Below are 72,089 nucleotides of genomic sequence, written 5' to 3' on the forward strand. Positions count from 1 at the left end.
CTGCAGCTCCATTCTGCTCAGGGCTTTCTGTAATGCGCTGCACGTTCTCCTCAGGCGATGTGGAACAAACAGAGTCACAGTCCCATTCAACTTTAACAATAACAGCTTACTCATTTTTGTACACAGCACATCCATTTTCTTTACAGCGGTTACCTCAGATTCCACAGTGCACAATTCTGTCACTTTCCCTATGCTCTCACTGTCTTCCTTCAGCATATCTCCGGGACGTCCCATCCCGTTCAGCATCACAACATCCTCTCGGTCCAGCTTCACCATTTTTGGAAGCTCCCCTGTCTGTTTCGCCCAAGACAAAAAGGAGTCTGCCCATGTAGCAAGCTGCCTCATAATGAGCTATCTGTGCTGCTGTACCGCTGCCAACTGTCTCTCTACCATCTGTAGTGTAGTCATCTGCACTGCTATGCTCTGCTGTGAACTATGTGACTGTGATCTGCGCTGCTGTGTTCTACAGTGTTGTCATCTGTGGCCCTCAGGCCTTGGATGGCTGGGCCCATGTCTTTAACGTTACAGAGCTGACTGCCCTGTCAGGGTGCTCCTGCTCAACTGATTCAAATCTCAGCTGTTCCTCAGCTTAACGGCCATTAGCTCCTCCTACTTTAACTATTTACAGGCTGAGTATGCGCTCCACCCCCATCTAGTGGCCTATCTGGGGTACTACGCTTTCCCTACTACTAATTATGCAAATTGTCTCTTCAGCATAAGCATAATTAGCTTATTTCCCAGAGCAGCATTGCGGCTTTAAGTCTCCTCACCTCGACATGCTTAGCATGTCATTCTCCGCAAGGAGAAATGATACTTCTTGGATATTCCCTACTACTATAACAGTAGTTATACATAGCATTAACATAAATATACATTACACTTTTTTCCCTTAAGGTAATACACAGAATAGTGTAGCAGTACCTATGTGACACACACATAATGGTAATACAAATGAACAGTACCAGTAAAATACGAGAAAGAGATAAAAGATAGACCAACAGCATTTTCCATTCCCTTACACATCCATATCTTCAGCCTGCCTATGTGGCTTGTAGTAAATGCCTACAATGGTGTCCTTTCCATTGTTCTCTCCTTGTATTCTTACCCAAACAGATTCCACAGAACTCCCAGTCTCTGAAGCTTCAATCTCTGTGGGGATATACGCTTTTGTAACATACAATGTGACACCTCTTCTCAGGTTATCCCTCAAGTACCCTCACTTGTCTTCCCTTCTTTTGAGGTCCATGCCGTCAGACTCTACACCCCCCTCTCCATGCGAGTGGCGGTGGTGTATCGTCCTCCCGACACCTCCCATCAGTTCCTGGATCATTTTGCCACTTGGCTTCCACATTTTCTCTCCTGTGACATCCCTACCCTCATCATGGGAGATTTCAACATCCCCATTGCTCTTCCCCTCTCACCATCTGCTACTCACCTTTTATCTCTAACCTCCTCATTTGGCCTTTCGCAGCTTACTAATTCTCCAACGCATGAAGACGGAAACTCCCTCGACTTGGTCTTCTCTCGGCTTTGTGCAGTGGATGATTTTGCAAACTCCCCTCTCCCGCTCTCTGACCACAATCTTCTTTCATTTTCTATAAAGAACTGCCAGGCTGCTCAGGTCACCCCCACTGTCCAGACTTATAGAAACATACAGGCCATTAACACCCAGAAACTTATGAAGAACTTGCAGTCTTCATTGGCCCCTATCTCCTCCCTCTCATGTCCTGATTCTGCATTGAAGCATTACAATGAAACACTTCAAAGTGCCCTGGATGAATTTGCACCCCCTATAAATAGAACACCACAACGCAGACGGCGACAACCCTGGCACACTGTGCAAACACGTTTCCTGCAGCGGTGCTCCAGGTGCGCCGAACGTCTGTGGAGAAAATCCAATCTACACGAAGATTTCATCCATTTTAAGTTTATGCTTAGAACATACAACACTGCCCTTCACCTCTCCAAACAAACCTATTTCAACACCCTCATCACCTCACTGTCAAATAACCCGAAACATCTCTTTGACACTTTTCATTCTCTACTCAATCCAAGAGTACAGGCCCCAACCACAGAGCTCAGAGCTGACGATCTGGCCAATTACTTCAAAGAAAAAATCGACCAGATTCGACAGGAAATTATCTCCCAATCACCTCATACCATGCACTGTCCTCCCTCCCCCACTGCATCTAGCTCACTCTCTGATTTTGAACCAGTCACAAAAGAAGAAGTAAGCAGGCTCCTTGCATCTTCTCGCACAACTACTTGCACCAGTAATCCATTTCCGTCACATCTCCTCCAGTCCCTTTCCCCTGCTGTCACCCCTCACCTAACTAAAATATTTAACCTCTCTCTCTCTTCTGGTATTTTTCCCTCCTCATTTAAGCATGCCATCATACATCCACTACTTAAAAAACCATCCCTCGACCAAAACTGTGCCGCTAACTATAGACCTGTCTCTAATCTTCCCTTCATCTCTAAACTCCTGGAACGCCTGGTCCACTCCCGTCTTATCCGCTATCTCTCAGAAAACTCTGTTCTCGACCCTCTCCAATCCGGTTTCCGCTCTTTACACTCCACTGAAACTGCCCTCACTAAAGTCTCTAATGATCTGCTAACAGCTAAATCAAATGGTCATTACTCCATGCTAATTCTCTTGGATCTCTCGGCAGCATTCGACACTGTGGATTATCAGCTCCTCCTCACTATGCTCCGTTCCATTGGCCTCAAGGACACCGTTCTCTCCTGGTTCTCCTCCTATCTCTCTGACCGCTCCTTTACTGTATCTTTTGCCGGTTCCTCCTCCTCTCACCTTCCCCTTACTGTTGGGGTCCCCCAAGGATCGGTTCTAGGCCCCCTCCTCTTCTCCTTGTACACTGCCCCTATTGGTCAAACAATCAGTAGATTTGGGTTCCAGTACCATCTCTATGCTGATGATATCCAATTATACGCTTCTTCTCGTGACATCACACCAGCCTTTCTAGAAAACACCGGCGATTGTCTAAACGCTGTGTCTAATATCATGTCCTCACTATATCTGAAACTGAACCTGTCAAAAACAACTCCTGGTGTTTCCTCCCTCTACTAATGTACCTATACCCGACATTGCTATTTCTGTGGGTGGCTCCACTATTACTCCCCAGCAACAGGCCCGCTGTCTTGGGGTCCTAATTGATTCCGAGCTTTCCTTTGCCCCCCACATTCGATCACTGGCTCGCTCTTGTCATCTGCACCTCAAAAACATTTCTAGAATTCGACCTTTTCTTACTTTTGACTCTGCAAAAACTCTTACTGTTTCTCTTATTCATTCTCGCCTCGACTATTGTAACTCTCTTCTAATCGGTCTCCCTCTTACCAAACTCTCCCCTCTCCAATCTGTCTTGCATGCTGCAGCCAGGATCATATTCCTCACCAATCGTTACACCGCTGCCTCTACCTTGTGCCAGTCATTACACTGGCTACCCATCCACTCCAGAATTCAGTATAAACTTATTACCCTCACCCACAAAGCCCTCCATGGCTCAGCACCACCCTACATCTTCTCCCTTGTTTTAGTATACCACCCTACCCGCGCCCTCCGTTCTGCTGATGACCTGAGGTTAGTATCCTCAATAGTCAGAACCTCCCACTCCCGTCTCCAAGACTTTACACGTGCCGCGCCAATTCTTTGGAATGCACTTCCCAGGTCAATACGATTAGTCCCCAATCCCCACAATTTTAAGCGTGCCCTGAAAACACATTTATTCAGACTGGCCTATCGCCTCAACACATTAACCTAATCTATCCCTGTGTGGCACAGCCAGAAGTTTTACCATAACCAGATTTCCCGCATCATGTTCCCACATGCTGTAGACATCCATTAGCCCTCTGTGTCTGTACTGCCACACACTTAACATTATGGCTGGTCCATACAATCAGGGCAATGGTTACCACCCACCTTTCGTGTCTACCTCTTTCCTCATAGACTGTAAGCTTGCGAGCAGGGCCCTCATTCCTCTTGGTATTTGTTATAATCTACTGTATGTGATTATTGTTATGCTGTAATGTCTATTGTCTGTACAAATCCCCTCTGAAATGTAAAGTGCTGCGGAATATGTCGGCGCTATAAAAATAACATTTATTATTATTATTATTATTATTTATTAAGTCTGTTTCTTGCAAATAAGTTGTCCTTCTAGTCTTGTATTCCAATCATGTGTATCGTCCCACCAGGTTTCAGAAATGCCCTATGACATGACATCATATTTTTTTTCTGCGTTGGTAGCTCCAATCCTCATTGATTGTTATCCATATTCCGTTCATTAATATGGAAACATTTTAGTTTGTGATCAGTTTCTCTTTCTTCAATATTATGTATATGTTTAATTCTATCATGCTTAGACAAATGGTCACTAATAGAGATGGGCAAACTTTTTAAGGTTTGGTTTGGCTATGTTTGCTGAACTTCCCAATGCTCGCCGAACATAATCAATCACCATTGAATTCAATCTGAGGCAAAACCAAATGCAAAGACAACACCTTCAGGGGGGACCAAGAGCTGCCAAAGCAGTTCAAATTAGGAAAAAACACCAGCAAAAGTGGCATCAACTGACCCATCAATTGCGCTATAAATAAATAATTAAAAAAAAATTGACTTGGGTTCCCCTGACAAGCAAAACTGACAGCTGCGGGCTGCAACCCTCAGTTGTCAGCTTTAGCAAGGCTGGTTATCAAGAATAGATTGGTCCCCATGCCGAGATTTTAATTACTGCATTTTTTGGGGGAAAATGGGGGTGCGTCTTATAGTCGGAATATACTTACAAATAGTGTGGCGGCAGCAGGAGTCGGGCGATTCTGCGGTGGTCTGACGCTGCAGGGTGATGATCACTCTCCCTTCCCAGGCTGGCGCGGCAGTGTTCTGTGGTGCGAAGTGGTGTGGGGCTCCACTGACATTTCCTGAAAGCCTGGAGCTCCCGCACTTCCATTGCTGTGATTAGTGGCCTCCAGGAAAAATGGCTGCCCGAAGCGGCGCATGTGCAGATTTGAGATCTTGACAACGAGATCTCGTCTTGAGATCTTGGGAGATGAGATCTCGGTGCCGAGATCTCAATCTGCGCATGCTCTGACCCAGAGGCCATTTTCCAGGAGGCCACCACATCACAGCAGTGGGGATGTGCGGGGCTCCGGGCTTTCACAAAATGCCAGTGGAGTCCCGGCACCACTGAGCACTGACGAACCTGCTGCACCAGCCTGAGATGTGATTTCCCAGAGGCCACTGCTTCACAGCAATGGATGTGCGGGGGCTCCGGGTTTTCAGAAAATGTCGGCGGATCCCCTGCACCATGAGCACTGCAGAACCTGCCGCACCAGTATGGGATGGAAGTAATATCATTGCTGGACCATCGAACACCCCATGTAACCATGCTCCAGCAGCGCTATTGATTTCCCCCTGGTAAGCTGAATTCGGACTGTAAGATGGACCCCCATTTGATGCTTTTATTTTTTGTTCCCTATTTTCCTTTGGGGTGCGTCTTATGGTCCGGTGCATCTTCTAGTCTCAAAAATACAGTATATAAATAAATAATTAAAAAAACTGTTTGGGGTTGCCCCCACATTTGACAACAAGCCAAGCTACAGCTGGTGTTCTCAGGTTGGTAAAGGGCCATGGATATTGCCTCTCAGCCTAAAAATAGTAGCCTGATGCCGCCCCAGAGAAGGTGCATCTATTAGAAGTGCCAATTTTGGGCACACGTCAGGGCTCGGAAGAGAAGTAGTGACGTTTTGGAATGCAGACTTTGATTGAATGGTCTGTGGGTGTCATGTTGCATTTGGAGAGCCCCTGATGTACCTAAACAGTGGAACCCCCCACAAGTGACCCCATTTTGTAAACTAGACCTCCTAATGAACTTCTTTAGATGTGTGGTGAGCACTTTGAACCCCACAGTGCTTCACAGAAGTTTATAATGCCCGGGCATGAAAATAAAAAAATCATATTTTTTCCACAAACAAGAGCTTTTAGTCCCCAATTCTTTTATTTTCCCAAGGGTAACAGGAGAAATTGGATGCCAAAAGTTGTTGTCCAATTTGTCCTGAGTATGCTGATGCCCCATATGTGGGAGAAAACTACTGTATTGGCACACGTCGGGGCTCGGAAGGGAAGTAGTGATGTTTTGGAATGGAGACTTTGATGGAATGGTCTGCGGGTGTCATGTTGCCTTTGGAGAGCCCCTGATGTGCCTAAACAGTGGAAACACCCCACATGTGACCCCATTTTGGAAACTAGACCCCCCATGGAAATTATCTAGATGTGTGGTGAGCACTTTGAATCCCCAAGTGCTTCACAGAAGTTTATAACGCCCGGGCGTGAAAATAAAAATCATATTTTTTTCCACAAAAATGATATTTTTGCCCCCAATTTTTTGTTTTCCTAAGGGTAACAGGAGAAATTGGACCCCAAATGTTTTTTTGCATTTTGTCCTGAGTAGGCTGATACCCGGTATGTGGAGATAAAACACTGTTTGGGCGCATGGCAGAGCTTGGAAGGGAAGGAGCACCATTTGACTTTTTCAACGCAGAATTGGCTGGAATTGACATCAGACGCCATGTTGCGTTTGGAGAGCACCTGATGTGCCCAAACAGTGGAAACCCCCCCATTCTAACTCCAACCCTAACCCCAACAGACCCCTAACCCTAATCTCAGCCCTAGCCCTAACCCTAGCCCTAACCCTAATGAAAATGGAAATAAATACATTTTTTTAATTTTATTATTTTTAACTAACTAAGGGGGTGATAAAGGGGGGATTGATTTATTATTTTTATCTTTGGCAGCTGTCGCACGCTAAAAGACGCTTTTTATTGTAAAAATAGTTTTTGCATCACCATATTTTGAGAGCTACAGTTGTGGCCAAAAGTATTGACACCCCTGCAATTCTGTCAGATAATACTCCGTTTCTTTCTGAAAATGATTGCAAACACAAATTCTTTGGTATTATTATCTTCATTTAATTTGTCTTAAATGAAAAAACACAAAAGAGAATGAAGCAAAACATTGATCATTTCACACAAAACTCCAAAAATGGGCCAGACAAAAGTATTTGCACCCTCAGCCTAATACTTGGTTGCACAACCTTTAGCCAAAATAGCTGCGACCAACCGCTTCCGGTAACCATCATTGAGTTTCTTACAATGCTCTGCTGGAATTTTAGACCATTCTTCTTTGGCAAACTGCTCCAGGTCCCTGATATTAGAAGGGTGCCTTCTCCAAACTGCCATTTTTAGATCTCTGCACAGGTGTTCTATGGGATTCAGGTCTGGGCTCATTGCTAGCCACCTTAGAAGTCTCCAGTGCTTTCTCTCAAACCATTTTCTAGTGCTTTTTGAAGTGTGTTTTGGGTCATTGTCCTGCTGGAAGACCCATGACCTCTGAGGGAGACCCAGCTTTCTCACACTGGGCCCTACATTATGCTTCAAATTTGTTGGTAGTCTTCTGACTTCATAGTGCCATGCACACGGTCAAGCAGTCCAGTGCCAGAGGCAGCAAAGCAACCCCAAAACATTGGGGAACCTCCGCCATGTTTGACTGTAGGGACCATGTTCTTTTCTTTGAATGCCTTTTTTTTCCTCCTGTAAACTCTATGTTGATGCCTTTGCCCAAAAAGCTCTACTTTTGTCTCATCTGACCAGAGAACATTCTTCCAAAACGTTTTAGGCTTTTTCAGGTAAGTTTTGGCAAACTCCAGCCTGGCTTTTTTATGTCTCGGGGTAAGGAGTGGGGTCTTCCTGGGTCTCCTACCATACAGTCCCTTTTCATTCAGACGCTGATGGATAGTACGGGTTAACACTGTTGTACCCTCGGACTGCAGGGCAGCTTGAACTTGTTTGGATGTTAGTCGAGGTTCTTTATCCAACATCCGCACAATCTTGCGTTGAAATCTCTTGTCAATTTTTCTTTTCCGTCCACATCTAGGGAGGTTAGCCACAGTGCCATGGGCTTTAAACGTCTTGATGTCACTGCGCACGGTAGACACAGGAACATTCAGGTCTTTGGAGATGGACTTGTAGCCTTGAGATTGCTCATGCTTCCTCACAATTTGGTTTCTCAAGTCCTCAGACAGTTCTTTGGTCTTCTTCCTTTTCTCCATGCTCAATGTGGTACACACAAGGACACAGGACAGAGGTTGAGTCAACTTTAATCCATGTCAACTGGCTGCAAGTGTGATTTAGTTATTGCCAACACCTGTTAGGTGCCACAGGTAAGTTACAGGTGCTGTTAATTACACAAATTAGAGAAGCATCACATGATTTTTCGAACAGTGCCAATACTTTTGTCCACCCTCTTTTTTTATGCTTGGTGTGGAATTATATCCAATTTGGCTTTAGGACAATTCTTTTTGTGTTTTTTCATTTAAGACAAATTAAATGAAGATAATAATACCAAAGAATTTGTGTTTGCAATCATTTTCAGGAAGAAACTGAGTATTATCTGACAGAATTGCAGGGGTGTCAATACTTTTGGCCACAACTGTATTTAGTATCGCCGCGTCCGTAATGACCCACCCTATAAAACTGTCCCATTAGTTAACCCCTTTAGCAACAACATAGAGTTTACAGGAGAAAAAAGAGGCATTCAAAGAAAAGAACACGGTCCCTACAGTCAAACATGGCGGAGGTTCCCTGATGTTTTGGGGTTGCTTTGCTGCCTCTGGCACTGGACTGCTTGACCGTGTGCATGGAATTATGAAGTCTGAAGACTACCAACAAATTTTGCAGCATAATGTAGGGCATTGTAAGAAACTCATTGATGGTTACCGGAAGCGGTTGGTCGCAGTTATTTTGGCTAAAGGTTGTGCAACCAAGTATTAGGCTGAGGGTGCCAATACTTTTGTCTGGCCCATTTTTGGAGTTTTGTGTGAAATGATCAATGTTTTGCTTTTTGCTTCATTCTCTTTTGTGTTTTTTCATTTAAGACAAATTAAATGAAGATAATAATACCAAAGAATTTGTGTTTGCAATCATTTTCAGGAAGAAACTGAGTATTATTTGACAGAATTGCAGGGGTGTCAATACTTTTGGCCACAACTGTATGTGGACTTTTATTGTTTTTTTTTATATTTTCAAAAAATGAATTTATTAGGGAATATTTTTAAAAAAATTTATTTAGCTATTTTTTTAAAATTATTTTTACACTTTTTTTTTTCTTTTTTTAACTTTATTATACCATCCCAGGAGGGACATAACGGTCATGTGACAGACAGATCGCTGATCTGTCACATCACAGATCTCTGTGACAGATCAGCGATCTGTCACAGGCATTGAAGCAGACTTCCTCATGCATGTGCTTTGCAGGCAGTGAGGAAGCCAGCTCCCTGCAGGCCCCCAAAAGCCATATTGGATCCGGGGACCTGCAGGGAAGAGGCCCCCGCAGCAGCGCTGCACATCGCGCTGCTGTGGGGGTCGCATGAAAGCACGGAGGGAGCCCCCTCCCTTCCGATACTTCCCTAAACCCCCGGTACACTGCTATCATGTTTGATCGCAGTCTGCCAGGGGTTATCGTGCCGGGGCGGTCCGTGACCGCCCCTGACACATAGTGCCGAGTGTCAGCTGTGTTAATCAGCTGACACCTGGCCGTGATCAGCGGGGCTCCCCACGGGGGGCGCCTCTGATCGCTTAGACGTACTGTCCCGTCCCCGGTCATAGGGGCCCGGGTACCGTGGACGGGATAGTACGTCTAATGTCAGGAAGTGGTTAAAAACTATCACCCAGGACTTGGCTCCTCCCCCTTCTATGTGACTAGGGTTGCAGTAATTGGATGACTACCCTGAGGGGGTATTCCCAGAACATTCTGCATATTAAAACAAAGCTTTGTCACCTGATCAAGCCTGGGATGAGAAGATTAACCCTTTTTGTGCTGCCTGTCGTCAGGTCTCACAATGTATTTAAAATGCACAGTCCACATAAAAATTCACAGCATTTATATGAAAACACACTATATATCCTGTATCCCATAGAAATGGCCACTTTGTGGGATGCCACAATACCACTTGTCCTGTGGCGGTGGCATGCGGGGTTAATATTTGTGGGGTTGATGTCACCTTTGCATTGTCTGGTGACATCAAGCCCAGAGATAAATAATGCAGTTGTCTGTAAGAGGCCCCATTACTTAGCCCATAGAGATATTGTATAAAAAACACACACCCAGTCCTTTATTTGAAATAAAGACACAGACTCCTTTATTGACTCTAAAATTAAGCCATACTCACGTCATCGCCCTGTCCACTGAAGCCAATGTCCCTTGCAAATGATTTACAATAATAAACAACCATATTCCTCACCTGTCCGGCGTGAAGAGATAATCCATAATGCCCCACGATGATCCTGATGACTTTGAGAGCCTTCACTAATGTGATTGCTCTATCCGACAGCTGGAGACACACTGCAGTGTACAGTGTGTAGCGCTGAGCTGCAGTGCGAAAGTTCACCAGAGTTCATCAGTTGATGAGCTCCAGTGGTCTCACTTTATGGCACCTCTGCTGTGTGAGAGCAGCCGCATCAGTTGATGTGACTGCTCTACAAGTGATCAGAATCGTCGTGGGACAGTGATATGGCGGTTTATTATTTTTTCTCTTTTACAGATGAAATGAGCATTGAGGATTAGGCATTAAGGTGAGTATATGGTGTTTTTTATTCTTTTACAGAAGACAAGGGCTTCAGGGATTAATGTAAGGTGAGCTATACTGTGTTATTTATTTTTACTTCAATATTTCTTTATTTTAACTTTTTTTACACTCTGACTGATGACTAAGGATGGTTTCACATTTGCGTTTAAGGCCGCAGCGTCGCCCTGCGCCCAGCCGCCGCTAGGCCTCGCCCCTGCCGTGCCTCTGCCAGTAGCTCCGCTGCATGTGTCCTGCATCCCCTATCTTTAGCACTGGGGACGCAGGTTTTGCGCAGGTATGCATTTGGCGGCGCATGCTTCCTTTTGACGCTGCGCCGACCAGCGCCAAATGTAACAGGTTGCAATTTGGTGCGCTCGGCGCAGCGTCAAAGGATGCATGCGCCGCCCAATGCATACCTGCGCATGGCCTGCGTCCCCAGTGCTAAAGATAGGGGACGCAGGATGCATGTAGCGTCATGCGCCCATAGGCGGAGCTACTGGCGGAGGCACGGCAGGGGCAAGGCTTAGCGGCGGCCGTGCGCAGGCCGACGCTGCGGCCTTAAACGCAAATGTGAAACCACCCTTAGCCCATCAGCTGCTGCCTGCTCCCACTGTTATTAGCAACAGCAGACATAGGCTGATTAGAGTAGTAGCCTCTCATCAGCCAACACCTGTGTCCTACAGTAAGCTTTTTACCACTGTCACAGTCACAGCTAATATCTGACGCGTGACCCAGCAATGCTCTGATCAATGGTAACGATCTTATCGGTGGTCAGAGCCACCGTGTGCACACAGCCTTAGTGGAAACTCAATCATTTACCAAACTTTGGTGGAATTTTATCGATTTTGAAGAATTTGAATGTGCAATGTTCACGCTGATTTTGAGATTGGCGAAGGTTTTCTGAACAAGTTCGCTCATCTCTAGTGACTAATAGTATCTCCAAAAAATAATTTAATGTTTCCCCAATATGTTTTTGGCAATTGATGCTTAGTACATCTCTGTCATGATCCATGCTGGATCAGGACATATAAAAAGCACAGGTAACCTTTTTTTTCCCTAAGCTGTGGTTAAGGTCGGTTTTTGCCCCCAGTGGCCTTAGGATTATTGCACTGTGGTGTCGTTTGTTCTAAGTTTACCCCCGGTGGTGGTGAGCATCATTGCACTCTAGTTTCTTTAGTTAAGTGCACATGTTTTTTATGCAGGTGTGATTGCTAGCTCTGCTATAAAAGAGTCACAGGTGTTGCAATCAGTGTTGGTGATAGTGTTCATTTCAACCATTCTTGGTGGAGGAAGGAGTTGGAGTGCGTTCCTTGCAGCACTGTCTTAGCCTGGTGTGAAAGGAGTCATATGGGATTTCCTTGTAGCTCTGACAGAGCTTGGTGGCAGCGATTCAGGAGGAGAGCTGCATGCTGGTGGTGGACTCTGTTGCTAGGAGCAAGTGCAACAGAGTAAAGCTAAGTGGTGTCTCCCTGTTTGTGTTTTTCCTTAGTGTGTATTAGTACAGCGGTGGGGCCAGTGCCTGTGCCACCCAGTTCCCTAGCAAGGGATAGGTGTAGGGTGTGCTAGGGCGACAGGTTCGTGATTGGCAGCCGGTGCGGAACCGGCATAGGGAACGTTAGGAGCGGTAGGGACACTGACTCAGGGGAGTGCAGGAGGTCTCCACATCCCCTTTCCCTATCGCAGGCCTCACCGTTGTAACTGTTTCCCTACCCCTTGTCTTGGTGTTTTAGTTACCGGCCTGCGAGCCGTGTCACACAGGACAGTATCACGTGCCGCGTCCTGTTGTTTTATTCACTGGCCTGCTGGTCACGTCACACAGGACGGGTCCACGTGACATTTATCACCAACCGCAACTTTTTTTCTGCTGAGCCATGGACCCAGTTTGGCCCTTTGCCCAATTGCTGCAGACCCTTACTAATGAGATTAGGGGGCTGCGTTGAGGGTTGGTGCGGCAACTGCGGCTGTTGGTGGGCTCTGGGGGCTTGGTCCAGGAACAGGCTCAGCCAGAACCCAAGATATCCCTCCCTGACAGATTTTCTGGAGGGAGAGATCAATTCTTGGTGTTTCAACAAGCCTGTAAATTGTATTTCAGGCTGCGCCCTCGTTCATCAGAGAATGAAGAGCAACGGGTGGGAATCATTATGTCCCTTCTTAAAGGGCATCCCCAGTCCTGAGCCTTCTCCCTACCAGACGATTCTCCATCTTTAGAGTCCGTGGACGAGTTCTTTGCAGCTTTGGCGCTTGTGTATGGGGATCCTGATGGCGTCGCCCTGGCGGAATCTCGAATCCGTAGGTGTAAACAGGGAGCCCGGGTCGCTGAGGAGTACTGCTCAGAGTTTGGGAGATGGGCCACTAATACCCAGTGGAATGACCCTGCACTTAGGAGTCAATTTGTGCAGGGTTTGTCTCCAAAGTTGCAGGATACTCTGGTGCAGTACGCCGCTCCCAGGTCGCTGGAGGCCACCATGTCCCTTGCCATCCTGGTGGATAGACACCTTAGGGAAAGACATATACAAAAAGTGCCCCTGATGTCCTTGCTAGGGTGTAGGATCCACCAGTGCAGACGGAGGAACCCAGACAGCCCGGTGTTGTTGATACAAAAAAGGGGGTGTCTGTGGCTCGTCGTGGTGGGGGTATGCTTTTCCTGTGGGAAGCTGGGCCATTTTATGAGAGCCTGCCCAGTACATGCCAAGTCTCCAGATGAACCTATGCAAGTAGGAGGAGCTAGTTTGTGTACGGAGCTACCTACGGTTCGGGGAGTGGTGTCGGCATGTTTGTACTGTAGGCAGACTGGTCATGTCCTGAAGGCTTGCCCATTGCACGCCAAATTATCTGTGCCATTTAAGAAACCGCATTCCCCTGGTCGCTTGGAGGGAGGCGACCAGGGAGTATACATTTCCTCCATTTTGCCCTCCCAAAGTACCATGTCAGCAGAGGTCTTGGCTGGTGGAGTACCGGAGGTGATACCGGTGTTTGTGGACAGTGGAGCAGGAGTCAGTCTGGTGTATGCTCGTTTTGTCCAGACTCATGGTCTGAGGTGTAGGATGCTAGCTCAGCCTATAAGCGTCCGGGCCATAAACTCTGTTCCACTGAGCCAGGGGAGCTTGACCAAGGTCGTAGAGAATATCCATCTGCGTATAGGACATCAGGAGGAGTCCTGGTCATGCTACGTCTTGGAGGGAATGCCAGTACCTATTGTTTTAGGCCTCCCTTGGCTGATGAGACACAACCCGGTAATAGATTGGTGGGCGAGGGAAGCGGTCAGCTGGGGGCACTCGTGTGAGGATTGCTGCCTAGGAACTGCTGTCTCTGCCGTCTCTCTTCAATGGACCCCTTCCTCTCCGGTGAGGGCAGCAGATGTGCTGCAGGAGAGTAGGGGCAAGTCTCAACCCTCGCCATTGGCCAACCCTGGGAGGCGCAGACTTCGTGGTGGAAGGGGTTGGAGGGTGGTATACCCCTAGGTGATGTGCGGGGGTGTGAGTGTGGTGACACAGGGGGACGCCTCTGTTGTCAATCCCAGAAAGAATTCTCCAAGTGGTGACAAACGAACGATTGGCAATAAGCGTTCAGGTCCGGACCTGTGTGTGAACGAGCGTGTATGGGTGGCCACCAAAGAACATCCAGTGGATGTGTGTTGTGGACTCTTACCAGCTCATACCAAACATACACATACAAAACCCGTTCCCCAGGTCAGAGCTTCGGAGATGTGTGTTGCCTCCAGAACATACGTTGCCAATACCAGCGGGCTCGTTTCTCACCAACCTGACATGCAGGTAATTGCTGGGGTGAACTCTGGACCTGGGTGTCCCCGCTGGAGGTGGTTCCCTGATGGGGAGCGGTTTTGAGGGTCCAGAGGCCCCTAATTAAGGGAAGGGTACGGTCATGATCCATGCTGGATCAGGACATATAAAAAGCACAGGTAACCTTTTTTTTTTCTCTAAGCTGTGCTTAAGGTTGGTTTTTGCCCCCCCGGTGGCCTTAGGATTATTGCACTGTGGTGTCGTTTGTTCTAAGTTTACCCCCGTTGGTGGTGAGCGTCATTGCTCTCTAGCTTCTTTAGTTAAGTGCACATGTTTATTATGCAGGTGTGATTGCTGGCTCTGCTATAAAAGAGTCACAGGTGTTGCAATCAGTGTTGGTGATAGTGTTCATTTCAACCATCCTTGGTGGAGGAAGGAGCTGGAGTGCGTTCCTTGCAGCACTGTCTTAGCCTGGTGTGAAAGGAGTCATATGGGATTTCCTTGTAGCTCTGACAGAGCTTGGTGGCAGCGATTCAGGAGGAGAGCTGCATGCTGGTGGTGGACTCAGTTGCTAGGAGCAAGTGCAACAGAGTAAAGCTAAGTGGTGTCTCCCTGTTTGTGTTTTTCCTTAGTGTGTATTAGTACAGCAGTGGGGCCAGTGCCTGTGCCACCCAGTTCCCTAGCAAGGGATAGGTGTAGGGTGTGCTAGGGCGACAGGTTCGTGATCGGCGCCTGGTGCGGAACCGGCATAGGGAACGCTAGGAGCAGTAGGGACACTGACTCAGGGGAGTGCAGGAGGTCTCCACGTCCCCTTTACCTGTCACAGGGCCCACCGTTGTAACTGCTTCCCTACCCCTTGTCTTGTTGTTTTAGTTACCGGCCTGTGAGCCATGTCACACAGGACAGTATCATGTGCCACGTCCTGTAGTTTTAGTTACTGGCCTGCTGGTCACGTCACACAGGACGGGTCCACGTGACAATCCCACATACTTTCATGAATGGGTATTAATTCCCATAAACAACCCCTTTGGATCAGCATGTGATGTGCTCAGTGATTTTAAACACTTGCTCTCCATTACTATATTCCGTAATAACATTTTTGGGTTTAAATACTTGGAAAATTTTACATTTAGAGCAGGGAAAAAACGTTAGTGCCCATATTAAACATTGCACTGTTACCCTATTTTTTAAATTGAAAAGGACTAAAATTTGCATTTATATTTCTTTAGTGGAATGAAAACACTATTCTGTTGTAAATGATATTCTAGGCTTACTATAATAGTAGCACCAGTGTAAAAGTATATTTGTCACTGAATCTTATTGAAACTGGTGTTTTTTTTGTTCTTGTGCTTCTGTTCCTGAGATATAGTCTTATCTTTCCTTTATGTAGACCTAGTAATTTTAGTCTAGTGGACGTGGTCCTCAACTCTTCACCGTGAGGTTTTTTTTAGGATATGTGGTGTAGTAACCACTGTGTCAGCTAGGGGGCGCTGTGTGGAGGTCCCAGGAGAAAGGATGAATGGCAGAATATTGAATGGCCGTTAGGTATCTCAAAGGGGGTGGCTTTGAGATGGAGACTTATGTATGTGTGATCAGCAAGGTCTTTGCTGAGATGCTGATTTAATATGAGAGGGAGAAGTCTCCAGGTAACTAGAGAGATGGGTGGATCTGGTTACCTACAAACCCACCCAGGGGTGTGTCTGAAAACACCTGTAGTAAAAGGTTATGTGAGTGTGTGAAGGACCTGTGATGAGGTCATAGTCACGTGACCCGGTGGGCGTGGCTATAGACCATATAATGTGGCCAGGGTAGGTCACATGGGGTGAATGCTGGGACCTGGTTGCTCCACTGTGGAAGGTCCCACTGAGATGGAACTTCCTGTTTGACAGCCTGTGTGGTCGCTGTGAGCAATGGCGATGTGTGCCTGAGAGTTCCCTGGAGGGGATAAACGTGTGCAGGATGCTGAAGCCGCATGAGAACCCCTGACATGGGTGAGATAATTGTGAGGCTACGAGAGCTTGCGTACTGGACATTGATAACCAGAGTGAAGCACTATACTGTCAAAAGTAAAAGAAAAGTCAAAGATGCTATAGGATTTTTACAGGATGAAAATGATGAAATGGTAAGACAGGATGTTGAGAAGGCCGAACTTTTAAATTCCTATTTTGCATCTGTTTTCTCTCAGAAAGGAAATGTAACATCAACTGTTCTTCACTGTCCTATTAAGGGAATAGAAGAATCCAGGATATCTATAGACAGAAAGATAGTGAGGAAACACTTAGCTAACCTAAATGAATTCAAGTCTCCAGGTCCAGATGAATTACACCCCAGAGTACTGAAGGAGATGGCAGAAGAAATTTTTGAACCCCTCTCCATAATCTTTGAAAATTCTTGGAGAACAGGAGAAGTCCCAGAAGACTGGAGAAGAGCAAATGTTGTTCCTATCTTCAAAAAGGGGAAGAAGGTGGACCCAGGCAACTATAGGCCGGTGAGTCTGACTTCTATACCAGGAAAGATCTTTGAACAAATTATTAAACAACATGTATGTCAGTACCTGGATAAGAATGAAGTGATCAAACAGAGTCAGCATGGGTTTGTAACTAATAAGTCATGTCAGACTAACTTAATTTCCTTCTATGACGGAATCACTGATTGGGTGGATCAAGGAAATGCTATAGATATAGTATATCTTGACTTCAGCAAAGCATTTGACAAAGTATCTCATACAATCCTTATTGAAAAAATGACTAAGTATGGAATGGACAAGGCAACTGTTAGGTGGATTCATAACTGGCTTAGTGATCGGACCCAAAGAGTGGTCGTAAATGGCTGCACATCCAGTTGGAAGAATGTCTCAAGTGGGGTACCACAGGGCTCTGTCCTGGGCCCTGTATTGTTCAACATCTTTATCAATGATTTAGATGAAGGAATTGAGGGTAAACTGATTAAATTTGCTGATGACACAAAGCTAGGAGGGATAGTTAATACTAGAGAAGAGAGAGAGGATTCAAAAAGATATAAATAAACTGGAGAAGTGGGCAGCAACTAACAGAATGGTTTTTAACAGGGAAAAATGCAAAGTACTACATCTGGGCAATAAAAATGAAAAAAGCATATACAGAATGGGAGGAAAAGGCCTAAGCAACAGCACATGTGAAAAAGATTTGTGTCACGCCGTGCTCACCTGGGGGCGGGACCTCGGTCCCGACGTCATCTCTTCTGGAGCTGCGGTCACTCCGGGGGTCCCGTCGGGTGCGCACGCGCAGCTCTCGTCCCCGGGTCTCCTCCTACATGTCACGTTTGCGCTTGCGTGCTCCTGTCAGTGCTGTATAGGGCTTGGTCCTCTCTATGGTAATGGAGGACCTGACCCGGAACCTGTAGTGGTCATGTGCTTTCTGGCTAGGTCCTGACCCGGAACCAGTAGTAGTCATGTGCTATATCAGACGACCTCCCCCTAGGGGAGGTGCCTGATTATTATTGTGCTTCCTGGCTTGGTCTGCCGTGTCCCTGCCTGGCTGTGCGCTGTATTCAGGTCCCCTGCCTTGCACTCTGTTGTGCCTCTTGGCACACGCTCTGAATCTGCACTCTGCTTTGTACTTGGTTGTGCCTCCTGGCACATGCTCTGACCCTGTGCTCTGTCTCATACTCGGTTGTGCCTCCTGGCACACGCTATGACCCTGTGCTCTGTCTCGTACTCGGTTGTGCCTCCTGGCACATGCTCTTACCCTGTACTCTGTCTCATACTCAGTTGTGCCTCCTGGCACACGCTCTGATTCCGTGCTCTGCCTTATACTCAGTTGTGCCTCCTGGCACACACTCGGACCCTGTGCTTTGTCTCATACTCAGTTGTGCCTCCTGGCACATGCTCTGATCCTGTACTCAGTCTCTTACTCTGTTGTGCCTCCTGGCAGACGTACCAATCCTGCGCTCTGTCTTATGCTCAGTTGTGCCCTCTGGCACACACCCTGCTCCTGTACTCTGTTACACCTCCTGGCACACCTGCTGCCTGACTCAGTGCTCTGACGTGCTCCTTGCACGCATCCTGCTTCACTCACACCCGGACGAACGAAGTCTCTGTATACCACGTGTTCCCGTGTCCACGCTTTACACATGCCTGCAGACACATTCACCCACTCATGTCTCCTGTGAGCCGGTGTCGTAGCTGCTTTTGTTCTGACCAAGCGTCAGCTGTCCAGATCACCAGTGAGTCCGAATCGTGAGGTTTTTCGCCCTTTCTGTTCACAAGCGCTTGGAGACAAAGTGACACACACTGGTCGTGGCTAAATCACTTTATCTGACGTAATGAAATATAAGACATGTTTTTATACCATTTACAACAATATGTGACTCTGGAGCTCATTTGGCCCCCACCATCACCTCAGGGTCGTACGTACCTTGTTTACAATATACCCAGAACACGTTGTTGAGAACAAATATGATAACAAGTATAGTTTCCTTGAAGACAGAGACTACTAGTCTACATAAGAATAATTCTAGCAATAATAAGGCAAAAGGCAATTGAAGTCTTAAAGGCATTTAAAGGGATATAAAAGCAAACCATTAACTCTTCTATATCAATTTCCCCCTTTTGTAAATGGTATAACCTTTGCCACAGGGTCAGGTGATGTCCACAAAGGAGCTACTGTCTCATGGGTCTAGTACCCATAAGGGGGCTTCCTACCTGCTTCACCCATCCACCCTCAGTGTGGACACTCACCTTCCCCATCAGCAATGGCCACCTGGAGTCTATGATACACTACAGAAGGTTCAGCCTTAGATTTTTTCTTTTTTCCCACACATACATTATTCAGTAGCTTAAGTAATACATATATTAGGGCTTTTACGGCTACATAAAACAATAAGCAAAACAACAAAATTTGCATACAAGTCTGCAAAATGCCAAAAATCCATCCTGCTAAGCCATTAAACCAATTTGCTGGATTTAGGAAAGAGAATGTGTTACCTCACCAGGAGTATCTGTTTGCACTGTGTTGCTTTAACCATTGGTCTCTATGTTCACCTATTTTGTCTATACCGGCCCTGATCTGGAGATTGCCAGCAGGGTCGATATAATTACAACAGGTGGGACCAATTATCTGACACATTCCTCCTTCTTTTGCTGTCAGGTAATCTAGTACTATAGTATGCTGGTTAGTAACTGTCATTAATTGTCTCTGTATTGTATTAGTCTCATTTAGAACTTCAAGGATCTGGAAAATCTGATCGTCCAGGTAGTCGGTAGCTTCCACTAATTTATCCCACAGTTGTGTTATGAAGGGGTATATTAGCATACTACTGAATATTTTGTTATCCCCATCTCTACTAGATGCGGCCTACCATTTGGCTGGGGCTTATTGTCTGCAGCCCTTCTATACAAAGTGTGAATTGGGACTGCTGCTGTGTCTATTTTACTATGAGGAACTATGAAAGTGGCTGGTGTCAGTTTAATACAGGAAAGATGTATATCTTTGTACCGTGTTAGCCAGTGGATAGAAAAATATTCAGGATTGAGAGTCCTCAGTGGTTGATACCTTTTAATGGCTAACTGAAAAGATGGTAATACATTGCAAGCTTTCGAGACTACTCAGGTCTCTTCATCAGGCTAGACTAATACAAAATCTGAAGTCACATATTTATGCACAATACAGCCTAGAAAAAATGCAATAGATAAGACAAGTGACGTGAAGCAGAACTATCAATATGGGAGAGGGAGAAACATAAATATAAACATTGGACCAGTTCATAGATAAGGAGTCTGGATGTTTTATGGTCCTCTGATTGGGGTCTAGTTCTGTGTTGCCCCGCAAGGTTTTAAAAGGAAATTCGTTAATTGATGTAAAAAGACATAAATCCATGCGACACATTCATTCCAGCACTGAGAGTGTCAAAGTTCGTCATAAATTTGTACTCCCAAACTCGTCTCTCTCTCTGAGATGTGAAGTTACCTTTCAATACCAGTAATTTCATATCCATGCTGCTGTGATCAGGGATACAGAAATGTTTTGCCACAGGTAGATCCATTCTTTTTTCTCTTATAGTGTGACGATGAGCATTCATCCTTGTTCTAAGCTTTTGCCCTGTCTCCCCCACATACAGACCCCCCAGTTGGACATTTAGTACAAATAATTAAGTACACCACATTAGATGTAATGCAGGTGAAAGTACCTGGGATCTTGTAGTCCTGATGTGAGTTGGGGATCTTTATCTTGTCCGTGGTCATTATAAATGGACAGGTTTTACATTTTTTCTGGTTGCAAGGAAAGGTTCCTGCAGCTGTTGGAGAGGACAGGGAGCTTCTGACAATGATGCTTCTTAAATTTGGGGGCTGCCTAAAACACAGTAGTGGGGGGTCTGGAAAAATGGATTTTAATCGGGCATCTTTTTGTAGTAAAGGTTGTAATTTCCGTGCAGCTCCCCTTAGCACCTCCAGATTTGGGTTGTAGGTGACTACTAGAGGCACTCGGTTATTTTCTTCTTTAGCTTTGTAATGCAGCAGGTGATTCCTTGACAATCTGGTGGCTCTTGTAATTTGGTTTTCAATTGTTCTTGGATGGTAACCCTGATTCAAAAAGGTCTTTTTGAGGCGACCAAGGTGTTTGTCTCTATCCATGGGGTTGGAACATATACGATTGTATCTGATGGCTTGGCTATAGATAATAGAGTTCTATGTGACTTCAGATTTTGTATTAGTCTAGCCTGATGAAGAGACCTGAGTAGTCTCGAAAGCTTGCAATGTATTACCATCTTTTCAGTTAGCCATTAAAAGGTATCAACTACTGAGGACTCTCAATCCTGAATATTTGGTGTCAGTTTAGCAAGAGTGCAGACCCCTCTTATGTCTGGCCTTCCCACCTGTAGGCACGATGTCCACAAACCAAGTATACTCCTTCAGGGAGAACACAAACGTGACCAGGGGTCTGTATACATTGGTATAAACTCAAAAGTCCTGACCTACTGCAGGCTTATGGGCACACCAAGTATTATTCATTGGTTTTCCCCTTATACCAGATGTACATTTACCCCTTTCTTTCCTTATTATTTTACCCGTAGATGCTCTACAGCCTTCAATACCATCCTGGTACATCGTCTTATTAACCTGTGTTTGATCATGAGTGTATATGCGGAAGCAATTATTGTCCTCACCACAGGTGTCTGCTCCAGTGTGTTGAAGACTGAACCACCATCCATCATTGGGAATGGGGTCTGAGTGAGGGATTTCAGTCCTCCTCCTGGCGACCATATTTCCGACATCTGAATCATATTCCCGCCACCACATTTGTACCTTTAGGCCGCGTTATATTAAACTGAAACCAGGGATTAGCGGCCCATTCGATTATAGCCAATGAGGCAGATATATCACGGGGCACACCTAGATTGAGTTCAAGTCTCATTGTGTATGCAGTGTGGGGTTAATACCTCCCATGGCTCCAGAGGTAAGGCTAAGAATGGCATAGTCCTCGCGGATACAGGGCTGTGTGTACAGATCCAACAGTCTTTCGGTTTCTGTCCTTCCATGTCCTTTATAAGAAGAGCATGATGCCGAATAAGTTTGTTGTCCCAATCAGCATTTAAGAGTTTGTCCTGTGTCTCTGTAGAGTGCAGTAACCCTGTCACTGCCAGCAAGGTGATGAGGAGAACAGTCATTCTGCTGTTGACAGGACCTTCTTGCAGTGACTGGCGTGGATCCAGGTGGACTTTCCCTCAAGTTTTACTGAAGTGGATGTGGTCAGCTGGACTTGGAAGGGGCCGTCAAATCGTGGGTCCCGGATCCTTCTCACGTGTCTGCGTATAACCACCCAATCACCTGGATTCAGCTGATGCACATCTGCACTGGCATTAGGATCTGGAATGTATGAGAACACATGTTTATGCACCACATTAAGTCTTTCCTGCTAGGCCTGGACATACAACCGTGTTGCATTTGTAGCACCTGTGGGAAGTACAGACCAGTCTTTGGTGCACTACCAAACAGGACTTCAAAGGGAGACAAGCCTGTCTTTCTATTTGGAGTGTGTCTAACTGAAAAGAGTGCAAGAGGCAAGCACTCTACCCAGCTCTTTCCTGTGTCTGCCATGGCCTTTTGAATTTTCAGTTTAAGTGTCCCATTTCGTCTTTCCACTTTCCCACTACTTTGTGGCCTATATGGTGTATGAAACGTTTGCTGTACACCCGGGGCCTGCATGACTTCCCTCATTATTTCTCCCGTGGAGTGTGTACCCCTGTCTGTTTCTGTGGCTTCTGGGACACCATACCTGCAGATCAGTTCTTTCATCAGTTTGTCTGTAGTCATTTTAGCATTTGCACATTTTACTGGATAGGCTTCCGGCCAACCAGAGAAGAGATCTACACATACTAGGATATTTGCATACACTCCTACCTTGGTAGCTGTATGTCGTCAATCTGCAGTGTCTGAAACGGGTAGAGAGGCCTAGATGTCGCTTTCTTAGGGACTTTTACTGTTTTACCTGGGTTGTGCTGTGCACAGATGAGGCATGATTGTACAAGTTTCGCGGCTGCGTAACTGAAACCAGGAGCGATCCAGAAGGCATCTACCATGGCACACATGTGACTTTTTGAGGTGTGAGTGGGGCCATGTGCTGCTTGCGCCATGATTGGGAACAGGGACTTTGGTGGGCACAATTTATTCTTATTCTCCCATACTCCATTTGAGTTCAGCTCAGCTCCCAGTCTCCCCCGGTGTACCTTCTCTGTTTGGGCAGCCTTTTGCCGGAGGGATTTCAGGACATCTAGACCCAATGTGGCTGGAATACGCTGACTCCCCGCCACCGTCCACTGCTCTCTCTAGGCCGCCTTGTGCTATTTTAGCAGCCTCGTTCGCCCTTCTATTGCCCTCTACCTCCACGGAGTCACCTTTGTGTGTGCTTTTACCTTGACAATGCCAACCTGGACTGGTAACATCAATGCCTCCATCAATTGTTTCACCAGCTCTGCATTTTTAATGGGCTTCGAATCTGTGAAAATATTAGCGACTTTACCTGCAGCGGCTCTACACGCCTCAGTGAGTGCCTTCAACTCTGCCTCTTGCGCCGACATGTGAGGAGAGAGTGGTTCCGCTCGGATTACCTCATGTGAGGATACTACTGCATATCCAGTGTAGAATCGTCCATCCTGGTGGTACCGGGGGCCATCTACAAAAAAGAAACTCAAAGTCTGCATTAGGAACAGGTTTTTCATGAACGTGTGCAAACCCAACTGTCTCCTGACTCATCAGTTCTTATGCAGACATGTTCATGCGTCATGTCAAAGTATCCTTCCTCACTCACTAATACGGTCACCAATTCCCCCTTTTCTGAATCCACAGGCAGGAGGGTGGCTGGATTCAGAACGTTACATCTTTTGAGGGTGACATACTCAGGAATTAGTAGAGCACACTCAAGTCGGAGCTGTCTGGCCATAGACATGTTTTGGTTGAACTTGTACGAGTATGGCATGGATGTCATATGGGGAATAGATTGTCAAAAGAAACGTCAGTGTGATCTCACATGCCTTTCCTAGTAGTAGTGCAGCTGCTCCTACCGCACAGACACAATCAATTGTATTTTGTGTGAGGTCCCGGGTCTGATGACAAGCAGTCATAAAGTGGTTGGAATATTTGTGAAGCGGACCTTATCCAAGGCCTACTGTAGGTCACTAAACCTAGGAAGGTGCATAGATGCTGATGTGACCTGGGTAGAGGGAGATCTTGAATTGCCTGTTTCCTGTCAGGTGTCTGGTACCTTCGGCAATACAATGTCCCAACAAATGTCACCTTTTGTTTGTAATACTGTAGTTTGTCACGTGAGACCTTGCAACCCTTAGGGTCATCCACGTACTGTAATAGTACAATCAGCGGATGAGGTGATTGCCACTACTCAAGGATCCCTGCCATTGCTGCTGAATAGATGGCAGGGGATTTCTTTCCCCTTTGTGGGAGGACTGTCCAACAATATTGTTCACTTCTATGAGTAAAGGAGAAAGACACTGACAGTCAGGGTGCAGGGGTACAGAGAAGAATGCACCTGCTAAATCAATGACTGTGAAACATTCCGACATTACTGGGATCTGTGACAGTATTGTGTGTGTGTGTTAGGGACGATTGAGGTCACACTCACTGTATCATCATTAATAGCCCTTAAGTCATGAACCTTTCTGTAAGTGTCAGCAAACCCTTGAGTCCTTTTTTTCCTAATGGGATACAAAGAGGTGTCGCAGGGGGAAGATCTTTGCAGTCCGGGGGGGGGGTTTCTTTGCACCAGAACCCCTGCCTTAACATACTCTCTAATATCTCTGCTCGGGGTAATTGATTTGGCTAGGCTCAAGGGGTATTGCTTAAAACAATTCAGTCATGACAGGGGGAAAGGGCAACCGACCCACATCATTTTTCCCCCCTTGCCCAAACAGTGTCTGGCACCTGTCCCATTTCTTCATCCTCAGGCATTTTGGTGTCAGGTGTTAGTTTCACCGCTTTTGTCATATAAACCATTGCCGCAATCTTACACAAATGTTTATCTGAGAGGGGACTTGTGACTGTAATACCCTCAGGAGAGTACTGTATGATGGCCGGGATCGCACTCAGCACATCTGCTCCCAGTAAATTCATAGGGGTATTGTCACTAACAATAAGTTTTGTAAGTACCACAATTCCAGCACCTCACTGTTTCTAGGTCCTTAGGTCCCTTATTACGTCTCCACTTTTTTCCTTGTGCTCCAGCATACATGACAGGTCGTCTTATTGTCCTTGTTTGCTCAACTTCTTTAGCTACCTTAAGGAGGTCTTTTCGGATCTACATATCTCCATTCAGGTCTGGCTGTCTGTACTGCGTCTTGTAAGTCTTTGTTCATACCGTCAATGAATGCATTCACCAGTATTCTAACATCAAGTGGGTTTATGCAAATGTACCCCATGTCTGCCCATTTCAGCTGTAACTGTCCAAAGTACATCTCTACCCTCTCTCCTTTTTGCTGTGTCACATTAGTCAGGAGTACGGACTGCTCTGATTGTTCCACTGTAGCCCATTGTCTTAGTGACTCACAGTACGTCTCCCCAGACCGTGCAGATTTATCATCCATGCCCCAAGCCTGATTCTTTGTCACATCTGTGTGTGTCTTAATTATATGTCCTAGTGCGTCACCTGCCTTTAAACTCACCAACCTCTCTAGGTCTGCCCAGGTACACTTATATGTCTCCTGCATTTCCTTTGTGTGTCTGTAAAACGAGAATGGTTGGACTTCAGGGTCAGGCAGCTGCTTCAGCAAAGCTAGCTGGTCAGAGGGGCTCCAGGGATAATACACCTGCATCTTACTTATTCTAGTCGCACTCCTAGGTCCTGATGGGGTTGGTCGTCTGATGTCTACTGTCAGCTTACTCCTCAAGGGCCAATGTCCCCACTACCCACTATCCACACTATTATGTCAGCTTCTTATGATCTTGTCTGGAGAGATATGTAGACATCCTTAGATAGGTTGCAGATGCAGAATTAATGTAAGAATAAATGTTCTCACCTGCTGCAGCCGGATTCTGCATTTTCAACCTTCCAGGAAGCTCCCACATACGAATTCCGAATAGACTGATTTCCACGGTCCCCGTCGGGCGCCAAAACTGTCGTAGCTGCTTTTGTTCTGACCAAGCGTCAGCTGTCCAGATCACCAGTGAGTCCGAATCGTGAGGTTTTTCGCCCTTTCTGTTCACAAGCGCTTGGAGACAAAGTGACACACACTGGTCGTGGCTAAATCACTTTATCTGACGTAATGAAATATAAGACATGTTTTTATACCATTTACAACAATATGTGACTCTGGAGCTCATTTGGCCCCCACCATCACCTCAGGGTCGTACGTACCTTGTTTACAATATACCCAGAACACGTTGTTGAGAACAAATATGATAACAAGTATAGTTTCCTTGAAGACAGAGACTACTAGTCTACATAAGAATAATTCTAGCAATAATAAGGCAAAAGGCAATTGAAGTCTTAAAGGCATTTAAAGGGATATAAAAGCAAACCATTAACTCTTCTATATCACCGGCCGCCTGGTGCCAGCAGTCGTGGTGCCTCATCCCCTGGGGCTTGCCCCTGACACTCCCTGTATAGGGGGTGGTCTTCACTAGGTCAGCTCGCCCTGGGAGGGTTGGTGACACGACCCAGAGGGTCCACTCCAGGAGTCGTCACAGTATAATCAGGCCATGGACCCCGCTGGTACCACCACCTCCATCCAAAAGGAACTGGTGTTCCTACGGGAGAGTCAGACCAGGATTATGGCCTTTTTGAAATCCATGGAGTCCCGTTTGTCAGCCATACAATCCGTTTCTGCCCAGTCCTCGGTCCCGCACCCGATTCCACGCCTCGGCAAGCCACCCCGATATAGCGGGGACCCTAAGTTTTGTCGAGGATTTCTGAACCAATGCCAGTTACATTTTGAGCTTTTGCCGCAGCACTATCCCACTGAGCGCGCCCAAATTGCCTTTATTGTTTCACACTTAGAGGGGGAGGCGTTGGCATGGGTGAACCCCCTCTGGGAGCGCAATGACCCACTCGTCTCTCAGCTTTCCACCTTTTTGGACACCTTCCGCAAGGTGTTCGACGAGCCGGGTCGGCTGGCCTCTATCACCGAGTCTCTCTTTAACCTCCATCAGGGTACGCTACCGGTGGGACAGTATGCCATCCGTTTTCGTACCTTGGCCTCCGAACTCGGTTGGAACGAGGCTCTCGTAGGGATCTTTTGGCGTGGCCTGTCCGGTCGGATCAAAGACGTACTGGCAGGTCGGGATACGCCCACCTCTTTAGAGGATCTGATCTCTCTGGCGACACGCATTGACCTGCGGTTTCAGGAACGTGCCCGTGAATTAGCCAGAGAGAGGAGCTCCTCTCACCTCCTCCGTTCCTGCTCCAAGAAGCCGGGAAACTTCTCCGCCTAGGGTTGATAGGAGAGGCCTCCCTAGGTGTACGTGATTCCTCTCCTCCCCTGCTCGTGTCCGTATTATTGAATCTCGGTGCCAAGCGTTATTCTGAGGAGGCTTTTCTGGATTCTGGGGCGGAGGGGAATTTTATCACACTCGAGGCGGTTAAAAAATACCGGATTCCTGTCAGATCCCTGGAGACTCCTCGGTCGATTGTTTTGGTCAATGGTACGTCCGTACAGGAGACCGTTACCCAGGCCACCGAAGAGATCGAGCTGCAGATCGGAGCCCTGCACCTGAAGAAGATCTCTTTCCTCATCTTGTCTACCATGTCTCACACGCTTCTTCTAGGCCTCCCTTGGCTACGGACTCATGAGCCAACCCTGGACTGGCGGTCGGGCGAGATACTCCGGTGGGGACCGTTCTGTCAGGAGAAGTGCCTGTTGCCCGTCCGTCCGATGAACTCTGCCGGTCCATCCCCGGCACCTACAGGTCTGCCGTCGGCTTACTGGTCTTTTGCAGATGTCTTCGACAAGAAGGAGTCCGAGACTCTGCCCCTCCATCGGCCATATGACTGTCCGATTGACCTCATTCCTGGTTCTACGCCACCCAGGGGTAGGATATACCCACTATCCCCTGCTGAGACCCAAGCTATGTCTGACTATATCCAGGAGAACCTTGCGAGAGGTTTTATCCGTAAGTCCTCCTCGCCCGTGGGAGCGGGATTTTTCTTTGTAAAAAAGAAGGACGGCTCCCTCCGTCCTTGCATAGACTACCGAGGCCTGAACGATATCACGGTCAAGAACAAGTACCCATTGCCATTGATCCCGGAGCTCTTTGACCGACTTAGAGGAGCTCGAATTTTCACCAAACTGGATCTTCCTGGGGCCTACAACTTGATCCGCATTCGTTCCGGGGATGAGTGGAAGACCACCTTTAACCCCAGAGACGGTCACTACGAGTACTTGGTCATGCCCTTCGGCCTCTGCAATGCCCCAGCGGTGTTCCAGGAGTTCGTGAATGACGTCTTCCGGGATATGCTGTACTCGTGCGTAGTAGTCTATCTGGGTGACATCCTCGTTTTTTCTCCAGACCTCTCCGCCCACAGAAAGAACGTGCGTCAAGTCCTCCAGGGAGAACCGCCTTTATGCCAAGCTCGAGAAATGTGCCTTCGAGCAAACGTCCCTGCCATTCTTGGGGTACATTATCTCAGAATCAGGTCTACGCATGGATCTGGCAAAGGTGTCCGCCGTCCTCGATTGGCCACAGCCCCATGGGGTGAAGGCAATCCAACGCTTCCTTGGTTTTGCGAACTACTACCGACAGTTCGTTCCTCATTTCTCCTCATTGGTTCGCCCCATCTCGTCCCTTATCTGCAAGGGAGCTAACCCAAAGGCTTGGCCCTCTGAGGCTGAAGAGGCCTTCCAGTCGTTGAAACAAGCATTCGCCGCTGCTCCGGCGCTTCACCGACCTGAGGTTAGTAGACATTTCACTCTCGAGGTGGACGCATCCTCTACTGGGGCTGGCGCAGTCCTTCTGCAGAAATCCTCTTCTGGACGTTTTGTCACCTGTGGCTTCTTTTCTAAAGTATTTTCCTCCACTGAGCAGAACTACTCCATTGGCGACAAAGAGCTATTGGCCATTAAGTTGGCCTTGGAGGAGTGGAGGTACTTACTGGAAGGTGCCATACATCCATTCAAGATCTTCACGGACCATAAGAACCTGGCGTACATCCAGTCCGCACAGAGGCTCAATCCTCGGCAAGCCAGGTGGTCCCTAGTCTTCGCCTGCTTTGACTTTGAGCTACATTTTCCGCCCGGCGATAAGAAGGTTAGAGCGGATGTGTTGTCAAGATCATTCCTGCCGTCTGATGCAGAGGAAGAACCCTCTCATATCATTGATATATCCAAAGTAATTACTGTGGCTCCTGTCAAGTTAACCACGTTACCTCTGGGAAGAACCTTTGTGGCTGAGAATAACCGAAAACGAGTGCTAAATTGGGGACATTCGTCCAAGATTGCCGGCCACGTTGGTGTCAAAAAGACTTTAGACTTAATCTCTCGCCATTATTGGTGGCCTTCACTCTCCCAGGATGTTAAAGACTTTGTAGCATCTTGCCCGTCCTGTGCCCAGAACAAGATACCCAGACAACCACCCTCCGGTCTTCTGTTCCCGCTTCCCGTTCCGTCGGCTCCATGGCAGCACATAGCCATGGATTTCATTACAGATCTGCCTTGTTCTTCCGGCTGTACTGTGGTCTTGGTGGTTGTAGACCGATTTTCAAAGATGGCCCACTTCGTTCCTCCATTTCTCCCAGGTGACAAGGTGTGGCTCTCCACCAAATACGTCCGCCTTAAGGTACCATCTTACAAACTGGGTCCCCATTACATTGGTCCTTTTGAGGTCCTCAGGCGGATTAATGATGTTGCTTACAAATTGAAGCTGCCTCCTTCACTTCGTATTCCCAATTCCTTCCATGTGTCTCTCCTAAAACCTGTGGTTCTTAACCGATTTCATCCTTCTCCAGGCCACACACCCCAGCCTGTTGGCTTGGGGGATGAGTTTGAGGTGAATGACATTTTGGCCATGAAGAAGGTAAGAGGGAGAACCATGTTCTTGGTCGATTGGAAGGGTTTTGGCCCCGAGGAGAGGTCATGGGAACCCAGGGAGAATATCCACGCACCCCAGATTTTGTCTAAGTTCCTCTCCAGTTTTATAAAGAGGGGGCATAAAGGGGGGGTACTGTCACTCCGTGCTCACCTGGGGGCGGGACCTCGGTCCCGACGTCATCTCTTCCAGAGCCGCGGTCACTCCGGGGGTCCCGTCGGGTGCGCACGCGCAGCTCTCGTCCCCGGGTCTCCTCCTACATGTCACGTTTGCACTTGCGTGCTCCTGTCAGTGCTGTATAGGGCTTGGTCCTCTCTATGGTAATGGAGGACCTGACCCGGAACCTGTAGTGGTCATGTGCTTTCTGGCTAGGTCCTGACCCGGAACCAGTAGTAGTCATGTGCTATATCAGACGACCTCCCCCTAGGGGAGGTGCCTGATTATTATTGTGCTTCCTGGCTTGGTCTGCCGTGTCCCTGCCTGGCTGTGCACTGTATTCAGGTCCTCTGCCTTGCACTCTGTTGTGCCTCTTGGCACACGCTCTGAATCTGCACTCTGCTTTGTACTTGGTTGAGCCTCCTGGCACATGCTCTGACCCTGTGCTCTGTCTCGTACTCGGTTGTGCCTCCTGGCACATGCTCTGACCCTGTGCTCTGTCTCGTACTCGGTTGTGCCTCCAGGCACACGCTATTACCCTGTACTCGGTCTCATCCTCAGTTGTGCCTCCTGGCACACACTCGGACCCTGTGCTTTGTCTCATACTCAGTTGTGCCTCCTGGCACATGCTCTGATCCTGTACTCAGTCTCTTACTCTGTTGTGCCTCCTGGCACACGTACCAATCCTGCGCTCTGTCTTATGCCCAGTTGTGCCCTCTGGCACACACCCTGCTCCTGTACTCTGTTACACCTCCTGGCACACCTGCTGCCTGACTCAGTGCTCTGACTTGCTCCTTGCACGCATCCTGCTTCACTCACACCCGTGCGAACGAAGTCTCTGTATACCACGTGTTCCCGTGTCCACGCTTTACACGTTCCTGCAGACACATTCACCCACTCGTGTCTCCTGTGAGCCGGCCGCCTGGTGCCAGCAGTCGTGGTGCCTCACCCTCTGGGGCTTGCCCCTGACACTCCCTGTATAGGGGGTGGTCTTCACTAGGTCAGCTCGCCCTGGGAGGGTTGGTGTCACGACCCAGAGGGTCCACTCCAGGAGTCGTCACAACTTGGGTATACTAATAGATCACAGACTGAATATGAGTCAACAGTGTGATGCAGCAGCAAAAAAGGCAAATGCAATTCTAGGATGTATTAACAGAAGCATACAGTCTAGATCACGTGAAGTCATTATTTCCCTCTACTCCTCTTTGGTCAGACCTCATCTGGAATATTGTGTCCAGTTTTGGGCACCACATTTTAAAAAAGACATCAACAAACTGGAGCAAGTTCAGAAAAGAGCAACCAGAATGGTGACCGGTCTGCAAACCCTGTCTTATAAGGAAAGGTTGCAGGATTTGGGATTGTTTAGTTTGCAAAAGAGAAGACTGAGAGAAGACTTAATAGCTGTCTACAAATATCTAAAGGGCTGTCACATTGTAGAAGGATCAACTTTATTCTCATTTGCACAAGGAAAGACTAGAAGCAATGGGATGAAACTGAATGGGAGGAGGCACAGATTAGATATTAGAAAAAACTTTTTGACAGTTAGAGTGATCAATGAGTGGAACAAGCTGCCACGAGAAGTGGTGAGTTCTCCTGCAATGGAAGTCTTCAAACAGAGGCTGGACAGACATCTGACTGGGATGATTTAGCGAATCCTGCTTTGAGCAGGGGGTTGGACCAGATGGCCCAGGAAGTCCCTTCCAACTCTACGATTCTATGATTTAATGGACGCTATGCAGATGTTATGAAGCTATGTTGCTTCTATGGGTTTATGCTGATAAATAAACCGTATGGTCTGGCTATGTTTTGATGGAAAACCCAGTGCCGGATGTGTTTTGTTTGCTGCCTAGCGAGAATCCCCTAAATAAATGACAGCGCTACCTCACATTTGGTGGAGAAAGCTATGAGCATTATTGTAGCCTTGTTGCTGGGAGCAACGGAAGAGGACTGCAAAGTTTCGGTTGCTAAGGGCAACGGTTTCCAAAGACGTAGGTTGCAGTGCTGGCAACGCTGAGCAAAGAAGGCTGACAATTGGGGAAGCCACTGCCCGGCTATGGTTCTGGAACCATGGGGCGGCCTAGTGAGTAAGGCACTGTCCGAATCGGTGAGCCCAGTGCGGCCGTTTCCTCAGGAAAAAAGACTTATAGGATACCTCTGCGGTAGAGGGGTCCGAGAACCTGCGCGGCCAGCAGGTGACGGTCATGAAAAACGTGTTTTACTGAACAGGATCAGTGAGAAAGAGACGCTATAGGGTGCCTCTGCGGATAGGAGGTACCCAAGGACCTGTGTGGCCGACACAGGTAACGGACTCGTGTTCGTGTGGTACTGACCTGGGTCAGTGGGAAAGACTGTGTTCCTGGAGGGTTCAGTGAGCAAGGTCCTGGAGGGTCAGTGTTGGGAAGATCCCTGGAGCACGTGGTATGACCTTGGACCTGGGGAGGCGTAAATGTTGGGCAGTCTCAGGCCGAGACGGATGTCCTGAATAGCACCCGCTAATCCCCTGGACCTGGTGAGGCCGGTGTGTTCGGAAACCCTGGAAAGAGGGTCGGCTCCCTGAATAGCACCCGGTGCGCCCTGTGTGTTGGATGGTCTCAGGTGGAGACGGTGCGTCCTGAATAGCACACAGACAGGACACGTGAGTTTTGTGTTGGTGTGGCCGGTGTGTTGGGAAACCCTGGGAGGAGGGTCACTCCCTGAATAGCACCCAGTGCGCCCTGTGTGTTGGACGGTCTCAGGCAGAGACGGTTCGTCCTGAATAGCACACAGAAAGGACACGTGAGTTTTTTGAGTTTTTTTGTGTGGTGTTTTTCTTTTCTTCTTTTCTCAACTCAGCCTGCAGTGGCTCAGTGGGAGTCAAGAAGGTGACAAGCGGCTTCCGGTGACTCGGCGGGGTTACGAAGGGGACAAGCGGCTTCCAGTGGGTCGGCGGGTCCACGAAGACGGCGCAGCAGGAGCTGCAGTGACTCCAGCCGCTGTGTGTGTGAACAGCAGCCGGTGGTGTCGGTGATCGGGGACAGCAGGAGCTGTGGTGGTGCCAACAAGGACTTGTGTGGTATCGTTAAGACATAAACTATGTTGTGTGAACTGTGGTCTGAGAAGACCGGTATAACGGACATGGGGAGATCCCGAAAGGGGTTGGAGTCCCAGAAGGGGGCGGTGACCCAAATCGGGGTGGTAGCCCAAATGGGGGTGGAGTCCCAGGAGGGAGCGGTGACCAAAATCGGAGTGGTAACCCAAAAAGGGGTGGAGTCCCAGAAGGGGGCGGTAACCCAAATTGGGGTGGTTCAGGAAATGACAGCACTGGTTGACTCAGTGGGTATGTCTGGAGTACCGCAGTGTATGTGTATGTCTTGGGAGGAATGTGAGATATCCTTTCCGGGTAGTAATGACGGGCCACAGGTGTGTACCGTGATGCTGTACCAGGAAGGAGTCTCTGGTAGGCTGCACTCAAAGAGTGTGGTGACTCTGACAGGAACTCCACTCGTTTTATCTCTGACCGAGAAAAACGTCAGAGTTCGCTGTGTCCACGGAGTCATTGTGAATTATAAGGTGGACAGAGTCCTGATTGAGATGAAAAAGGGGGAGTGCCAAGGCGGTAGTATGCCACCAAACTTAGTGTATACCTTTGAGATGCGCTGGGACTTTGTCATATTTGATGATGTGGGGCAGGAGGGTAGAGACGTTTCTACTGTAGGGCTAGCAGACACTGAGACATTGACGCCACTTAACGTGGACAGGCCAGACGTAGGGGCGACCGGAGAAAGAATGGTGTCGGACGAACTTACTGACCGGACGTCACCTGAAGGGTACAACGGTGTGAATGAGAAGGGTGTGATAAACAAAAAGAGCAGAGCTCACACATGGACAGAGAGAGTCTTGGGGGTTTACCGTATGGTGTGGTGTGACTGTGACGTGTTGTTGCCAGTAGCCACTACTAGGACAGAATCTAGTGCTTTGCGGACTGAAACTCTTGACAGGAGTGATGGTAGCTTGATCGAAAAAATAATGGGAGTAGAGACACAGTCAGAGGGTAACTGGGGGGATCACTCGACCAACGGGACTAACCCAGGAGTACCCTTTGACGATATAATTAAAGAAGTAATGGTGCAACACATGCTGGCCAAAAGAGAACAAGAGCAGGAGATGTAGTTAATAAAAGAGACAGTGAAAGAACATCTCGAACGGGAAAGTGTGATGAGACAAATGGCTGAGCACAGAGTGGAGGAGCTCGAAAAAGAAGTCTTGAAGTTCAGAGCTCACCTGCCAATGTGGCAAAATGTGAACAAGACCCTTAGGGAAGAAATGGATGAACTCAGAGGAGTAGTTAAAAGTCTTCTGCGGGAGAAATTGGACGAAGACTTACCGCGGGTGAGCGTAAGTGATAACAGGACAGAATGGCCAGTAGCCCTCGTGGCAAAGGGTCATGAAGTGATCAAATCGTGGGAAGTTGGTGAGTTAAGAACTGAAGAAGACAGTCTACCGGTCGGGTCAACTGTAGGGAGGGAAGTATCCGTGGTAAAGCTAGAGCCTCCGGTCCAGGAAGAGAGCAAGACCACAACCTTCCAGGTGGTGATTGATGTATCAGAGGACATGCAAGAAGACTGTGCGGAGGAAGGTACGCATGAGGCTTTCAAAGAGGCGGTCAAAGCATGTAAGGTGCACTGGGCACCTGAGACTCGGCAGTTGGTGATAGTATCGGACAGAGAAGATACATCAAACAGAGTATCTTTCCTGAAAGAGATGTATCTACAATGTCTCTTGTAACTGGAGGGTCAAAGATGAGGACCGATATTCTGACTGCTGGGGGCGGGGGAGGCCGTATGACAGATGGGAAAGGTTCTCTCGACCTGTGAGGCAAGGTGTAATGAGTGCCCAGTCTCGAGAGCCTGATGTAATGTTGTGCATTCAACCCCACAAGTTTGAACAGAGGGGCGAGGTATGTGGTGTAGTAACCACTGTGTCCGCTAGGGGGCACTGTGTGGAGGTCCCAGGAGAGAGGATGAATGGCAGAATATTGAATGGCCGTTAGGTATCTCAAAGGGGGTGGCTTTGAGATGGAGACTTATGTATGTGTGATTAGCAAGGTCTTTGCTGAGATGCTGATTTAATATGAGAGGGAGAAGTCTCCAAGTAACTGGAGAGATGGGCAGCCTGGTTACCTACAAACTCACCAAGGGGTGTGTCTGAAAACGCCTGTAGTAAAAGGCTATGTGAGTGTGTGAAGGACCTGTGATGAGGTCATAGTCACGTGACCCGGTGGGTGTGGCTATAGACCCAATAATGTGCCCAGGGTAGGTCACATGGGGTGAATGCTGGGACCTGGTTGGTCCAGTGTGGAAGGTCCCTCTGAGATGGAGCTTCCAGCCCGACAGCACGTATGGTCGCTGTGAGCAATGGCGATGTGTGCCTGAGAGTTCCCTGGAGGTGATAAACGTGTGCGGGATGCTGAAGCCGCATGAGGAGCCCTGACATGGGTGAGATAATTGTGAGGCTAAGAGAGCCTGCGTACTGGACATTGATAACCAGAGTGAAGCATTATAATGGACGCTATGCAGATGTTATGAAGTTATGTTGCTTCTATGGGTTTATGCTGCTAAATAAACCATATGGACTGGCTATATTTTGATGGAAAACCCAGTGTCGGATGTGTTTTGTTCGATGCCTAGCGAGAATCCCCTAACTAAATGACAGCGCTACCTCACAGATAATACCCGTTTGGCTAAAAAGACTACATATAGATTGAGAAAATAGAGGGCCAAAAGACCAGAACAAGGCACAGGAACAAAACAAAAATCATTGCAGATTCAGAAGAATTGCACAAATTACATGAATTTTTTATTACATTTATAGCAAGTGAAAAGTTCTCTTTAAAGTTGGCACAAGGTTAGAGGAAGCAGTCTTAAAGGAAAGGTGCCGCAATTTTATATAATTTGCAAAAAAAGAGTACGTAACAAAACATGTTGTTAAAGCAAATGTTGTACTAACTAGGATTTATGGTTTGTTTGTAATAATGATTTAATGTAGCCACTGGGCGCTGCCATCTTGATTTGCAGATCTGTGGAGGACTCATACAGTCTGCAAATATGGCCGTCCCTGGACATAGGAGACTGCGGTTGGCTCTCGACCCCACCATGCAGCCTCATTAGCAGAGAACTGGGCACGCCCCTGTGGGCTGCACCATTCACTGCTGTAGGTGTGGCTGGGCGCCACTTTACTGTAGCCCAATGCTATCTGCTGAGCTCCACTTTCTGCACCGTGCTTCCTGCTCCAGCTCCACTGTCCTCCTGCTCTGTCTCCGCCTCCTCACTCACACACAGCCCCAGTGATCTCCAGTAATCTGACACCTTTGCTTTTATGAGAGCTTTTATGGCTGTCTGAGGACAGTGACATATACAGCCCATAGTCTAGTGTATAATTGGGGGGGGGGGCTGGAAGTTTCACCAGTGTGGGCATATCTGTAATACTGTCTCCTGTGATACTGCCTGCTGAGCCGTGTATCTAATCCTCTCCTGTGTGATACTGCCTGCTGAGCTGTGTATCTAATCCTCTCCTGTGTGATACTGCCTGCTGAGCCGTGTATCTAATCCTCTCCTGTGTGATACTGACTGCTGAGCTGTGTATCTAATCCTATCCTGTGTGATACTGACTGCTGAGCCATGTATCTAATCTTATCCTGTGTGATATTGACTGCTGAACCGTGTATCTAATCCTCTCCTGTGTGATACTGACTGCTGAGCTGTGTATCTAATCCTCTCCTGTGTGATACTGCCTGCTGAGCTGTGTATCTAATCCTCTCCTGTGTGATACTGCCTGCTGAGCTGTGTATCTAATCCTCTCCTGTGTGATACTGCCTGCTGAGCCATGTATCTAATCCTCTCCTGTGTGATACTGCCTGCTGAGCCGTGTATCTAATCCTCTCCTGTGTGATACTGACTGCTGAGCTGTGTATCTAATCCTATCCTGTGTGATACTGACTGCTGAGCCATGTATCTAATCTTATCCTGTGTGATATTGACTGCTGAACCGTGTATCTAATCCTCTCCTGTGTGATACTGACTGCTGAGCTGTGTATCTAATCCTCTCCTGTGTGATACTGCCTGCTGAGCTGTGTATCTAATCCTCTCCTGTGTGATACTGCCTGCTGAGCTGTGTATCTAATCCTATCCTGTGTGATACTGCCTGCTGAGCCGTGTATCTAATCCTCTCCTGTGTGATTCTGCCTGCTGAGCCGTGTATCTAATCCTCTCCTGTGTGACACTGACTGCTGAGCCGTGTATCTAATCCTCTCCTGTGTGATACTGACTGCTGAGCTGTGTATCTAATCCTCTCCTGTGTGATACTGCCTGCTGAGCTGTGTATCTAATCCTCTTCTGTGTGATACTGCCTGCTGAGCCGTGTATCTAATCCTCTCCTGTGTGATACTGTCTGCTGAACCATGTATCTAATCCTCTCGTGTGATACTGACTACTGAACCGTGTATCTAATCCTCTCCTGTGTGATACTGACTGCTGAGCCGTGTATCTAATCCTCTCCTGTGTGATACTGACTGCTGAACCGTGTATCTAATCCTCTCCTGTGTGATACTGACTGCTGAACCGTGTATCTAATCCTCTCCTGTGTGACACTGACTGCTGAACCGTGTATCTAATCCTCTCCTGTATGACACTGACTGTTGAGCCGTGTATCTAATCCTATCCTGTGTGATATTGTCTGCTGAGCCGTGTATCTAATTCTCTGCTGTGTGATACTGCTCTCCTGAAATACTCTGTGCTGCTGTCACCCTGCTGGTTTTATGTGTGATCTACATGGTGGTGTTGTGTATGATCTATATGGCGGCATTGTGTGTGAAGTATATGGCGGTATTATTTGTGATCTGCTAAAAGGGGACCCATTCTAGGGTGGTTCTGGCTGAGTACCTGCACACGGGTCAGGGGTAATAGGTGCAGTCAGGGGAGGGCTGGGGAGGCAGCTGAAGAGAGGGGTCTCATTTTTATCATTACTGTATGGCTCCATTTCCCCCCAGCCTGCTTCCCAGCGTCACCCCGGACTGCGCCTGTCGCCTCGCTTTCACACATCGCCAGGACAGAATCTGAGGAGGGGAATGGGGTCTTTGCATGCAAAGTCTGGATCAGAACAGGCCATCAATCAGCAGAAATGTTTCCTGGATTTCTGTGCTGCTGTGTCCCTGCTCCTCCCCCATATATCACCCTCTGTGCCCCCATAGACCTGCGCACTGCTCTCCTGAAATACTCTGTGCTGCTGTCACCCTGCTCCTCCCCCATACATCTCCCTCTGTGCCCCCCATAGACCAGCGCACTGCTCTCCTGAAATACTCTGTGCTGCTGTCACCCTCCTCCCAGAATCCTTGCTGCCTGCCATCCTCGGTGACCGAAGACCCCATTCCTCTCCTCAGATCCTGTCCTGGCGATATGTGAAAGCGAGGCGACAGGGGCCTGATATATGGAGGAAGGAGCAGGGTGACAGCAGCACAGAGTATTTCAGGAGAGCAGTGTGCTGGTCTATGGGGGGGTCACAGAGGGAGATGTATGGGGGAAGGAGCAGGGTGACAGCAGCACAGAGTATTTCAGGAGAGCAGTGTGCTGGTCTGTAGGGGGCACCCTGTTCGGTGCCAGGGATTGTACATAGAGCGCTGTGTTTTATACACATGGATGGACCGTCTTTTTGTCTGTTCCACAGAAATCCAGGAAACATTTCTGCTGATTGATGACCTGTTCTGATCCAGACTTTACATGAAAAGACAGTCAGTATAACTTTGCAGGCCCCATCAAAATGGCTGCTCACTGTGTTCCTAGATGTCATCCTCTCTTTTCCCTTAGCAAACACCCAGAAGGGGAGGAGAGGAGTGACATCACACCCATGTCAGCAGATTCCGCCCATACAGTGTCCATTTTAGGGCATGATCATATATCAAAATCACACATCATGGACACTGTACGCCCATAATTACTGCAGGACAGTAATGTGAGCTAGTTGTACACTAGGTTTTTGTGCCAAATTTCAGTATCTGCTCCCCCTAGTGTTAACAAGTGGAAATGCCAAACTTTTTAAAATTATTTTTCATATTTTACAAAATTAAAAACAAATGATAATATTTTTTAAGAAAATGTAAACATTAATTCTTTACATTTTTTCAATTGCTGAAAATTTTTTTTGGGATGGCACCTTCCCTTTAAATCTATTTTTTTTCCCCAGAGCAGAGTTTCTTACATGATTCTAAGCTCATTTGGTCTACTTACAGAAACATTATGAGCTTGCCTGTGCCTGGATGTGCACGCATCTTCTGTTATGAAATGAATGATCAGTGATTGATTATACTCATTATGTCTTACATTGCTTTGTCTGTGAGTGTTGTATTGAAATCATATCGCTCACTGCATTTTATAAATACGGAAGAGCGGTTATTGTCTTTTGATTATGAAGGAATTGTGTTTGACAGAAATTTCGGGTGTCATTTTATTATTGGTTACAGTCAGCTAGTTATATGACGAGCAAACACAATACAACATCTAATATGATTTTGATTGCTGATGAGATTTGCAGATGTATTTGGCAAATATCAACATTTCCTTAGGATTTTTTGGCTGCAATGATAACATATTCCAATAGTCAGTAATGACAGGGATTTTAGAATCTATGCATGTATAATAACAGCGCTGCCCAAAATAAGGGATGTTGGTGATCAACATTATTTGTACATGAAAACATACAACTCATTTAGGAGCTGGGCTATCTCCTTCTTCAGGTGTGTAAAACATTTGACAATAAAAGATGTTTTGCATAATGTTTATGTCAGACATGTGATTGAAAAAACAGATGATAACGGGTCATAATAAAAACCTAATTAACATACTGCAGTATCAGAATTTTTGAGCTGATTTAAATTGCAAAAACAGTAAAAAAATGTTTCTTTTTTTATGTAAATGCCTGCCTTGCTAGTGTTTATACAGAGGCAGTGTGAACGGAAGAAAACTTGGCTTTTTCATATGGGGTGGTGCAAAAATGATCCCTAGTTAGAGGAAAACTTTGGCACTCAATGTTGCAGGTAAGGTGGATAATTTTATTAAAGTGAACCGACCCATGAGTCACAGAAATGAGCCAACATTTCGTCCACATAGGACCTTTATCAAGGTATGTCTGTATGACGCCACTAAGGTCCACATTGCCCAGGACACACTGACTTCATCCAGTACAGATATACCTTGATAAAGGTCCTATGTGGCCGAAACGTTGGCTCATTTCTGTAACTCACAGGTCGGTTCACTTTAATAAAATTATCCACCTTATTTGCAAAATTTAGTGCCGAAGTATTCTTCGAACTACAGACTACTTCTTTATACTTCTGAGCACCATATCCTGGGTACAGTTAGAGCGATCCTATTCTAGCAAAAATGATCTCAGTTTGAGAATTTCAAAAGCGTTTTACATTTGCTAAATGATGAAGCAATACATTTTTCACAAGGCACCAAAAATTCTCTCTTTATTTAGAGAGCAATAACAGATGTACTTAGAATTTTTAAAATGAAGAAATAATGGCTTGTCATCTAGAAGTTAAAAAAAATTATCTCTTTTCTGGGATGCACAACAGGTTTGTTATTGTAAAAAAAAAATAACACAATTATGAACTTTTTATCAAGCTATCCAAAAATGATCCTTTTGTTTTAGGGAGCATGAACAGGCTAGCTGTTTCTAAGGTAAAGAATATAATATGTCATAAAACCTGATGAAGGGGCCTTTTGAGCTCTGAAAGCTTGCAAATGTAATTTCTCTGGTTTGCCAATAAAGGTATCAATCCTTGAATGCTTTTCTTAATTTTTTGGGACATAAGTATTTACATAAAGTAAAGAAGCACTAGCTGGTTACCAAACCTCCCCAAAACTTAGCTCTGTTTTGTGAGTTATTTGATGTTGGTGTACCCTCAAAATAGTACATTTCCAAACAGCAGTACAGTAAAAAAAACCTCTATATACTCACTATAAAACTCATTGGGTGGCAGGCAAACAGGAGATGTATGGCTATGCAGTGGCAATGGCAGTGGCACTAGCATTGTTCTGCCTTCTTCCACGTATGATGCTGTGTGGATTCCAGCATACGGCTTAACCTTTCATCCACTCCCAGAAACAAGACTGTATGGGTGCTTAAGTCTATTATTTATTGGGATGATATGGACAACGATGGGAGATGATAACAGATGGATAATTCAGCAGATTGTTGTACAAAATGTGGATGATTCAGGTAAAAACTACAAAAGACAGATAATACAGCATATCAGTACTAGTAGACAGTATACAATACACGAATACTGGCAGGTAATAGCAATGCAGGGTATTATCACAACAGTAGCAATGATACAGGATGCTGTTATCATGCATTATATAAGAGCAGAGCAATATACAGCAGCAAAGGAGAAAGAAATATCTAACACAACTAGTGGCTGCCAGCTTTACACTCACTGAACAGAGGATACATAACTAGAGAATGCTTATAACAAACGTGCAGTTAAATAACAACACAGGAGCTGAGCATGCATTGCAAACATCATGGGGGGCTGCATTATGGCTTCTAACACAGATGCATAACTCGGAATTGCATTATCCTTGCCGAAATCTGCTTGTTATAGCAATGGTTTTGCAAAGATCTGAGTTACACACATGTGGGCTGCTCAGGAGAAGCTGGAGAATGGTTACATGTTGTTGACCAAGACTAGAAGAAGGGGCGGTTCTGAACAATTAACCATTCAAGGAACAGAAAATTCCAAACACAGGAATAAAAGGGCAACTTATGACACCTACTGGAGATAACTGGAACAGCACTTAAAAATAGCTGCACAAAATGGGCAGAACAAGTATGGTAGTCAATGTTAGCCCCGGCAGAAGCATTACAGTATAGCACTATGAAAAGTGAACAGACAACAGCTGTGCAGCTGGCATGGCTATAGAGTAGAAATTGCATGGTAGACATATCTGGAAGTGAATGGCCAGTTACAGAAGCCCAACACCAGCAGTAATACAATGTAGCTGACATGATGGACAGGTAGTAAATTCCCAGCGGAGCCTGAGCTATCGTTTCTTGTGGCTGCAAATTGGTGTAGAGGACAGACAGCAGACAGTCAAGCAGGCAAATGGCAGAATAAATCAGTCATAGGTGAATGAAAGTTGGAACTGATCCATGACTGATTCAATTTGACAAATTTAAGATTTTCCATGCTTGCAGCGGATAACCTAGTCTATCTCAGGGTGAAAAAAGCCACCGTAAATACCCTCTCTGACATATACTGGACCCTAGACATGACAGGTTCAGGGAATTTGCCTGAGAAAAGACACTGTCTAGGTACAAGTGAAACTGGCCATTCAGATAAAACATCATATAAAATATACTACAGCTGTTATTGCTAATCACCTACTTTTTGCAGCACTAATGCTGACACAGGCTGGTGAGTGTAGGGTCTGTAGGGACCATAGAGGGGTCTCCAGGTCAGGTGTGCGGTTAGCAGACATCCACTTGTGGAAAGCAGGTGCAGCTAACAACGCTTATGCTGATAATAAGTCAATTTAGGCTAGTTTCACACTTGCTTTTTTTTGCAGCGCGTTTTTCCCGCAAAAAAACGCATTGAAAAAACGCATACATAAGCATACAACTGCTGCGTTTTTTTCAAGCATTTTTATGAGCATGCATGAAAAAAACGCAGCGTTTTTATGCGTTTGTATGCATTTTTAGCGCGTTTTTACCGCGTTTGCGTTTTTTTCCAACATTTTTAGGTGGCCCCTCACACTACCCAAACCATGACTTTACTAACCCTAACCCTGACCCTAACCCTAACCCTAACCCTGACCCTAACCCTTAACCAAATCATACTTAACCCTAACCCAAACCCTAAACCCTAACTAACCCTAACCCTAACCCTAACCCTGACCCTAACCCTAACCCTAACCCTGACCCTAACCCTTAACAAAACCATACTTAACCCTAATCCTGACCCTAACCCTAACCCTAACCCTAACCCTAATCCTGACCCTAACCCTGACCCTAACCCTAACCCTAACCCTGACCCTAACCCTTAACAAAACCATACTTAACCCTAATCCTGACCCTAACCCTGACCCTAATCCTTAACAAAACCATACTTAACCCTAATCCTGACCCTAACCCTGACCCTAACCCTAACCCTAACCCTGACCCTAACCCTAACCCTAACCCTAACCCTGACCCTAACCCTTAACAAAACCATACTTAACCCTAATCCTGACCCTAACCCTGACCCTAATCCTTAACAAAACCATACTTAACCCTAATCCTGACCCTAACCCTGACCCTAACCCTAACCCTAACCCTAACCCTAACCCTGACCCTAACCCTTAACAAAACCATACTTAACCCTAATCCTGACCCTAACCCTGACCCTAATCCTTAACAAAACCATACTTAACCCTAATCCTGACCCTAACCCTGACCCTAACCCTAACCCTAACCCTAACCCTGACCCTAACCCTTAACAAAACCATACTTAACCCTAATCCTGACCCTAACCCTGACCCTAATCCTTAACAAAACCATACTTAACCCTAATCCTGACCCTAACCCTGACCCTAACCCTAACCCTAACCCTAACCCTGACCCTAACCCTAACCCTAACCCTAACCCTGACCCTAACCCTTAACAAAACCATACTTAACCCTAATCCTGACCCTAACCATGACCCTAATCCTTAACAAAACCATACCTAACCCTAACCCTGACCCTAACCCTAACCCTAACCCTGACCCTGACCATAACCCTAACCCTAAACCCCCTTAACTAACCCTAACTCTAACCCAAACCCCTAAATTCCATGGTTTAAAAAAAAAAACGCATATGCAAAAAAACGCATACATGAGCATGCCAGTGCGCACATATGCGCATCCATAGGCTATAATGGCCATTTTTAGCGCAAAACGTGCGCATATGTGCGCATGCGCTTTTTTACAGGGCCAAAAAATGCAACATGCTGCGTCTGGAAAATCCAATCGCACACCCCAAAAAAACGCAGCGCATGAAAATCGCATACATGCGCTGACCAGTGCGCAGGTATGCGCACCCATGTTAAATATAGGGGAAAAAACGCATGCGCAGGTGTGCGTTTTTTTCCAGCGCTAAAAAACGCAAATGTGAAACCAGCCTTAGACTCTTCTTTTGGGAATTGGACACAATTCCCCCATTTTTTTCTTTTATTGGAAGGGTCATGACCAAAGGCTCTGTTTGTTCATTTTCATCACCTCGCTTCAACAGTTGGTTGTCAGGGCCAGCGTGATTGTCATTTTCACTTAGTCAGCCTCATCTCCTGCCTGTGAAAGCTCTATGTCCCTCTCCACAGTGTTCTTTGCAGCATCAATATGAGGAAAATTAGATTGTCGAGTCCATAGTTGTCCATACTAACAAATTTTGTTGAATCTTGGAAGGAAGTCAGTAAAAGAAATGTGTACTTCATTAGCTTTTAATTGCAGATCTCCAAAGGAAAGCAAGCTCCAGTTTGTCTGCTGCATGATAAACAGTATAGATGCTCCAAAGATATGCAGCATTGAGTTCTAGTGGTTTGCGATGTTGTAAATCAGGTATAATTATAGAAGGATAGGGAAAATGAAGGGAGGTCAGCTCACCAGTCTCGGTTGCGATCCATAATCCTCCTGCGCACGGAGTCACCTTGATCAGGGGTGTTGACTGAAGCATAATAAAGGATGGAATCTCCAGCGCTGGACTTCAGTTAAAAATACATCATTTATGGTAAATTCTTAAAATCGAACAGAAAAAAGTGTGGATAAGGACATACAGGCAGATGGGGTCTCTGGTGGTCTCCAACCAATGCGTTTCGACCTAGAGGGTCTGGTTGGAGACCACCAGAGACCCCATCTGCCTGTATGTCCTTATCCACACTTTTTTCTGTTCGATTTTAAGAATTTACAATAAATGATGTATTTTTAACTGAAGTCCAGCGCTGGAGATTCCATCCTTTATTTTGTTGTAAATCAGGTGGCACTTGGGCAGACATTTAGATTTTTGCAAAGTCAGGAGAGCATGCTTTGCCATGCAAGAATGTTGAAATGAGTTGACACTTTCCCGGCCATAGCTACCTCCTTCCTCAAGTAGGTTTATTTAAAAAAGAAATGTTGCACAATTAAAGTAATTTTTTGACAATAGGATGTTCTTTTCTTCCCCCTAAATTACCAGTGGGAATGGCAGCTGCAGGAGTTGGTTGATACTGCAAGCCCTGGGATGGGAGGAGAAGGTGTTCTGAGGTGTGATGCTGCGGGGTGATACTGCGAGTCTCAGGCTGGTAGGAAGGGGAGCTCAGCAGTGCTCGGCAGTGTGGGGACACTGACAACATTTTGTGAAAGCCCAGAGCCTCTGCACTTCCATGTTTTTAATGTGGTGGACTCCGGAAAAATAGCCACCGGAGGTGGTGCATGAACAGATTGAGATTTTGGCACCGAGAGCACGTCTTTTGAGATCAAATCTGTGCATATGCTGCCTCTGAAGGCCATTTCCCAGAGTCTATGGCATTGAAACCATGGAAGTGCAGGGCCTCTGGGCTTTCAGAAAATGTCGCTTGAGCCCCCGCACTGCTGTGTACTGTTGAGCCACCAAACACCCCCTTCTACCAGCCTGGGATGGGACTCACAGCATCACCCCACAGCGTTGCACCTCCAAACACCTCCTGTGACCCGGGTCCACCACTGCCGCCCCGCAGATAAGCTGCATTCAGACTGTAAGACAGACCTTCATTTGACGCATTACATTTTTTCCCTTATTTTCCTCTGAAAATTTGGGGTGCGTCTTATGGTCCGCTGCATCTTATAGTCTGAAAACTACAGTAAATTCAAACTGTGTGCCATGCATGGGTTACTTTACTTAACCAACAGGCAGCCAAAATGTTCAAGGCATATTTGCTCATGACATTTCTGTCATGTCTGCCATGTCTGTCATGTCCGCCATGTCTGTTTTGCCTCAAGAACCCCTGGAGCAGTGTGCATGCACATCTCGTGTCTGCTATCCTGCATGTTCCCTAGAGCAGTGTGCACACTCACTTCATGACTGTTGAGCTGCGGGATACCTGCGTTTCTGCTCTGCCTTCTGTGATCATCTTGTCATGTCTAGAATCCCTGATCATGTGTCCTTCCTATGTTTTAGCATAGGCTGGTTCTGCATTCGTCTCTGCATGTCTGAAACCCTGATCATGTGACCTTTCCTAGGATCCTGCACTGTCCGGTTCTGCAATCATCCCTGCATGTCTGGAATCCTGATCATCTGACTGCGCTCTGTGATCCTAGAGGAGCTGAACTGGAAGCTCTTCCCTAGTCCTGACCCGGAAGTGGTGGTGCTATGCCCTATATCAAAATTTCAAAAACTGACCATCACATCCAAGCATAATGTGAACAGGTGCTTAACCTAGAGTCACCAACTCATATACATTCAAGCAAAAAAAGGAAGCACACTGTAGCGCCAAACCATGCAAACATGAAAAATGAATAATGAATTGCATTACTGCATTAGAAGTATGAAAACTTGAGAAAGTTTAGCGCATAAAATGGCCAAGTTATGTGTACCTGGAAGCCACGTTAAGGCATTTCTCGTTTTCCAGGTCCCTATTATATGCCAATCCTCACTAAGACTGTAGTCTCCATCTGAATGGGAACCTATGAAAAATCCTCTGTTAGGACTGAAGTCTATATCTCTGTGGAGGGGAAATGGCCCTGGTTTGATTAAAAACGCCTGCAGCTAACAGGTGGAGTGCTCAGTCAGAAGGTAAATGAATCAAAATTTCAAAAACTGACCGTCACATTCAAGCATAATGTGAACAGGTGCTTAACCTAGAGTCACCAACTCATATACATTCAAGCAAAAAAAGGAAGCACACTGTAGCGCCAAACCATGCAAACATGAAAAATGAATAATGAATTGCATTACTGTATTAGAAGTATGAAAAATTGAGAAAGTTTAGCGCATAAAATGGCCAAGTTATGTGTACCTGGAAGCCACGTTAAGGCATTTCTCGTTTTCCAGGTCCCTATTCTATGCCAATCCTCACTAAGACTGTAGTCTCCATCTGAATGGGAACCTATGAAAAATCCTCTGTTAGGACTGAAGTCTATATCTCTGTTAGCTGCAGGCGTTTTTAATCAAACCAGGGCCATTTCCCCTCCACAGAGATATAGACTTCAGAAATGCCTTAACGTGGCTTCCAGGTACACATAACTTGGCCATTTTATGCACTAAACTTTCTCAATTTTTCATACTTCTAATGCAGTAATGCAATTCATTATTCATTTTTCATGTTTGCATGGTTTGGCGCTACAGTGTGCTTCCTTTTTTTGCTTCTATGCCCTATATCAGACCACCCCTTCCTATGCTCAGGGCCTGAGTATTGTGTTGCTTCTCTGCATGGCTGCTTGGTCTGTGGGGTTGCTCCCTCTATTCTGTGCCCTTGCACTCTGCTCTGTCGTGCATCTCTGCACACGTTCCGTGCTCGTATTCCGTCTCTTGTCTTGTGCTTTGTCTCGTGTTGTCCTCCGTGCTTTGTTTGTCCTTGCTATGTTTCCTTGTTATGTTTTTCTCTGTCCCTGTACCTGATGTGCCTCTTTACACGTGCAAGCCTCGCTCTGTACCCCGTCCTTAACGTGTCTGTCTACACATGCAGGCCTCCATTCTGTACCCTGTCCCTGACGTGTCTGTCTTCACGTGCAGGCCTCCGCTCTGTACCCTGTCTAGTCCCAATGTTTTCCTTTGGCCCGGCTCTGGGCTTCGGCCTACTCTACACTGCTAGACTCTGTCCCTGTCCATGACGTGTCTGTCTACACGTGCAGGCCTCCGTTCTGTGCTCTGTCCCTGGCGTGCCCCTCGGTACGCGCAGGCCTCGCCTTGTACTTTGCCCCTGGCATGTCCTTTGCATGTGCAGGGTCCTGTCTACTACTCTATGCCTTGTCTCTGATACTTCGTGTGCTCTTGCACTTTTCGCACTAGGCTTTGCCGTGCTGCCTGCACGCATCTCTATCCTGTATCTTTGCCTAGCCCTGCCTTGTGGCTCCGTGCCTCCGTGCACGTGCCTGGTCGCCTGTGCCTGCCTGGTGTGCCTCAGCCATGCCGCCTCTAGCCTTGCTCGCCTGTGTGCCTCAGCCGTGCCCTCTGTCCAGTGCTATAGTGGTTTCCGGCTGCGTGGCAGCAGTGGTGCCGCCTCTAGTCGTGCCCGCCTGCTTATGCCATCGCCGGTACCACCTGCCGGTGCTCCCAGCTGTGGTCTCCGTGTTCCCTTGCACGCACGCTGGTTCTCACACTGTGCCTTTTCATGCTACTCTTGCACAAAGACTTTTGCCTCTTTTGCTCTGTTAAGAACCCTAGTTTGCCTGCCGGATTCCGTAGCTGCCGACCGCTGCCAGAGGTCCGGACCTAGATGACTGCGGCCTGATGTCTGGAGCTGATGTCCGTAGCCTGATTCCTGGACCCTGTCAGTCGATGCCAGCACCCCGGATTCCGATGCCTTTGAACCCGTCCCTGGCGTGCCCTCGCACGCGCAGGCCATCGTCCTTGCGCTCCTCCCTGGCGTGCCCTCGCACTCGCAGGCCTCCGTCCTTGTACCCGTCCCTGCATGCCCCTCGGCATGCGCAGGTCTCCGTTCTGTGAATCTGATCCTGGCGTGTCTCCTTGCACGCACCCTGTTTTGTCTCCTAGTTTGTCTGCTGGATTCCTGAAGCCAGCTGACTACTGCCGGAGGTCGGGAGCCAGATGTCTACACTCTGATGCCTGGACCCTGTCAGCCCTTGCCAGCCTTCCGGAGTCCGATTCCTCGCACCCTGCCTTGGACTTTGGCACGCCCTGGCACGCACCTTGCTATATGGATTCTGTGTGTTCACGTTTCGCACCTGTTTTACCTTGAAGAGTTCCTCATGCCTTGGACCTCGGCGTGCCCTTGCACGCATCTTGCTTTGTGTTCTTTGTGTGTTCACCTTTGCACCTGTTGTACCCTGAAGTGTTCCTGAATGAAGTTTACTTGAACTAATGCCTTGTCTCGTCTTGCTTCCTGAGCTGGCCATCTGGTCCAGCAGCCATGGTGGCTCACCCCCTTGGTCTTGCCCCTGACACTCCCTGTATAGGGGGTGGTTCCTCACTAGGTCAGTTCGCCCTAGGTGGGTGGGTGCCACGGCCCAGAGGGTCCACTCATTCAGAGAAAAATGACTCAGCGGAAGCTGACGCTCGTCACAATTTCCCAGATCTAGTTCATGGAGAGCCTGTGAGAGTGAGAATTGCTGCTTGATGCACAGCAGCAACCTGTCCGATGCATGAATTTTTCCATCATTCTGTTCAGCGGTAAAACAATTTGGCAGTGCTTTACCTTGTAAAAGAGAAAAGGAAAAAAGAGTACGGTTGGCGTGTTGAATCAACTTTGTGTCCTATGGCTGTTGGGGATGGGGTCATGTCTGTTGCGTAAGATCTGGATGCAGCACTCTTGAAATTATTAGGACATGTTTCCAGAATCATCCAGAGGTTTGATGCTGGCACTTGCACATCATGTTATCACCCCTACAGGGGCATGGTAGCATGCAAAGAAGGTTGACTCGCCTGGTGAACCTAACACCCCATCGACTAGTCAAAGGCTTAATTAGCATAGGAAAAGTGGAGGTTCTAGATACTTTTTTCAAACATGGATGTAAGGGAATCACATTATAAAAGGCTGGTTATGGCAATGATTTTAGTGAATGCTGCTGGGTTAGTGGGCATGGTGAACATGACAGGTTCCCTTTAACATGAGCCCTGATTCATCAACCAGCTTTTGCCAAACTTTTGGTATGGAACTGTTTGAAGTGCCACAATCTTTGTTGTCTTTTGGCATTTTTACGTCACATACAGTGTACACAAAGATCAGCTAATCAGTGAAGGACAGGGTTATACAGAGCTCATGAAAATGAGTGACTAGTCCTCTAATCAGAGGTGTATCTAGGCTTTCTGGCACCCGGGGCAAGAATTTGGTCCCCCCAGTACATATATGATTTCCTCACTTACTCAAGTATCGACGAGCTGCTCACCCTAATGCTCTCAATGTTTGGTGAGAAACTGAGAGAAGCAGGAAGAGAAGCTCGTTGTCACAGGACCATAAGTATGAAAATTGCATATGAGTGAAGTGTCCATCTACACGGTTCTCCTTCATAACTTTTCCCTTGAGGTATTCAAGTGATCTAAATTTTGTGCTGAATATTATTTCATTTCATGCACTGCCCACAACTACGTCACATTAAGTTTAATGAGGCAACGTTCGTCTGAAACTTTGCAGCAGAAATCATTATTTCTAAAGCAACTTGCTACAGATTCAGAATTTTAAATACATATCGAGATCACTGAGACAGCTACTTTGCTGTTTTATTGCTACCAAGGCAGTCTGAATCTTGCAGAGCTGAATCCTGACATTGCAGCTTCTGAATTCTCACTACGAATGCACTGCACACTTTTAGGATTCTCCCTTACCGGTGGCAAGAGTACACGGTCATGTCAGCACAAGCATGTGATTTATTTACTTCTGGCCACATTCCGACTAGACGTGCCCGGCCTCGCTCCATTCATTTTCATTGAGTGAGACCACATATGTTTAGTTAGCATGTGACCGCATGTATGTAAATTACCGGCACAAGAGAATCCTAACAGCGTGTAGTGAGCACTGTGAGAATTCAGAAGTCTGAAGTCACATAGAATTACTGCAGACTCATCACAAACTTGAACAACCCCTTTAATGTTCCTAACATAAATAAAAACATGAGAATAAGTAAGTATCACAAATAATATTTACATCCAGGTACCTTATAGATGACGTTGTCTCTGAAGTCATTCTCCTTTTTTTCTTCTTCTTGTCCAGACCCCATGATGAGTTTTCTCATCCACATCTCGTCTCTGCAGACTTCCGGTCTTCTGCAGCAAATCTCTACACGATGCCCTTAAAGATAGAAGTGTCATTATAATGCTCCTAAATAAAAATATTTACAGTACACTGAGCCCCTGAATAAATAATTGCCCCTCACTATATTGTCTGCACAAAATATTACCCCACACTATCCCTCTTTTGGTACATGCTCTTCACGCTGACCTCTCCGTTCCAGACTGGGATACCTTTTCACACTGTTCTCTCACACTGTGTCCTCCCTATAGGGCTCAGTCTCTATACTGTACCTTTTCATCACACTCCCCCTCCTTGGTATACTGTTCCCTCCTGGCTGTACCCTTACACTGTCTCCCCATGCTACGCCCCCACTACTCAGTCTCTATTCTGTGCCCACTCACTTTTCTCCCCCCATACTTTCGCCTCATACTATTCCCCTCCCTCCTCATACTGTCTCCTCTAATATCCACCTGTTCACCATACTGTCTCCTCGTATATTTACCCCCTCACTCTCTATACTGTCTGCTCACTGTGTTGTGATAGATACCCTTTAATAAATTGAATGCAGCTTACTTCAGTGTACACTTCATCAAGACTGTCTTTCAAAATGATGAATCAGGGACATGGCTTTTTTAATAATTGAGTTATTTTAAGGCATCTTGGCTCTGGCTAAAACTAATAGATTATTTTCTAGTATTCTCATCCAAATACCATAATAATTTAATATTCCCCAGTCCTTAAACATATATTGATGCTTACATTAAGTTAGATATAGACCTTAGTCACACACAGGCAGTTACAACATGGTATGGATGCCACTTGCATTTTTTGTCTGGGATTGATACAATAGGAAAGAAAGATATAAAATAACACTCAGCAGCTTTTCTACTCTTTTGGATCCGATTCTAGACTCACAATCATTAAAACTCAATGCACAGATAATGGTCCACTGCAGCACTATTGCTGGTGCATGATCCTGGCCTTAAAGGGAACCTGTCATCAGGATTTACCTCTAGAAGGTATTAGGAGAAAAGGGAAAACTTATTTGCTTAGGCTAGTTTCACACTAGCGTTCTCGGGCGCAGGGCAGGGCCACCGCTGAGCTCTCCCCCCGGCCGCGCCCCCTCTGGTCAGCTCCTCCTAGGATCGCTGCATGCGATCAGCGTACCATATATTTAGCGTTGGGTACACTGACTGTGCGCTGGTCATGCGCTGGTATGATTTTGCTGGCGCTGCGCCCAGCGCACAAAAATGCAACGGCGCATTTTTGTGCGCTGGGCGCAGTGCCAAAAGGGCGCAGCACCAGCAAAATGATACCAGCACACGACCAGCACATGGTCAGCATACCCAATGCTAAATATACAGTACGCTGGTCGAATGCAGCATCATGTGATCCTAGGAGGAGCTGACCGGAGGGGACAAGGCCAGGGGCGGAGCTAAGCAGCGGCCTGGCGCTGCACCTGAGAACGCTAGTATCAAACTAGCCTTAGTCCCTCATGAGCATCCTCACAAGAGTGAAAATTCTCTCTTCTGAGAGAATCATATCAATTATGGTAATGACACTTTTCTCAAACTCTGATAAAAGTTTGAGTTGAGTGTCAGTTGCCTATGATCTGATTCTCTATCACAGATGCGGAGAAGATGGAGAACTGAATTTCTATATCTTTTCTATTGTCTGTGTCTGAGTAAATCGGGCTGCACTCGAATGACATCAGAGTGCAGTCCAATGTTTTACTCGCATCTACAGTATAGATTTGTATAGGTGCTGTTAATCCTATTTGCAGAACCACTGGCAGGTCAGGCAGCATTTGGGATGCAATGACCATAATATAGTAAGTTTCAAAGTAATTTTCAATCAAACATTCAAAAGGGGAAATGAAAAAATTTGGAACTTTAGGAAAGCTGATTTCATCAAATTAAGGGAAAAGCTTAATCATGTAGACTGGGACCATGTCATGGTAATTGGATATACAGTGAAGGAAATAATTATTTGATCCCTTGTTGATTTTGTAAGTTTGCCCTCTGACAAAGACATGAACAGTCTATAATTTTAAGGGTAGGTTAATTTTAACACTGAGAGATAGAACATAAAAAATAAAATCCAGAAAATCACATTGTATAAATTATATAAATTTATTTGCATTTTGCAGGGAGAAATACCATAAGTATTTGATCTCCCTGGCAAACAAGACTTAATACTTAGTGGCAAAACCTTTGTTGGCAAGCACAGTTTTTTTATAGTTGATGATGAGGTTTGTGCACATGTCAGGAGGAATTTTGGTCCACTCCTCTTTGCAGATCATCTCTAAATCATTAAGATTTTGAGGCTATTGCTTGGCAACACAGAGCTTCAACTCCCTCCATAAGTTTTCTATGGAATTAAGGTCTGGAGACTGGTTAGGACACTCCTTAATGTGCTTGTTTTTGAGCCACTCCTTTGTTGCCTTGGCTGTATGTTTTGGGTCACTGTCTTGCTGGAAGACCCAGTCACGACCCATTTTTAATGTCCTGGCAGAGGGAAGAAGGTTGTCACTAAGGATTTTACGGTACATGGCTCCATCCATTCTGCCATTGACACGGTGAAGTAGTCCTGTGCCCTTAGCAGAGAAACACCCCTCAAAAAATGTTTCCACCTCCATGCTTGACAGTGGGGACTGTGTTCTTGGGTCATAGGCAGCATTTCTCTTTCTCCAAACACCGCGAGTTTAGTTAATGCCAAAGAGCTCAATTTTTGTCTCGTTTGACCACATCACCTTCTTTCAATCTCTCACAGAATCATCCAGGTATTCCTTGGCAAACTTCAGATGGGCCTGTACATGTGCCTTCTTGAGCAGGGGGACCTTTCGTGCGCTACAGGATTTTAAACCTTTACGACGTAATGTGTTACCAATGGTTTTCTTGGTGACTGTGGTCCCAGCTGCCTTGAGATCATTAACAAGTTCCCCCATGTAGTTTTAGGCTGATCTCTCACCTTCCTCATGACTAAGGATACCCCATGAGGTGAGATTTTGCATGGTGTCCCAGATCAATGTCGATTGACAGTCATTTTATATTTCTTCCATTTTCTTACTATTGCACTAACAGTTGTTTTCTTCTCATCCAGCATCTTACTTATGGTTTTGTAGGCCATTCCAGCTTTGTGTACATCTATGATCTTGTCTATGACCTCCTTATACAGCTCTTTGGTCTTGCCCATGTTGTAGAGGTTAGAGTCTGCCTGATTAACTGAGTCTGTGGACAGGAGTCTTTTATAAAGGTGACTATGGAAGACAGCTGTCTTTAATGCAGGTTACAAGTTGATTAGGAGCGTCCAACTGGTCTGCCGGAGCCAGAACTCTTAATGGTTGGTAGGGGGATCAAATACTTATTTCTCACTGCAAAATGCAAATTTGTATAATTTATACAATCTGATTTTCTGGATTTTTTTTCTTTGATATTCTATCTCTCAATGTTAAAATTAACCTACCCTTAAAATTATAGACTGTTCATGTCTTTGTCAGTGGGCAAACTTACAAAATCAGCAAGGGATCAAATAATTATTTCCTCCACTGTACCGACCATAAATAGGGCATGTTTAAGGGTATACTACTAGAATCCTGTAGAAAATGTATACCCTTTGGCAGTAAAATGTCCAGGAATAAAAAGAAACCATTATGGATAAATAAGACAGTGCAAAGTTTAATAAGACTAAAACAAAGGTTATTCAAAATCTTGACGGTCGTGAATAAATACAGTACATTAATTTCATTTCAGGAGTATAAAGATCTCAACAAGAAGTGTCAAAAAAATCAAGCTGGGAAAGTTATCTACAGAGAAACAAGTTGCCAGTGACATTAAAGCAAATCCCCCCGAATTTTATAAATGCATCAATGCCAAAAAAAGAAAAAAAAATATTGCTTAAGCCACTTAAAAGATGATAAAATGACAATTATAGAGGACAAAGAAATGGCTGAGATTTTAAACAGGCACTTTTCACCCGTGTTCACCAATGAAGTGACTGTTCCAGGGAACATTCAACAAGGAAAATATCAAGATCACCAACTAATATAACTAGTTTAACACAAGAAGTACGCCTGAGTCTGAGCAAATTAAACATTGACAAATTCCCCAGCCCTGATGGCATTCATCAACTGATACTGAAGGAATTATATCTTATATTCTTAGACTCTTTTGTAATAGGGTGGTGCCACAGGATTAGAGAATGGCTGATGTGTTACCGACATTTAAAAAGGTAAAAAGATGGATCCAGGCAACTACGGCCCAGTAAGTCTGACATCACTAGCGTGCAAAGTTTTTGAGGGCATCATAAGAATTTACCTGCAGAGATATTTTGCAAAGAATAATATAATAACTGACAACCAGCAAGGAGTCATGAAAAATAAGTTGTGTCTAACTATGGTAACATGTTGGGTTTCTATGAGGAGTTAATACAAATCTGGCTGTTGGCAATGCAGCTGATGGAACTGGACTTTGCAAAGGCATTTGATACTGTACCACATAACAGCCTTATGTTGAAACTACAGAAGCATGGACTGGGTGAAATTATATGCAGATGGGTATAGAATTGGCTAAATGACAGGAAACAAAGAGTTGTCATAAAAGGTACATTCTCTAAATGGGATATAGTTAGCAGTGGGGTACCACAGGGATCTGTGCTAAGACTGATTCTTTTTAACCTTTTTATTAATGACCTTGTGGATGGGATTGAGAGTAAAGTTTCAGTCTTTGCCGATGACACTAAACTATGCAGGATATTGAAATATGACCTTGACAGTACAATATTGCAAAATGATCTGGATAAGATGTTTGAATGGGCAAGCACTTGGCAAATGAGAATCAAAGTAGTTAAATGTAGAGCAATGCACCTGGGACGGAGTAATCCTATAGCTGCATATACATTAAATGGGAGTATACTTGGGACTACAAAACAGGAGAAGGACTTGGGTATTCTGGTTACAAGTAAGATGAGCATCAGTACTCAATGTCAGGCAGCAGCTGCTAAAGCAAACAAGATTTTAGAGTGCATAAAAAAGAGATGAAATCCTGCGATTCCATTGTATAATTACCATTTTATAAATCACTTATGAGACCACATCTAGAATATGGGATTCACTCCCCTCGCCATCCTGCTCTCTCCCTCCACAGCCTCTATCTCCACTGGCTGTCCCACTCTCTCCCTCAGCAACCCAGCTCTCCACCTGCATCCCGCTCTTTCCCTTAACAGTCCCACTCCTCATCCACCATAACACTCTCTCCACCTGCCATCCCGCTCTCTCCCTCTGTAGCCCCTCTCTCCATCTGTGTCCCGCTCTCCCTCCACTCCACAGCCCCGCTCTCTCCCTCCACAGCCCCGCTCTCCATGTGCCATCCCGTTCTATCCCTCCGCAGAACTGCTCTCCATCTGTGTCCCGCTCTCTCCCTCGCAATTCCGTTCTCCACCCACATCCAGCACTTTCCCTCTGCAACCCCGCTCTCCACCCACCAGTGGGCACGGCTATGTGGAGTGGGCAAGGCTTGATACATACACACACATATACATACACTCAGCTTTATATATATAGATTTAGTGAGAAAATGAATAAGTGGTGGAGAAAGGTTGAACTTGATGGACCTAGGTCTTTTTTCAACCTATGTAACTATGATGCTGCAATTTTTTTTCTCATGGCGAATTGGTATGAGAAAAAAACATAGATCTGCTTTACTCCATATTATAACATTGGTCCGAGTGCTATCCAATAAAGCATCGGATAGCACTCATCTGAGTTATATGCTCTTGTGAGTGAGCCCTTACACTCCTGTCAGTGTGTTCCCCCCCGTGCAGCAGCATTGTCAGACAATAGTCCCAGTTTCCTCTGTATTTTGATTGGCACCTTATTACCATGACTTTGTGCACTTTATATGATATTGAACAAAATTAATTGTCAATTTTGGTATTTCAGCATTTGCTCCTTTTTTCCTCCGTTTTTTACAGCCTGTTGGAGTTGATGTAGATTTTACCAGGGGTGGGCAAAATTATTTGCTTCCATCTTCTGGCATTTTTTAAGTAGCTTATATGGGATTTCTATTGTTACTAATAGTCCCAGACTAGTCCAGAGGCCACAGGGACAATTTAACTTAGTTTTTAGACACTTACATTTAGCATTTGAGGTTATTTCAGGCATCATTAAAAGAGGCTATTAGAAGGCTGTTAAAGTTCTCCTAATAATTCTACTGTTAAATCCTGATGACAAGTTCTCTTTAAATTACTGTGAAGACAAGAAGGTACTGACTTAGTTCAGCAAAACTGCATTCAGAGGCGCCATAAGTCAAACATTGCTTAATAACAGCAATGAACACACACATTAATTGGAGGGAAATGTGTTAAAAAGCAAATATACAACTACATAAAATCTCTCCTTGGCACTGGGTATAAAATGCAATGATGCTAGACCTATATTATTCACGAAAGGAATTTGTTTACATGTAAGAAGCAGTAAAATGGAGTGACAGATGAAATTTATACTTGGCCATATCCATCTAATTCTAGGGCAATGATGGAATTTTTCTTTTTAATAAAAACTTTGCTGTCATTTTCTGCCATTTCTGGCTCGCAATTTTCCAAAATAGATTAGTGCACAGATTTATAAATGAGGTAAAGTGATCCCAGCAGATGCTATGCCTGCAATTTGCAAGAGTTTTCCGCCCCAGGCAAATAGATAAGAAATAAATGTATTAGCTACATGAGAGACATCCCTAGGTAAAATTATATGGGGTTTGCTTGTATCCGTGGTTCAGACGATATGTAGCTCGTTTTGGGTAATCTGTAAAATCTAGTATGACATGGTTTAGTGACCATTACACTATGAGCACTGCAACACTACACTTTAATGTCTTATGGAAAGTTATTATTGTATTGGCACAGTTGTATTATCGTCATATCAGTCAGTCATATGATAAAAATTCAGTCATATTGTATTACATACAGAATCCTTTAAATTTTTCACTCTTTGTTTCATTGCAGCCATTCAAAAAAGTTCATTTTCTCATTAATGTACACTCTGCATCCCATCTTGACTGGAAAAAAAAATAGAAATGTAGTAATTTTTGCAAATTTATTAAAAAAGAAAAACTGAAATATCACATGGTCATAAGTATTCAGACCCTTTGCTCAGTATTGAGTAGAAGCACCCTTTTGAGCTAGTACAGCCATGAGTCTTCTTGGGAATGATGCAACAAGTTTTTCACACCTGGAATTGGGGATCCTCTGACATTTTTCCTTGTAGATCCTCTCCAGTTCTATCAGATTGGATGGTGAACGTTGGTCGACAGCCATTTTCAGGTCTCTCCGGAGATGCTCAATTGGGTTTAGGTCAGGGCTCTGGCTGGGCCAGTCAATAATGATGGTCACAGAGTTGTTCTGAAGCCACTCTTTTGTTATTTTAGCTGTGTGCTATGTTTAGTGCAACAACTCCATTCCTGTCTATAAGTGTTCAGTTGCTAGACTTGTATGCTGTTTATAAAGTAAAAAAAAACTCCCAGAGGCTCACACAGGGAGAGCATGTGACCGTGCTTCCTGTTTTCTTGTGTCTGTGTATGAGAGAAGCAGCCTGCTGTAGATGCTGCAAAGATAGAGACACCTAAATGATTTATTCCTGATCTGTTAAGCTTATCATGTATTGTTCTAGTTTGCTCCTGAATAAAGAAGCTCTTTTATCACACGCTTAGAGATTATCCTGAATAGTCCCATGCCAACAGGTTATGGGCCCAGAGTGACACAGAACCCCAGAGTAACACAGCAACAGAAGCCCAAAGCAAAAGCAGCTCAGAGCAACAGAGATGTCCACTAGCAGCAATCCTGTCAAGTTCTCAGTGCCAAGCCTCACTAACCAGAACTACCAGTCCTGAAAATTCAAGGTGAAGATACTGCTCATAGCAGAAGGTACGTGGAAATACACTCAGGAACAAGTGCCTCATCCATTACCAGATGATTGGATAGAGAAATATCAGAAAGTACAAAGCACGATCTCCCTCAGTGTACATAATAATCATATTGTGCATATATGCAAGCGTGCAACTGCAAAGGAGATGTGGGATGAGTTACAGAACGTACATGAAAGATCAAATCTCAGCAATAAGCTATATCTCATGAGAAAGCTGTATCAGACTAAGCTAAGTGATGGACAGAATATGCCGGACTATATAAGAAACATCCTAGAGATTGTGGCATGTCTCAGGTGTATTGGAAAAGAAATTAAAGATTTTCATGTTGCTGCACATTAATTAAGTGGTCTTACAGAGAGTTATGACACACTCATAACTGCACTAAAAGCACGGCCAGATGATGAGCTGACACTACAGTATGTTGAAGGCAAACTTGTGAATGAATTCAATAGAAAAATACAGCATGTAATCAGCAGTAATGAATCCAGTGCAGAAACAGCATTAAAGACACAGGATTTCCCTAAATTTAAGAGAAAAACACCAAAAAAGATTAAGTTAGACAAAAACTACTAGCAAACATGCAAAGATGCTTACCTGCCCAGGCCACAGAACAAATGCACTAACAAGATGCAGCGGACCCAATAAGATGGCAAAGGTGCAAAAATACCTTTCTGCAAAAAAATAGAATCTCTAGTGGCAGTGTTCACACAGAAAATGCAAAGCATCTGGCTGAACCTATTAATGACGCCCATACTATTAGATCAAGCGGGCCAGCCAGTGCTTAAAAAATGCATACTGTGTGGACAGAGGCCACAGTTTACAGAGTCATCTGGGCCCAGCTGCACCCTGAAAAGATATAAAGTGCAAAAAACACATAGCAATATATGTGAGGTATTAGTTTATATTATGGCCACAATACGTAAGCTCACAACCTATGTTAAAGGTCCCCACTTTTGCGAGTCCCTACTCCAACAAGAAAAACACCAAAAAAGACTAAGCTAGACAAAAACAACCAGCAAACAGGCAAAGATGCTTACCTGCCCAGGTCACAGAACAAATGCATTAACAAGGTGCAGAGGACCCAATAAGATGGCACAGGTGCAAAAATACCTGATGTGGCAGCCAGCCTACAATCAGGAATTGGCCGCTTGGTATTTCTGCAAAAAAAGAATCTGTAGTGGCAGTGGCAGAAAATGCAAGGCATCTGACTGAACCTATTAATGACGCCCATACCTACGTCAAAGGTCCCCACTTTTGTGAGTCCCTACTCCAACAAGAAAAACACCAAAAAAGACTAAGTTAGACAAAAAACACCAGCAAACAGGCAAAGATGCTTACCTGCCCAGGCCACAGAACAAATGCACTAAATATAAGAGCAATCTAAGAGAAACTTGTGAATGTTTTGTCTGTAAAAAGCCTGGCCACTAGAGTTGAGCGATACCGTCCGATACTTCAAAGTATCGGATCGGAATGGATCGGCCGATCTTAAAAAAAAGTATCGGTATCGCCGATTCCGATACCGGAAGTCCCATTCAAGTCTATGGGACTTCCGGTATCGGAATAAGAAAAACCCTGTTTTTGCCTTGTACAGCCTTTCTGGGGTCTGTACGGGCCTTTCGGGGGGCTGTGCCGGCCTGCCAGGGGGTCTGTGCAGGCTCCGGTGGTCTGTGCTGGCCTGCCGGGGGGCTGTGCCGGCCTGCCGGGGGGGCTGTGCAGGCTCCGGGGGGGCTGTGCCGGCCTGCCGGGGGGGCTGTGCCGGCCTGCCGGGGGGGCTGTGCCGGCCTGCCGGGGGGCTGTGCCGGCCTGCCGGGGGGGCTGTGCAGGCTCCGGTGGGCTGTGCCGGCCTGCCGGGGGGCTGTGCCGGCCTGCCGGTGGTCTGTGCAGGCTCCGGTGGGCTGTGCCAGCCTGCCGGTGGTCTGTGCAGGCTTCGGGGGTCTGTGCAGGCATCGTCCGATGGGACTACAAGTCCCATCGGGCGATGCCTGCTACCATGACAGTGATTGACACATTAGCCAATGATGGGACAGTAGTAGTCCCATCATCCGGCTAATGTGTTAATGTAAAAAAAAATAAAAAAAAATTACATGCTACATACATGCTACATTCATACTACATACATGCTACATTCATACTACATATATACTACATGCAACATACATACTACATATATACTACATGCATGCAACATGCATACTACATATATACTACATGCTACACACATACTACATATATGCTACATATATACTACATGCATGCTACATACATACTGCATGCTACATACATACTACATGCTACATACATACTACATATATGCTACATACATACTACATATATACTACATGCATGCTACATACATACTGCATGCTACATACATACTACATGCTACATACATACCACATATATACTACATACATACTACATGCATGCTACATGCTACATACATACCACATACATACCACATACATACTACATACATACTACATGCATGCTACATACATACTACATGCTACATATATACTACATACATACTACATACATACTACATGCATACTACATGCTACATACATACCACATACATACTACATGCATGCTACATACATACTGCATGCTACATGCATGCTACATGCATACTACATACATACTACATGCTACATACATACCACATATATACTACATACAATACATTCATACAATACATACATAGACATACAGTACATATAACAGAGTAACATACTTACCAATACTTGTCACATTGTTCCCCGAAGCCATTGTCTTTTACGGAATAAATATTAACATAACAAACCACAAAAATACTCACCCACGATCCGAAGCAGTCCACGAGTGTGTCCCACGACGATCTTGGGTAGAGAACGGCAGCATCAGCTGATGCTGCCGTTCTCTACGGGCTGCAGGAATCCAATGACGGAAGGTAGGTATCCTTCCGCACTGTATTCCTCCGCCACTTAAAAAAAAAAAAAGTCCCTAGTCTCACTTTATGCCATTGCTGTGTGGGAATTTCCCACGCAGCAATGGCATAAAGTGAGACTAGGGACTTTTTTTTTTTTAAGTGGCGGAGGAATACAGTGCGGAAGGATACCTACCTTCCGTCATTGGATTCCTGCAGCCCGTAGAGAACGGCAGCATCAGCTGATGCTGCCGTTCTCTACCCAAGATCGTCGTGGGACACACTCGTGGACTGCTTCGGATCGTGGGTGAGTATTTTTGTGGTTTGTTATGTTAATATTTATTCCGTAAAAGACAATGGCTTCGGGGAACAATGTGACAAGTATTGGTAAGTATGTTACTCTATGTTATATGTACTGTATGTCTATGTATGTATTGTATGAATGTATTGTATGTAGTATGTATGTAGTATATATGTGGTATGTATGTAGCATGTAGTATGTATGTAGCATGCATGTAGCATGCAGTATGTATGTAGCATGCATGTAGTATATATGTAGTATGTATGTAGCATGTAGTATGTATGTGGTATGTATGTAGCATGTAGTATGCATGTAGCATGTATGTAGTATATATGTAGTATGTATGTAGCATGTAGTATGTATGTAGCATGCATGTAGTATATATGTAGTATGTATGTAGCATGTAGTATGTATGTAGCATGCATGTAGTATGTATGTGGTATGTATGTGGTATGTATGTAGCATGTAGTATGTATGTTGCATGCATGTAGTATATATGTAGTATGTATGTAGCATGCATGTAGTATGTATGTAGTATGTATGTAGCATGCATGTAGTATGTATGTAGTATATATGTGGTATGTATGTAGTATGTATGTAGCATGCAGTATGTATGTACCATGCATGTAGTATATATGTAGTATGTATGTAGCATGTAGTATGTATGTAGCATGCATGTAGTATATATGTAGTATGTATGTAGCATGTAGTATGTATGTAGTATGTATGTAGTATGTATGTGGTATGTATGTGGTATGTATGTAGCATGTAGTATGTATGTGTTATGTATGTAGCATGCATGTAGTATGTATGTAGTGTATATGTGGTATGTATGTAGTATGTATGTAGCATGCAGTATGTATGTAGCATGCATGTAGTATATATGTAGTATGTATGTAGCATGCATGTAGTATATATGTAGTATGTATGTAGCATGTAGTATGTATGTAGCATGCATGTAGTATATATGTAGTATGTATGTAGCATGTAGTATGTATGTAGCATGCATGTAGTATGTATGTAGTATGTATGTAGTATTTTTTATTTTTTTTTTTAACATTTAACACATTAGCCGGATGATGGGACTACTACTGTCCCATCATTGGCTAATGTGTCAATCACTGTCATGGTAGCAGGCATCGCCAGATGGGACTTATAGTCCCATCGGACGATGCTTGCACAGACCCCCGGACATCAGCACAGCCCCCCGGCAGGCCGGCACAGCCCCCCGGCAGGCCGGTACAGACCCCCACAGGGTGCACAGACCACCGGCAGGCCGGCACAGCCCCCCGGCAGGCCGGTACAGACCCCGGGCAGTCCACACAGCCCCCCGGCAGGCCGGCACAGCCCCCCGGCAGGCCGGTACAGACCCCGGGCAGTCCACACAGCCCCCCGGCAGGCCGGCAGAGACCCCCGGAAGGCCCGAAATGACGGCGCATCATGATGCGCACACACCGCGCATCATGATAACGTCAGGCTGTCAATCAACTTTGAACTTCCGATTCCGATGCCAACTTCCGATATTGAAAAAATATCGGAAGTCGGTATCGGAATTCCGATACAGCAAGTATCGGCCGATACCCGATACTTGCGGTATCGGAATGCTCAACACTACTGGCCACCTTAAAGCAGACTGCATAATTTGGAAAGCAAGAATGAGTCAGCTTAAAAAGCAGAACAGTCATCAAAGCGTTAAAATAGCTGTAAAGGAAGATTCTGCATGTGTTGAAGCTGCATTTAATGCCAGGACAGGCCTATCTGCAAAGCATATATGGTGTATAAATTCTGGTGCAAGCAGCCATATGACAAATAACAAGGATTTCTTCACTGACCTTAAGGCCTGTTTCACACTTCCGTTTTTGACCATCAGTCAAAATCCACCAGTTTTTTAAAAAAAACGGATCCGCCATTTTTTTTTGCGGATCCGTTTTTTTCCCCATTGAGTTGCATTACCGGCGGATCTTGACAGATGGCCATCCGTTGTATCCGTTTTTTTGCAGATCCGCCAATTTTTTTTCATCCGCTGACATGCCTGGACGGACCCTGCAATGTTTTTTTTGCTGCAGGATCCGCATTTTACATTGCGCATGCCCAGAGAAAGGAAGTCAGCCGGGAATTTAACCCTGAAATCCTTTCTGGTGGACGAAAAAAATTCTCTCTCTCTCTCCTCTTCCCGGGCAGCGGTTCCTTTAAAATTCTTCATTCGGCAGATCCGTCAAAAAAACGGATCCGGTGGCATCCGTTCACATCAGTTAGGAACGGATCCGCTTTCCGCCTTTTTGGCGGATTTTGACTGACACAAAAAAACTGAAGTGTGAAACAGGCAAGTTAGAAAAGGTCATCTTAGCTAATGGTCACTACAGTCATGGCCAAAAGTTTTGAGAATGACACAAATATTATATTTTCACATGATCTGCTGGCCTCTGGTTTTTATGTGTGTTTGTCAGATGTTTTTATCACATACAGAAATATAATTGCAATCATATTATGAGTAGCAAAAGGTTATATTGACAGTTAGAATGAGTTAATGCAGCAAGTCAATATTTGCAGTGTTGACCCTTCTTCTTCAGGACCTCAGCAATTCTCCCTGGCATGCTCTCAATCAACTTCTGGATCAAATCCTGACTGATAGCAGTCCATTCTTGCAAAATCAATGCTTTTAGTTTGTCTGAATTTGAAGGTTTTTGTTTGTCCACCCGTCTCTTGATGATTGACCACAAGTTCTCAATGGGATTAAGATCTGGGGAGTTTCCAGGCCATGGTCCCAAAATCTCTATGTTTTGTTCCCTGAGCCATTTAGTTATCACCTTTGCTTTATGGCAAGGTGCTCCATCATGTTGAAAAAGGCATTGTTGATCGCCAAACTGCTCTTGGACGGTTGGGAGAAGTTGCTGTTGGAGGACATTCTGGTACCATTCTTTATTCATAGTAACATAGTAACATAGTAATTAAGGTTGAAGGGAGACTTTAAGTCCATCTAGTTCAACCCATATCCTGTCCTAACTTGCCCTAACATGTTGATCCAGAGGAAGGCAAAAAAACCCCATGTGGCAAACAGTAAGCTTCACATTGGGGAAAAAAATTCCTTCCCGACTCCACATACGGCAATCAGACTAGCTCCCTGGATCAACGCAATATTAAGGAGACTAGTGTATATACCCTGTAATATTATACTTTTCAAGAAAGGCATCCAGTCCCTTCTTAAATTTTAGTAGTGAATCACTCATTACAACATCATATGGCAGAGAGTTCCATAGTCTCACTGCTCTTACAGTAAAGAATCCGCGTCTGTGAGTATGCTTAAACCTTCTTTCCTCCAGACGTAGAGGATGCCCCCTTGTCCCTGTCACAGGTCTAAGAGTAAAAAGATCATTAGAAAGGTCTTTGTATTGTCCCCACATATATTTATACATTGTAATAAGATCACCCCTAAGCCTTCGATTCTCCAAACTAAATAACCCCAAGTGTAATAACCTGTCTTGGTATTGCAGACCCCCTAGTTCCCTAATAACCTTGGTCGCTCTTCTCTGCACCCAATCCAGTTCAGCTATGTCTTTCTTATACACCGGAGACCAGAACTGTACACAGTATTCTAAGTGTGGTCGCACTAGTGACTTATATAGAGGTAAAATTATGTTCTCCTCATGAGCATCTATGCCTCTTTTAATGCATCCCATTATTTTATTTGCCTTTGCAGCAGCTGCTTGACTCTGGCCACTAAATGTGAGTTTGTCGTCCACCCATACACCCAGGTCTTTTTCAGTGACTGTTTTGCCCAGTGTTTTACAATTAAGCACATAATTATACAACTTGTTCATTCTACCCAAGTGCATGACCTTACATTTATCCCCATTAAAGCTCATTTGCCATTTATCAGCCCAAGCTTCTAGTTTACATAAATCCTCCTGTAATATAAAATTGTCCTCCTCTGTATTAATTACCCTGCAGAGTTTAGTGTCAAATGCAAATATTGAAATTCTACTCTCTATGCCCCCTACAAGGTCATTAATAAATATGTTAAAAAGAAGCGGGCCCAAAACTGACCCCTGTGGTACCCCACTGCTAACCGTGACCCAGTCCGAGTGTGCTCCATTAATAACCACCCTTTGTTTCCTATCCCTGAGCCAGCTCTTAACCCACCTACACATATTTTCCCCTATCCCCATTGTTCTCATTTTATGTATCAACCTTTTGTGTGGCACCGTATCAAAAGCTTTTGAAAAGTCCATGTACACCACGTCCACTGCATTCCCTTGGTCCAGTCCGGAACTTACCTCTTCATAAAAGCTTATCAGATTAGTCTGACAGGAACGGTCCCTTGTAAACCCATGTTGATATTGGGTCATAAGGTTATTCTTCTCCAGATACTCCAGTATAGTATCTCTTAGAAAACCCTCCAGGATTTTACCCACAGTTGAGGTTAAACTTACAGGCCTATAATTTCCAAGTTCAGTTTTTGTCCCCTTTTTGAATATTGGCACCACATTTGCTATACGCCAGTCCTGTGGCACAGACCCTGTTATTATGGAATCTTTAAAGATTAAAAATAGTGGTCTATCAATGACTGTGCTTAATTCCTGCAGTACTCGGGGGTGTATCCCATCCGGGCCTGGGGATTTGTCAATTTTAGTGATTTGTAGACGCCGCCGTACTTCCTGCTGGGTTAAGCAGGTGACATTTAATGGAGAATTTTTATCCCTGATCATGTTATCCATCATGGGATTTTCTTGTGTAAATACTGTTGAAAAAAAGTCATTTAGCATATTGGCTTTTTCCTCATCCTCATCCACCATTTCACCCAGACTATTTTTAAGGGGACCAACACTATCATTTTTTAGCTTCTTACTATTTATGTAGTTAAAGAATATTTTGGGATTATTTTTACTTTCTCTGGCAATGAGTCTCTCTGTCTCAATCTTTGCTGTCTTGATTTGCTTTTTACAGAATTTATTTAATCTTCTGTATTTATTTAATGCCTCATCACTACCTACTTGCTTTAATTCCCTAAATGCTTTATTTTTATCTCTTATTGTGCCCCTTACAGCTCTATTTAGCCATAGTGGTTTCCTCCTATTTCTCGCATGTTTATTCCCATACGGTATATATTGTGCACAGATCCTATTCAGGATGCTAATAAACGTCTCCCATTTTCTTTGTGTATTTTTATGTCTCAGGATATCGTCCCAGTTAATTGCACCAAGATCATCTCTCATCCGTTGGAAATTTGCCTTCCTGAAGTTTAGTGTCCTTGTAACCCCTCTACTACACATCTTATTAAAGGATACATGAAAACTTATTAATTTGTGATCACTATTACCCAAGTGACCCCCAACCCTTACATTTGATATGCGGTCTGGCCTGTTGGATAATATTAGGTCTAGCAGTGCCCCCCCTCTTGTTGGGTCCTGAACCAGTTGTGAAAGGTAATTGTCTCTCATAGTTGTCAAAAACCTATTACCTTTGCTGGAACTGCAGGTTTCGGTTCCCCAATGTATTTCAGGGTAGTTGAAGTCCCCCATAATAATGACTTCTCCTTGAGTCGCTGCTTCATCTATTTGCTTTATGAGGATATTCTCTGTAGCTTCCATTATTTTTGGAGATTTATAACAAACCCCTATCAGTAATTTATTATTTTTCCCCCCTCCCCTTATCTCTACCCACAGGGACTCTACATTTTCATTAGATTCATATATATTATCACGAAGGATGGGTTTTAAGGATGATTTTACATATAAACATACGCCTCCCCCTCGCTTATTTGTACGGTCATTTCTGAACAGACTATAGCCCTGTAAATTAACTGCCCAGTCATGGCTCTCATCCAGCCATGTCTCAGATATCCCCACCATGTCATAATTATGTTCCAACAACATTAACTCCAATTCCTCCATTTTGTTGGCGAGACTTCTGGCATTAGTATACATGCACTTTATGTATCTCTCTGTACCTCTATTCTTTCTTAAATTATTAACTGTTCTAACCCCACCCCCCATGCCACCCCCACCCCCAATGTCATTATTTGTGCCCAGGTCTCTATCTGCACTGTCTTCCCCTCCTATAAAAGGAATACCCTCCCCCCCGTCCCTAGTTTAAACACTCCTCCAACCTTCTAGCCATTTTCTCCCCCAGCACAGCTGCACCCTCCCCATTGAGGTGCAGCCCGTCCCTAGCGTAGAACCTGTAGCCAACTGAGAAGTCGGCCCAGTTCTGCAGGAACCCAAACCCCTCCTTCCTACACCAATTCCTGAGCCACTTATTAACCTCCCTAATCTCCCGTTGCCTCTCTGGCGTGGCACGTGGTACAGGAAGTATTTCCGAAAATACCACCTTGGAGGTCCTTGCTTTAAGCTTACAGCCTAATTCCCTGAAATCATCTTTAAGGACCTTCCACCTACCTCTAACTTTGTCATTTGTGCCAATGTGCACCATGACCGCTGGATCCTCACCAGCCCCTCCCAGTAATCTGTCAACCCAATCAGCGATGTGTCGGACTCGAGCGCCAGGTAGGCAGCACACCGTTCGACGATCCCTGTCTTTGTGACAGATTGCCCTATCTGTTCCCCTAATAATTGAGTCTCCCACTGCCAGAACCTGTCTGGCCTGCCCTGCTCTCCTATTTCCCCCCTTACTGGAGAAGACACTCCTCCGGCTTTCAGAGGACATGCCTTGCTGCAGCAGTGCTACTCCTGCACTAACACTCCCCTCATCTGCCAACTTTGCAAACTTATTGGGGTGTGCCAGATCAGGACTAGCCTCCCTGGTGCTCTTCCCTCTACCCCGCCTTCTAACTGTCACCCAGCTAGCTGCTTCATTGTCCTGCAACTCCAACCTAGCATCCCCCCCCTCATCTATCCCATTGAGCGTCTGCTCAGTGAGCAGAAGACTCCTTTCCATATTGTCTATGGATCTCAGTGTTGGCAGCTGCACATTTAGATCCAGAATCTGGGCTTCCAAATGCACAACGTGCTCACATCTCTCACAGCAGTATGCACCCTCGACCGGCTGTTCAAGGACTGCATACATGCGGCAAGACGTGCACTGGATGGCATTGGCAATAGTGGAGCACATCCTAATGGGGATTGCACCAGACAATAAGATAAGCAAAAATAAATAAAAAAAAAAAAAAAGTATTACTATAACAGCAATTCAGTAAGACCTCCCTTGGAAACTCCCTGAATCTAAAGTCACTGAATTTCAAGTCACACACTTACCACAGTTCGCACTTACGCTCAGGTCACACTCAGCTCCTTCACACTCGCTCAGGAAGAAGATTTAAAAGAGTTTTTTTTTTTTTTTTCCCCTTTCAACAGCACACCACCTTGCTGCTCAATGCACTTCCAAAAGGAGTTGAGCCCCAACCAGCTGCCCCTTATAAACCCTTAGTTACTGTATGAACTCCCACCCTTAATTAACCCCTTGTGAATATAGTTACACCTCTAGATTTAAATGCAATATAGTTTACCCTTAAAAACACAGATAGTAAAAGAAAAGATTAACCCTGAAGAGACAAAATATAGGTTAAACAAGCCCCCAAAGCCCCCCAAAAATTGAACAGGTAGAAAGCACTCACCCCACACATGAATGGTTTCAGGATGCTTGACAGTTGGCATGAGACAAGACTGGTGGTAGCGCTCACCTCGTCTTCTCCGAATAAGCCGATTTCCAGATGTCCCAAACAATCGAAAAGGGGATTCATCAGAGAAAATGACTTTACCCCAGTCCTCAGCAGTCCACTCCCTGTACCTCTTGCAGAATATCAGAATGTCCATGATGTTTTTCCTGGAGAGAAGTGGCTTCTTTGCTGCCCTCCTTGAGACCAGGCCTTGCTCCAAGAGTCTCCGCCTCACAGTGCGTGCAGATGCACTCACACCTGCCTGCTGCCATTCCTGAGCAAGCTCTGCACTGCTGGTAGCCCGATCCCGCAGCTGAAACACTTTTAAGAGACGGTCCTGGCGCTTGCTGGTCTTTCTTGGGCCCCCTGGAGCCTTTTTGGCAACAAGGGAACCTCTCTCCTTGAAGTTCTTGATGATGCGATAGATTGTTGACTGAGGTGCAATCTTTCTAGCTGCGACACTCTTCCCTGTTAGGCCATTTTTGTGCAGTGCAATGATGACTGCACGTGTTTCTTTAGAGATAACCATGGTGAACAGAAGAGAAACAATGATGCCAAGCACCAGCCTCCTTTTAAAGTGTCCAGTGGTGTCATTCTTACTTAATCATGACAGATTGATCTCCAGCCCTGTCCTCATCAACACCCACACCTGTGTTAATGGAGCAATCACTGAAACGATGTTAGCTGGTTCTTTTAAGGCAGGGCTGCAATGATGTTGAAATTTGTTTTGGGGGATAAAGTTCATTTTCTAGGCAAATATTGACTTTGCAAGTAATTGCTGTTAAGCTGATCACTCTTTATAACATTCTGGAGTATATGCAAATTGCCATTAGAAAAAATGAAGCAGTAGACTTTGTAAAAATTAATATTTGTGTCATTCTCAAAACTTTTGGCCATGACTGTATATGTGTTAGGCGTCGGATTCCTGCAGCTACACAACAGGAATCCAGAGCCTCACATGCTGCTCTGCAGCAAGCCATTCCTGAGGCTAAGTTCCTCTGCCGCTCCACTGAGCATGCTCACGAGACGATCTCCCATTGGAGGTTGGGAGTCACGTGCTCAGGTCCTTCTCCAGATCTGATTGGTCCATCTCAGAGATCTGGAAGGTCCCGGCAGCGCACAGCTATAAAAGGCTCGCATGGCCATTCGGCCATGCGCTAGTATAGACTTTACTAGATGTGTGAATGGTGACTGACTCATTAAGATTTCCCTCCCTCTGATATTACACATGTGGATAGGGAATTAGAGTAGTAGTCAGCGCCAGTCAGTGGCAAGCCTTAGGCCACTGTGCACACCGCACCTCTACACTAGCGTCCGATTGTGCTACGCCTCATGGCACTATCATCTAGTGGCAGTGTCCTACGCCGCGCAGTGGCGATGCCGCTCGCACGGTAGGTCTAGACGGACGCAGTTCCTCTGCCTTGGGTCCTGCACCTGTGACCGGATACCGTGTGTGCATTTACTTGAGACCTGTGACGCTAACAGGCTCAGCCTTTTGCATTTTAACACATGACCATTAACCAGAGAAAACAGAAAGCAAAAAACACAATTATCCTGAACTAAAAGTAAAAAATATACTGCAAATAATGCATAATTCAGCAGAAGCACCACTGCATCCAGAGAGCTCTTTACTCCAGCTTGGTCACTGCAGATTGCTCTAACACCGACAATCAGCTGATGCATCAAGTGACCTTTTAAAGGATGGTGGGAGTGGTCACTGCCCACATCAGCTGACCCAGCAGCAATGCAATTACACCAGCTTGACAGTGGAGAAAAACTGACATTTAACCCCCGCTGGCCTGAAAGGAAAAAAGTTTTAACTTAGTGGAGCCAGAGCTGCTACAAATCCAAAAATGGATGGTGACAGATATATTAAAAAGCGTGAAGATGACCTTGTTTGTAAAATGCAAAAATCTCTCTATGGACTTAAGCAGTCGGCAAGAGCTTGGAATTTGAAAATGAACAAAGTTTTGATAGATAAAGGATTTAAAAGATCTCAAGCTGATCCATGTTTGGATGCGAAAAATGTAGCGGAGTGGATGTATGTTCTCCTATGTGTAGACGATGCAATCATGTGTCATCAAGATGAAAAAGAGATTGCAAAGCTAGGTGAAATTCTCAACCACCACTTTGAGACTAAGGACCTTGGAAATGTGACATATTATTTGGGAATCCAAATCCAGAGAGAGGAAGATTGTAGTTTTCTCCTCAACCACAGTTCTAAAATGTCCGCAATACTTAACTAGTTTGGAATGTCAGAAGCCAAAGATGCGTCAACACAAATGGATCCGTTCTACTTAAAGTTGGAAGGAGAAGATCTGCTACTCAGCAATGAGAGTTACAGATAAGCAATGGAGGCGCTTCTGTACATAGCAACCACAACTCGTCTGGATAGCACAGCCACAGTCA

The sequence above is a fragment of the Dendrobates tinctorius genome, unplaced genomic scaffold (genome assembly GCF_039654945.1).
Source record: "Dendrobates tinctorius isolate UK_male_01 unplaced genomic scaffold, ASM3965494v1 ptg000060l, whole genome shotgun sequence".
Classification (NCBI taxonomy): Eukaryota; Metazoa; Chordata; class Amphibia; order Anura; family Dendrobatidae; genus Dendrobates; species Dendrobates tinctorius.